At 40.5% G+C, this 72,089-nt stretch overlaps 3 protein-coding genes and 1 long non-coding RNA gene across 9 annotated transcripts; 1 reads left to right on the top strand and 3 right to left on the bottom strand.

Moving 5' to 3' along the window:
* Window positions 1–13,314: 13,314 nt before the first annotated feature.
* Window positions 13,315–42,525, bottom strand: LOC130928069 (zinc finger protein OZF-like). Its single transcript, XM_057854289.1, has 3 exons — window positions 41,964–42,525; window positions 19,892–20,005; window positions 13,315–15,394 (listed from the first exon to the last, which is right to left on the bottom strand). Exons 1-3 carry the CDS (start codon window positions 42,097–42,099, stop codon window positions 14,157–14,159), a joined length of 1,488 nt encoding a protein of 495 aa, XP_057710272.1. The 5' UTR covers window positions 42,100–42,525; the 3' UTR covers window positions 13,315–14,156.
* Window positions 35,442–41,471, bottom strand: LOC130928099 (uncharacterized). Of its 5 annotated transcripts, XR_009066616.1 has the most exons (10): window positions 39,531–41,471; window positions 39,344–39,394; window positions 38,354–38,732; window positions 38,131–38,258; window positions 37,734–37,878; window positions 37,486–37,642; window positions 37,260–37,410; window positions 36,966–37,076; window positions 36,672–36,873; window positions 35,442–36,479 (listed from the first exon to the last, which is right to left on the bottom strand). It is a non-coding gene; the product is annotated as an uncharacterized LOC130928099 (long non-coding RNA). The 5 variants fall into 5 exon arrangements; XR_009066615.1 differs by having other exon boundaries at window positions 39,344–41,470; XR_009066614.1 differs by having other exon boundaries at window positions 35,446–36,479; window positions 38,354–38,451; window positions 38,553–41,463.
* Window positions 42,526–61,893: 19,368 nt separating the features above from the next.
* LOC130928090 (gastrula zinc finger protein XlCGF17.1-like) lies at window positions 61,894–63,640 on the bottom strand. The gene has a single exon (XM_057854318.1). It carries the CDS (start codon window positions 63,221–63,223, stop codon window positions 62,267–62,269), a length of 957 nt encoding a protein of 318 aa, XP_057710301.1. The 5' UTR covers window positions 63,224–63,640; the 3' UTR covers window positions 61,894–62,266.
* Window positions 63,641–68,479: 4,839 nt separating this feature from the next.
* On the top strand, window positions 68,480–69,965 carry LOC130928096 (ADP-ribosylation factor-like protein 8). Of its 2 annotated transcripts, none has more exons than XR_009066592.1 (2): window positions 68,480–68,600; window positions 69,623–69,965. XR_009066592.1 is itself a non-coding variant. In XM_057854328.1 (2 exons), the coding sequence occupies exons 1-2, from the start codon at window positions 69,082–69,084 to the stop codon at window positions 69,833–69,835; spliced, it is 336 nt and encodes a 111-aa protein (XP_057710311.1). In that variant the 5' UTR covers window positions 69,001–69,081; the 3' UTR covers window positions 69,836–69,965. The 2 variants fall into 2 exon arrangements, 1 of the variants encoding a protein (XP_057710311.1); XM_057854328.1 differs by lacking the exon at window positions 68,480–68,600 and adding an exon at window positions 69,001–69,204.
* Window positions 69,966–72,089: the final 2,124 nt, after the last annotated feature.

Raw genomic sequence — 72,089 nt, 5'->3', positions numbered from 1 at the left:
AATTTTATTGAAAGATTTATGTAAAATTTTAAAGTATACACAAGAGAAAATATTACCGTGCAAAAATATTATTGCTCTTTTTTTCCCAACATCAAATGTGAACAAGTAGTAAATTCCAACCTCTAAATAAAGACAGATTGTCTGACATTGTGTAATGGTAAACTTTTGGCAACAATTATTTAGAGTAAATACATAAATTGCAAAAAAATGGCTTTAAAAGTAAGCCATTCCTAACGTATAACATTACTACACAGCAAAAACACAACTCCTTAAAACTAGTTAAATTCCCTTGTTTTCAGTTTAAATCTATTGGAAAAAAGTGAAATTAACTGCCAGCACTTCAAGTATATTTCACTCAGATTTCTTGAAGAAAAATAGCAAGTTGAAAATAAGCTTTAACAGCCTTATTTTAAGCTATAAATTATACATGATCCTAGAAAGAAAGAAAAAAACTTGTCAGAAATGTTCTTTATCCAAGAATATGTATGGTTCAAAACATTATTTGAAAGCAATTTTTTCTTGATTTAGGTGAAAAATGACTTCTTTTTTTTCTTGCGTTTGGGCTTAATAAGAACAAATGGCAATATTTAGTTCAAGTAAGTGGAATAATCTGGCGCATTCATCTGTTAACTAGTCTTCAACACTCAAACAAGCTGGGGAAAATTATTTGACTAGATTTAAGAAGAATGATCTGATCAAGACGTCATAAATTTAAAGCGTACTGAATGCATTACTGACTGGATGACTTCTTTGTGTGGTTTGGTGCATGTTAAAATTATCAACTAACCACTGTGCCGTCATGATAAACATGCTTTCTTGACATCACTTGTGTAAATGTCCGTGGTAAAACTGATGTGATCGGCATGTCTTTCACGAAGAATCGTGGTCGTATAAACTGCATTATTTTTTCATCCAGGGGTTTGGCTATCGGGTCATTTCGGGAATTTCCTCCCGCCTTTGCCCTTCAGTCCGCCCGGCTGCCAAATTAGCACCCGCACTAGGCCTCTGTCTTGAACCGGAGTGGCGGCGGCAGCTAAGTTCGTACCGGATATCCGCCCGCCTCACTGCGCCGTATTCGCTGCATGGCTCTGCTCTGCCCGCCTCGGGCGAGGCGGCGGCCTGCCAGACCGGCCGGCTCCGTCGGAAGACAGCTACTTGTCGACTATTGGTCTCGTGAGGTGTTTAGCCATAGATGGGAGTTTACCACCCGCTTTGGGCTGCATTCCCAAACAACCCGACTCCGGGAGGACCGCAGCGTCTCTGTATCGTCACAAGCCCCGTAGCTTGCTTTATAGTTAGTGTTTACAATAGCTTTAGCATTCGCGCTAGCAGCAGTCTCGTATTTTCTCCAAAAATCATTGAGATGCAGTTTTAAATGGCTGCTGGGTTAGCGGTGTTCAATGAGGACGCTTTCTTTATGCCTCATGGAACTGTTATGTAGATGGCGAGAGCGTCGTTTATTTCATTTCACACAAGGGAAAAGCTACGCACGCTACTGCGGTGGAGAAGTGGAGAAAACTGCTTGGTTGCGCACATTTGGAGGCTAAATCAAGTATATAATTATCGGATTGCATTATCGGTTGATTTTTTTTTTTTATCTGTATTATCTGTGCGACATCATAATTGCCATTATCGGCCGATAATTATCGGTAACCGATATTATCGTGTATCTTTAGTAGTTATTCACCATTTCTATTTCGATGTTAACACATTAGAAGCCAATTTACTCGGTATGGGACAGGCAGTATACTGGAGTTGCTTCTTAAAGTTAACGATGATTGACAGACGTTAAGGTTTGATCTTGCAAAGACGCTGGGCAGCTGAAACTTAGAAGCGCCGCATACGTCAATCATCGTTTCATTTGTTAAAAGGTTTAAGTGAGCAGTTTGAGCGGATTTTAGTGGACTCACTCAATGAAGCATTTAATAAAGACTAGCATTTTTCTACTTTATTCTTGTTTAAAACTAATTCGGAGGGACAGTAACATGTTTAAAATGAAAGGGACATGGGAGATTTTTTTTTCCTGTTGAAGCAAAAAAAAAAAAAAAAATGACACGGAATTAAAAAGAAGGAAAAAAAAAAGGTCGACGCAAAAAAATTTCACATCGAAGAAAATTTTTTTTTTACATTGAAGCAAAAAAAAAAAGGTTAAGGTCGCAGTAAAAACATTTGAAAAACATAATTCTGCTAGGCTGCATGGTGGCTGAGTTGTTAGCACGTCCGCCTCACAATTCTGAGATCAAGGGTTCAATCCTGAGCTTCGGCCTTCCTGTGTAGAGTTTGCATGTTCTCCCCGTGTCTGCGTGGCTTTTCTCCAGGAACTCCGGTTTCCTCCCACATCCCAAAAACATGCATGGTAGGCTGATTGAACACTCTAAATTGTCCATGTGTGCGTGAATTGTGTGCGTGGATGGTTGTATGTCTCCTTGTGCCCTGCGATTGGTACCTCGCCTAATGCCTGTAGTTATCTGGGATAGGCTCCAGCACCTCTGTGGCCCTCGTGAGGAAAAGCGGCATGGAAAATGAATAATTCTGCTATTTTTAAAGTCCGTTGTGCGGCTCTATTTCCAGGTAAACAATAGCAACAATGGAGCGTGTTCACCCGTGGGCATGGGGCAGGTTAATTGAGTTTGACTATGAAATAGGCCTAAAATATGATGTTATTAGATCAGTTATTGATATTAAGCACGGTTTTCAAATAAGCAAAAGACATTTGAAGCGAATCTTAAACTCAACCGGACATTTTCATCGGAAAACGTTCCGTGATTCGGCAAATGCAGAGAAAACAGGCTCCGTGTAAGAAAAAAAGGACGTTTGTCTGGTGCTGAAAGAGTTGGACCCGAGAGGAGTGGCTTTAAGGCAGACAAGAAGTTTCAGACGACCCAACTACTTTTCAAGAGGACCAAACTTTATTTGGCACATGGACTCCTATGATAAACTATAGCTATTTGGAATCCGTATCAATGAAAGTATTGGTTTTTCGACGAAAATAATACATTTGTGCATCTAGTGTAAAATCTGAGGATTTTATAGCCATTTTAAGTTTTGTTATACATTTAAAAAAAAAAAAAAAAAAAAAATCAGGATTTTCTCTGAATTTTTGATGCCTCTCCGCATGGAGACTCATATATGGCTAAGGCAGGTACCCGTTTTGGTTTTAGGTCGGTAGCAGCTTTGGTTTTGAAAATATTTGAATTTGAAGTTTTTGAAAATAGGCCCTCTATGGATCGACCCCGTTTCCCGTGTCCTGTCAAGTATTATAAAGTCTATGGGTTATTAGAGTATCTTCAACCTTCCTTAAATCTTTGCGATGCACCACAACAAACATGCTTGTGAGTGAATGAAGAAGAATGTGAAGAAGATGGCCTGTGCCATTTGGTAATCAGCATGCTTGACTGACACTGCTAGTGGCAGAATACAGTGTATCACAGAAGTGAGTACACCCCTTACATTACTGCAGATATTTAAGTATCTTTTCATGGGACAACACTGACAAAATGACACAATGAAAAGTAGTCTGTGTGCAGCTTATATAATAGAGTTAATTTATTTCCCCCCCAAAATAACTCATAATATAGCCATTAATAATATCTAAACCCCTGGCAACAAAAGTGAGTACACTCCTTTGAAAAAAACGTACATCCCTAAATGTCCAAATTGAGTACGGCTTGTCATGTTTCCCTCCAAAATGTCATGTGACTCGTTACAGGAGTGCTGTCAGCATTGCTGCAGAGATTGAAGAGGTGGGGGGGGTCATTCCCACAACCATGCTTGACCGTAGGCATGACAAACTTGTCTTTGTACTCCTCACCTGGTCGCCGCCACATATGTTAGAGACCATCGGAACCAAAGAAATGAATCTTTTATCTCATCAGGCCATAGGACATGGTTCCAGTAATCCATGTGCTTTGTTGACATGGCTTCAGCAACTGTTTGTGGGATTTCTTGTGTACCATCTTTCCCAATTCTAAAATCTGAGCAACCATTGTTGATTTCTCTGTAGTAGCATGTCACGTTCCAACGCCTTCTTTCGTCTTCACTTGATAGGATTCATTAATATTAAAATGGAGCCATCCTATTTCAATCTTTCTGCAAGTCTTTTCTGCAGAGACTTGTTTTTGCCGTGCGATTGCCATTCCCCGACCCCCATTTTTTGGCACAGTGGAGGATCCACCAGGTACACCTTTTTTCTTGAGCTTATTTTGTCTCTTAAAGTTTGTAAAAGTGTTTCTTTATTGGTGCTGGACATTTTTTGTTGGTAGAAGGAAAGGGTGGCTACTCGATCACCATATGAAGTGATATATTTGCCAATTTGGTCATCAGTCATGATGGAAATTACTGCCATATCAACCTGCAAACAGAAAATTTGAGTAAATACATCATAATTATCTCAATAAAGATAAATTCACAGAGTAGTGGCACAAAACTACAGCAGCTTTAAGTACGATATTACACATAATTGAAGGTGTCAGCACATATTAGGTATTTTTGTATGAAGTGTTAATGATTTTTTTAAAAGTCAATAAAGTAGTAGGCTACTGCTAGAATGAACGACGGACTCATGGTTTGTAACCACATCGTATTTGATGGTATACATTTAGGAGCTCCGTAAGAAGACATACAGAGCATTTTTCTTGACACTTAATGATGCATGCTGTAACCAAATTTTCATTACAGACAGAACGGTAGCGGCAACATATGAGGTGTCCATGTCCATGCTGCTGTTTTGACATTGATAACGTGCAGCCGGGGAAGATGAGGGATGGATTTGTGACTGTACGGGAGAAGCGCAGTGGTACAGTGCCTTGCAAAAGTATTCGGCCCCCTTGAATCTTGCAACCTTTCGCCACATTTCAGGCTTCAAACATAAATATATGAAATTTAATTTTTTTTTGTCAAGAATCAACAACAGGTGGGACACAATTGTGAAGTGGAACAACATTTATTGGATAATTTAAACTTTTTTAACAAATAAAAAACTGAAAAGTGGGGCGTGCAATATTATTCGGCCCCTTTACTTTCAGTGCAGCAAACTCACTCCAGAAGTTCAGTGAGGATCTCTGAATGATCCAGTGTTGTCCTAAATGACCGATGATGATAAATAGAATCCACCTGTGTGTAAGCAAGTCTCCGTATAAATGCACCTGCTCTGTGATAGTCTCAGGGTTCTGTTTAAAGTGCAGAGAGCATTATGAAAACCAAGGAACACACCAGGCAGGTCCGAGATACTGTTGTGGAGAAGTTTAAAGCCGGATTTGGATACAAAAAGATTTCCCAAGCTTTAAACATCTCAAGGAGCACTGTGCAAGCCATCATATTGAAATGGAAGGAGCATCAGACCACTGCAAATCTACCAAGACCCGGCCGTCCTTCCAAACTTTCTTCTCAAACAAGGAGAAAACTGATCAGAGATGCAGCCAAGAGGCCCATGATCACTCTGGATGAACTGCAGAGATCTACAGCTGAGGTGGGAGAGTCTGTCCATAGGACAACAATCAGTCGTACACTGCACAAATCTGGCCTTTATGGAAGAGTGGCAAGAAGAAAGCCATTTCTCAAAGATATCCATAAAAAGTCTCGTTTAAAGTTTGCCACAAGCCACCTTGGAGACACACCAAACATGTGGAAGAAGGTGCTCTGGTCAGATGAAACCAAAATTGAACTTTTTGGCCACAATGCAAAACGATATGTTTGGCGTAAAAGCAACACAGCTCATCACCCTGAACACACCATCCCCACTGTCAAACATGGTGGTGGCAGCATCATGGTTTGGGCCTGCTTTTCTTCAGCAGGGACAGGGAAGATGGTTAAAATTGACGGGAAGATGGATGCAGCCAAATACAGGAACATTCTGGAAGAAAACCTGTTGGTATCTGCACAAGACCTGAGACTGGGACGGAGATTTATCTTCCAACAGGACAATGATCCAAAACATAAAGCCAAATCTACAATGGAATGGGTCAAAAATAAACGTATCCAGGTGTTAGAATGGCCAAGTCAAAGTCCAGACCTGAATCCAATTGAGAATCTGTGGAAAGAGCTGAAGACTGCTGTTCACAAACACTCTCCATCCAATCTCACTGAGCTCGAGCTGTTTTGCAAGGAAGAATGGGCAAGAATGTCAGTCTCTCGATGTGCAAAACTGATAGAAACATACCCCAAGCGACTTGCAGCTGTAATTGCAGCAAAAGGTGGCGCTACAAAGTATTAACGCAAAGGGGCCGAATAATATTGCACGCCCCACTTTTCAGTTTTTTATTTGTTAAAAAAGTTTAAATTATCCAATAAATTTTGTTCCACTTCACGATTGTGTCCCACTTGTTGTTGATTCTTGACAAAAAAATTAAAATTTTATATCTTTATGTTTGAAGCCTGAAATGTGGCGAAAGGTTGCAAGGTTCAGGGGGCCGAATATTTTTGCAAGGCACTGTAAACGCACAACCTTAGTGCACCAGCCATTTCAAGTCAGCAATAGGTTTGATCCCCTCAGCGACACACCGGCTGAACCAGACACTCCAGACAATTGGAAGTTCCATAGTTAGAGATGTATAGCACCCAGCGGTGTCTGTCAGGTGTTACCCAGTGGCCAGAGTAGGTGACATCGATGGAAACCTTAGACTTCTACAGCAGAGTAGGACTAGGTTCTGCCATATCGTGATTCACGCAGGCGGTAACGACGCCCGGCGGAGACAATCCGAAGTGCTTAGATTGAACGTAGCCTCGGTGTGTAAGATTGCTAAGTCAATGGCTGACACCGTAGCATTCTCTGGACCCCTGCCTAATTTGGTCAACGATGAGATGTACTTCTCATCATTTAACCCCTGGTTGTCTGGATGGTGCCCAGAAAACGACATAGTCTTTATTGATAACTGGCGTGCGTTCTGGGGGAAGCCGGGCTCTTACGCAGAGACAGCTTTCATCCGACTTGGGAAGGTGCGTCTCTCTTAACTTGAAACGTGGCCGCTTAACCTAGTCTCCCAAAGTGACACTTCAGAGTGGGGGCCCAGGCGCAGAGTTGTAGTGTAAAGCACCTCTCTGTTAATAGTGATCCCTCGCCTCTTTCCGAGCTGTCACAAATCCAACATTCGGGACAGAAGATAGACTGTGTCCGTGCCTCGCATAGTGAAGAGTAAAAAACACAATACTATTGGAATGAGACCAAAGAATTTATTACATATAGCTCCTGATAGCAGTGAAAATAAAAGAACTCCTAATAAACATATGAAATGCGGACTATTAAACATGAGGTCAAGCTCGCCCAAATCTGTTAGTAAATGACTTAATTGGGGATTATAATATTCATATTTTGGCTTTGACCGAAACTTGGCTTCAGCAAGATGACTTTGTAAAACTTAATGAATCCACACCCCGAAGTCACGTGAATTTCCACACAGCTAGAAGCACCGGCCGCGGTGGAGGAGTGGCAGTAATATCACACTCCTGTTTAGGTATGAGCCCAAAAAGTAAAGCTAATTACCCTAATAACTCCTTTGAAAGTCTAATATTATCAATTATTGATGCCAACTGGAAGAACCAAAGACCAGTTCTTTTCATAGTGGTCTATCGTCCTGCTGATCCCTACTCAGTTTTTGTTAGAATTCTCTGACTTTTTATCCAGTATTTTGCTAAACTGAGATAGAATTATAATTGTAGGGGATTTTATTATACATGTTGATGATGACGGTGACTCTCCTAGTTAGGCCTTTAATGGCCTACTACATGAGACTGGCTTCATTCAAAATGTAAATAAACCAACTCACAGTCACAAGCACACCCTGGACCTGATCTTAACCTACTACATGAGACTGGCTTCATTCAAAATGTAAATAAACCAACTCACAGTCACAAGCACACCCTGGACCTGACCTTAACCTACGGTACTGAGATTAGTGACGTCATTGTCCACCCACACAATCCAGTCCTGTCAGATCATTTTCTGATTACCTTTCAGTTTGTACTTCAAGACAATCTTACACTAGTGAATAAAACTCAGATGAAAAGGACATTATGTGATCGCTCTGTTTCAGAGTATAAACAGATAATTCAGCCAATATTCGCTTCCATGTCGTCTCCTCTGTTGAAAAAAATCTACTCTAGATATCTTGGCTAATTACAGGCCTATCTGTAATTTACCCTTCCTCTCCAAAGTCCTTGAAAGAGTGGTAGTTAAACAACTATGTCAGCACCTACAGGACAATAGTTTATTTGAACATTTCCAGTCTGGCTTTCGAGCTAATCATAGCACTGAAACTGCATTAGTTAAAGTAACTAATGACTTGTTACTAGCTGCTGACGATGGATTAGTCTCGATCGTGGTTCTGTTGGACCCGAGTGCAGCTTTCGACACAATCGACCATAATACCTTATTGCAGAGACTAGAATGGGACATAGGCATTAGAGGAGCAGACCTCTGCTGGTTTTAATCCTATTTATCTAATAGGTACCAGTTTGTCAATGTTAACCAGCAATCATCACCGTATTCCGGAGTCAGTTAAGGTGCGCCGCAAGGGTCGGTCCTCGGGCCCAGCTTGTTTACGCTGTATATGCTGCCTTTAGGCAATATCATCAGAAAACATAGCATTAATTTTCATTGTTACGCTGACGACACACAATTGTACTGATCAATTAAACCTGATCAGATCAGGCAAGTGGATAAACTAAGTACCTGCGTCCGAGATGTAAATACCTGGATGAGCACTAATTATCTTTTTACTTTACCCTGAAAAGACAGAGGTCCTTATAATCGGCCCTTTTGTGAGAGATAGTCACTCTGGACAGTGCGAGTGCAGCCTCCAGCACCACAGTTAAAAACCTAGGAGCTCTATTTGACCCAGACCTATCATTTAAAGGTCATATTAAACAAACCTGCAGAACAGCATTTTTCACCTGCGCAACATAGCCAAAATTAGGAATATTCTGTCTAAAAGCCATGCAGAAAAAATAATTCAGCGTTTGTTACATCTAGATTGGATTACTGTAATTTCTTAGTCGCAGCTTGTCCTAAAAGTTCGCTAAAAGGTCTTCAGCTAGTCCAGAATGCAGCAGCAAGAGTTTTAACAGGAACTAATAGAAAAGAGCTAATCACTCCTGTGCTCCAAGCTCTTCACTGGCTTCCAGTCGAGTTCAGAAGTAAATTTAAAATCCTCCTTCTTACATTCAAGACCATTAATGGTTTGGGGCCATCTTATCTCACAGATGCTCTGGTTCCATATCACCCCAACAGAACACTTCGTTCCCAGAATGCAGGTCTACTGGTAGTTCCCAGGGTCTCTAAAAGTACAGTAGGAGCTAGAGCCTTTAGTTACCAAGCTCCTGTCTTATGGAATCCGCTTCCAGCTAATATTAAAGAGGCCGACAGTCTGTGCATTTAAGATTAAACTAAAAACGTTCCCATTCGACAGCTTACGGTCAGGCTGGTTGAAAACAGACTAGACTCACAGTTCAGTTATGCTGCCCTAGGAGCTATAATGCTGTAGGAAGTACAGCCACTGAGTCCTATCCTGTTTTTCACTCTACTTACCACTTGTCTTTTCTTTATTTCTCTTCTTCTAATATCTAGTTGACTAGAATTTTCATCACTAGTCACCTGGTGTCCCCTTTCCCCCTCCACTCTGGGGACGGGCTACTTTTTCAGCCGCAGCCGCCAGACTATCCTGACCCCTGGCTGGATGGACATCCTCGCTGCCCCCCCCTCCCCCACCTCACCTGGCTTGATGGACCTCTTCATGCTCTTTTACTCCGTGGCATCTCTACAAACTGGAACTCCTGTTGCAACTACTCATCAACAGCCCTGGCGCATAGCCTGTCCGTCCTGGGAGTGGATCTCTCCTGATTGTGGTTCGCCCCAAGGTTTCTCTTTTTTCCCAAGGATTTTTTGAGTTTTTTCCTTGCCGCCATGGAGGGTCTAAGGATGGGGGATGCCCAGGACATGGGCTCATTTTATTCATCTACTTTTTTTTGGACTGTGTATTAAAATGACTCTGTAAAGCCCTTTTAGACAAACCTGCTGTGATATTGGGCAATACAAATGAAATTGAACTTTACCGTAATAGTCCTTTTTTGTTCATTTTTCTTTATTTGGCCGTCATACTCTGTCAATCAGTAATAGTAAATTAAAAAAAATATTTACATTAACCCCCACAAAAACTCATTTGTGAGCCAGAATTGATTTTTTTATAATTAGTATTTTTGCAATATGGAACAATATATTGTAATTTTCCATATTTATTTAATGACAATATTTATGGTTTTGAATTTTTGGAATTTGGGGTCTGTGGTTTCAAATATTAAATGTGAAAAGTAAAGTTTGAATGGGAGATTATGATATAAATCAGTGTTTTTAAACCTTTTTTGACTCAAGGCACGTTTCTACATTAGAAAAAATCTCATGGCACACCACAAACTAAAAATGTTCCAAAATGATTTTCTGCACAGTATATTCAATTATACTTACTCAGTGTGAAACTTTATGGAGGTAGATTTGTGTCTTTATTATTCAATCAAAAAAAAAGTTGCTTCGATCAAATAAAAAGTTGCTTCAATCAAAATATATACTTTCAATCGAAGAAAACGTCACTTCAATCAAAAAAAATGTGTTTGAATGCAAAAATAAATTTGAAACTCAAAAAAATATATTTGAAAACTATTTTTCTTTGAATTTTATTTTTTTGATCAAAGTCAAGTTTTTTTTAATTGAAAAACCATTTTTGATTGAAGTCATGTAATTTTCCGTTTGGACCACATTTTGGCTAGGACATTTGTGTCTTTATTATTCAATCAAAAAATAAATTGCTTCAAACAAAAAAATATATAATTTAAAAAGAAAAATCACTTCAATCAAATTTTTTTGAAAAATCAATCGTAGAAAAAAAGGTTTGAATGTGAAAAAATATTTGAGACTCTGAAATTCGCATTTGAACACTTTATTTTTCATTCAAACTGTTTTCTTTGATTGAAGCAATCCTTTTTGTGTTTGAGCCATATTAGGGGTAGGACATTTGTGTCAAAATCATTCAATCGCAATAAAAGTTGCCTTAATCAAAAAACTTTTTAATCAAAGAAAAAAATCATTTGCAAAAACTTTTTTTTTAAATATATTTTTTATTTGAAATATATATTTTTTTTTTATTGAAGTGTCACTTTTTTTGAAAAGCAAAAAGTTTTAAACTTATTTTTTTCAAAGTGGAAAAAGTTTTCAACACACTTTTTTTTTTTTGAAGTGGAAAAAGTTTTGAAGGCACTTTTTTTCGATTGAATCATTTTGACACAAAGATTCTCCTTCAACACTAGTTCCGGTGTGTTTGATTGGCAGGTAGCTAAGCCAATGACATAAAAGTATGAAGCAAGCATAATGGCCACCAGGGCTCCATCCAGCCATCGGAGTCTGTTGGAGTCTAAGCCGAATATAGGGCACCGGTACGGGCATGTGACATCGGCATTTCACCGGAGTACGGTGCCCTGTTGCTTAATGTGATTTAACACGGCGAACTTCACCCGCTGCCCTGACGTGACGGTTGGCAATTGGTTCCAACCGGAGTGTCCGCGACGCGCCGGTACGGGAGTGGTCGGCGAGTGGCCCGACACTAGCCTGCCCAGTAAGCGAGTGGACTACCGGCGAGTCGCCGGCGTCCACGCCGGCAGCCCCATCGCTTCAGCTTTGAATGAGTGCCGTGTCATTCGCGGGGAGTCCACTCGACAGCCGGCCTCCGCGCCTGGGAGGTGATATCGGGGTCCGACCAGTGTGCCACGACAGGGCACCGTACCGTTGCGGGTACTCCGGTGAAATGCCGATGTCACACGCCCGTACCGGTGCCCTTTATTCGGCTTAGACTCCAACAGGCTCCGATGGCTGGATGGATGGAGCCCTGGTGGCCATTATGCTTGCTTCATACTTTTATGTCATTGGCTTAGCTACCTGCCAATCAAACACACCGGAATTAGCGTTGAAGGAGAATCTTTGTGTCAAAATGATTCAATCGAAAAAAAGTGCCTTCAAAACTTTTTCCACTTCAAAAAAAAAAAGTGTGGGAACTAGCGTTGAAGGAGAATCTTTGTGTCAAAATGATTCAATCGAAAAAAAGTGCCTTCAAAACTTTTTCCACTTCAAAAAAAAAAGTGTGTTCAAAACTTTTTCCACTTTGAAAAAAATAAGTTTAAAACTTTTCGCTTTTCAAAAAAAGTGACACTTCAATAAAAAAAAAATATATATTTCAAATAAAAAATATATTTAAAAAAAAAAAGTTTTTGCAAATGATTTTTTTCTTTGATTAAAAATAGTTTTTTGATTAAAGCAATTTTTATTGCGATTGAATGATTTTGACACAAATGTCCTCCTACCCCTAATATGGCTCAAACACAAAAAGGATTGCTTCAATCAAAGAAAACAGTTTGAATGAAAAATAAAGTGTTCAAATGCGAATTTCTGAGTCTCAAATATTTTTTCACATTCAAACCTTTTTTTCTACGATTGATTTTTTTAAAAAATTTGATTGAAGTGATTTTTCTTTTGAAAATATATATTTTTTTGTTTGAAGCAATTTATTTTTTGATTGAATAATAAAGACACAAATGTCCTATCCAAAATGTGGTCCAAACGGAAAATTACATGACTTCAATCAAAAATGGTGTTTCAATTAAAAAAAACTTGACTTTGATCAAAAAAATAAAATTCAAAGAAAAATAGTTTTCAAATATATTTGAGTTTCAAATTTATTTTTGCATTCAAACACATTTTTTTTGATTGAAGTGACGTTTTCTTCGATTGAAAGTATATATTTTGATTGAAGCAACTTTTTATTTGATCGAAGCAACTTTTTTTTGATTGAATAATAAAGACACAAATCTACCTCCATAAAACTTGAGCCTGTTTAGATGAACACAGTCGATATCCTTACTCTTCAACCGCTCTCAGTCTGTTTAAAATTTTTTTTTTTTTTTTTTTATAGCAGTTAGGCTTGAAAAAGCTCAGAATTATCAGAAAGGGGGACTGGAGCAATGGCTTTAACCACATCAGGGCCGAGCATCTCGCAGACAATGGCTTTACTGGTAGTAATAAAGGTCTCTGTCACAGTGTGGGACTTTTTGGATTTAGCAACAAGGTAACTAACTGGCTTTGAGGGCGTTCTCATTTACCTTTGTAGTTTTTAATCAAAAAGTTGCCTGTTTCTCTGTGTTTTCACAAAGGCAAACAAAATAGTCCATCGACTTGTTTTGAAGCGACAGGTGTTTCGTTTGGAGATGACGTTTAAACTTGCTTGGCACCATGGCGCTGTTTTTGGACTGCTGCCCGTGTCGCGTTCAAGAACTGCTCGGATTTTTAGCTATTAACCACCTTGCTGTTCTCAACAATGTGTTGGAATAAAACAGGGGGGAATTGACGGCTGTCACATATGGATATAATAGAAAGGACACTTTGGAGTACATCGACACATGACTAATCTAACCAAATGACGTGAAGTAGTATGTGCTGGGGTCCACATTGTCGTGGACAGCAAGGTCGTTGATGGCAAGAAATCCGAGCAGTTTTTGAACACGACACGAGCAATACTCCGCTCATCTGCACACGACCGAGAACTTTCTACCTACTCCATCCTTCCTTCTACTGGAACTCCGCCTGATGACGTAAAAAACAATATTGTAATAGCCCCGAATGGGGAAATAGAAAGGAGAAGAGTCAGTGATGACTTTCCCATTTTATTGTGGCAACAATGGAAAATAATAAACAAAATAACAACGGCATCCGCAACATGCGACCGCGAACCTGGCTCTCACACCGTTCTCCCTGAGACTCCCTCCCACCTTGCTTGCTTCCTGCTAGGTCACCACTCTGCAGTCTGATGGCCCCTTCAAGGGCTCGTACAGAGTTACGGACATTACAAATTTATATATTAAATAAATAAATGCGACATTAGATAATTTCTCGCGGCACACCTGACGATCTCTCGCCGCACACTAGGAAAAACACTGATATAAATAATGCCAGTCGACGAGAGAACCAAGGGAAAGCCGTTGATGGCCAGAAAAGGTAAAAGAGAAAATAGCAAAAAAAAAAATGCAATCACAAAAATAAAGTACCACGAATACGAACGTAACCCCCAACTCTAACCTCTCCTGCGTGCAAAATCTGATGAAGCCAGCATGGATGACAGGCAAAACAGTCATTGTCCACTGCTTCTCACACCAACACACACGTGTCTCTTCATGCGATCCTCGCGAGCGAATCTTTGACCGCAAACTGAGCAGGGAAAAGGTTTTTCGCCAGTGTGAGTTCTTCGGTGTACTTTCAAGTGTTGCTTTTGAGCGAACCTTTGACCACAAACTGCGCAGGAAAAATGTTTTTCGTCAGTGTGGGTTATTGTGTGTCTTTTTAAGGTGATCTTGTGACTGAATCTTTGACCACAAACTGAGCAGGAAAAAGGTTTTTCGCCAGTGTGGGTTCTTATGTGTACTTTCAAGTGTTGCTTTTGAGTAAATCTTTGATCACAAACTGAGCAGGAAAAAGGTTTTTCGCCAGTGTGGGTTCTTGTGTGTCTTTTTAAGGTGCTCTTGTGACTGAATCTTTGATCACAAACTGAGCAGGAAAAAGGTTTTTCGCCAGTGTGGGTTCTTTCGTGACGTTGTAAGTGTTGCTTTTGACAGAATCCTTGACCACAAACTGAGCAGAAAAAAAGTTTTTCGCCAGTGTGGGTTGTTATGTGTACATTCAAGGATTTTTTTTGAGCGAATCTTTCATCACAAACTGAGCAGGAAAAAGGTTTTTCGCCGGTGTGGGTTTTTGTGTGTTGTTTTAAGGTTATTTTTTGAGCGAATCTTTGACCACAAACTGAGCAGGAAAAAGGTTTTTCACCAGTGTGGGTTCTTGTGTGGTTTTTTAAATGTTGCTTTTGAGAGAATCCTTGACCACAAACTGAGCAGGCAAAAGGTTTTTCACCAGTGTGCATCCTCATATGTGTCCGACAAGTGTACTTATTAACAAAGGTTTTCCCACACTGAGAGCATTTGCAGAGTTTGTCGTCAGGGTGAGATTTCTTATGACCATCATCATTGTAAGGTGAGTGTGATGTGGTGCCACTTCTGTCTGATGGAGCGATGAAAATGCCTGCCTGCAGTCCTTCTGTTGAGCTGCTGCTGCTGCAGCCGCTTGGAGGCTCCGCCCCTCTGCCAGCCTCACTCGGACCATCTTCACTCTTCAAGGGCTCACCATTTGACCTAGTGATATGCTCCTCCTCTTTCTCCGCTTTAACGCATGGCAGCTCTTCTTCCTCCTTTTTGATTGAAAGTTGCTTCTGTTGACAAGGCTCTGGCTCCTCCTCTTTGATTTGGGGGAGCTCAACATCCTCTTTAACGCAAGGAGATTCTGGCTCCTGCCGCTCAGCACCAAGATGTTTTCTGAAACCTGCAAGACACAACGAAACCAGTGATATATCCTAAGGACTACCACTGTGTTTTAAACGAGTACAGTGATCCCTTGCGGTTTCGTGCATTCAGTGCATAGTGCGGTTTTAAAGTATTCATCAAAAAAATATGCGGTTTCATTTTGAGGCGCAAGAGACACTGTTTCGCATAGAGATGCGTCCGAAAATTCGGCGCTGAAAACTATCAGCCAAAAATAGCTGTAAGTGCAATTTCGGTTTAACTGTTTTGAAGACGAATTGTGTGAAGAACTATAGTCCTCTTGTGATGACGTCATTAAAACAGCGTATTGCAAACATTATTGAAGCAAAAACATTCATACTTGCATTCCTGTTCATATATAAAGAAATTGTCCTCCTATTTACGCATTCGTGTTTGTATTTAGGCATTTGTATCTGTAACCACCAAATTCTGACGTCAGATTTTTTTTGTGGGTGCGTGAATACAACTCTCTTTTCGACGACATGGAATAATTTCTGTGGACTAGGCATGTGCCGGTTACCGGTTTCACGGTTTACCGTTGTGTGAAAACGTCGCGGTTTCAGAACCACTAAAATTTTCCGTCAGAGTACGGTATTCGCTATTTTTCTTGTGTCAAAAATGCAGCCAGAAGGGGCTTGGTGCTTGTTGTGCGTGGAGCTAACCTGTCAGTTGGAAGCAATGAATCACTGATAAAGTCAAATACGTGCTTGTCTAATATTTATTGGTTGAATATAAGCATTTTATTATGATTACATTTTTCTATTGTCACTGCACTATGTCTGTGTATGTCAGTGTACTTGTTAGTATGTTTACTAGGGCTGTCAAACGATTAAAAATTTTAATCGAGTTAATTACAGCTTAAAAATTAATTAATCGTAATTAATCGCAATTAATCGCAATTCAAACCATCTCTAAAATATGCCATATTTTTCTGTAAATTATTGTTGAAATGGAAAGATAAGACACACGACGGATATATACATACAACATACTGTACAAGTACTGTATTTGTTTATTGTAACAATAAATCCACAAATGGCATTAACATTCTTTCTGTTAAAGTGATCCAAGGATAGAAAGACTTGTAGTTCTTAAACGATAAATGTTATAGTTACAAATTATAGTAATTTTATATAAAAACCCCTCTTCATGTTTTCGTTTTGATAAAATTTGTAAAATTTTCAATCAAAAGTAGAGTTAATATAATAATAAGAGGAATAAAAATAACAATAATAAAAATAGAGTGACCAAATTCTTAAGTTTTACGTGTATTTTGCATAGCTATTTTGATATGGAATGCCAGTTCATTTTTCATTGTTGTTTAACTGTGTGTCAGAATAGTGCCTCGTTACTATAGACTGAAGTGCTTTTCTTTTTGTGAACATTATTTTTTTGGGGAGGGATAGGAATTTATTTTTGTTATGCTTTCACTAAATGATACTTACAGTGGGGAGAACAAGTATTTGATACACTGCCAGTGGGTTTTCCCATTGGCAGTGTATCAAATACTTGTTCTCCCCAATGTATGTTTGTTGTGAAGTTGCCAATAAACGGCGCGGTCCAAAGAATGCCTGTGTCCACTCGCCTCTACTGTATAACATATACTTGTACATATCTTACCCAAAATACAACAAGAGACACATAATTGCCACTAAAAGAAAGAAAACTTACCGAAATATGTGTGGAGTACAAATAGCAATTTGCATTGCATTGTGAATACAGCATAAACGTCTCACAACTACTAATTCTCCCACGTTTAGAAGAAATAACATGAGCATGGAACGGCGCTGCCCCCAAGCGGCCGGTGGCATTCTCTTCACTCTTAATGTCCATAAACGGCCTCATATGATGTAATCTGTTTGAGGCAATATGCGAGATGGTCATTCACCCAAGCGCCAGCAGAGGGCGGCAAAATTCCATAACAGCAAGTGACCGTTTCAGCGTACTGTCATTTAAATCTGTCTGAGCGGGACATCTGCGTTAATTGCGTCAAATATTTTAACGTGATTAATTAAAAAAATTAATTAACGCCCGTTAACGCGATAATTTTGACAGCCCTAATGTTTACAAAATATTTCTAAATGATTAGACTCATCACCCAATTGCCGTAATTTTCGGACTATAAGGCGCACCTGACTATAAGCCACCACCCACCAGATTTGACCCAAAAATGGCATCTGTTCATTGATCAGCCACACTATAAGTTGCCGTTGTTCTCACTGTAATATGGGGAATTTACACGAAAAGAAATAACTAGGTAACACTTTATTTGACAGCAACATCCATAGACTTCATAACCTATTGACATGACATGGGAAACGGGGCCGATTCATATGGGGCCTATTTTCAAGACCAAACCCGCTACAGACCTAAAACATGAACAGGCACCTACCTTAGCCATATATGAGTCTCCATGAGCAGCGGCATCAAAAAAATTCAAAGTTGTTCCTTTATAAGATCCCGATTAATAAGTAGATTCATAAGATTAGATTAATAAATCACTCGATTTAACATCAGAAACTTAACACTTGAGGAAATCATGTCAGATCAATTGTAAATAATATGTAAATCGATTACTAATAAATTCTATCTACAATAACAACTTATTATAGAATAGAATAGTCCTTTATTATCATTATACCACTATATACTGTTAGCGAATGAGGCTAGCGGGCGCTATATGTAAACAGAGCTTTTCTGGCGAAAATTCTTGCGAATAAATGCTTAAATTCCCAAATTCTTCATAGATTTGCACGTAAAACAGTCTCGATTCTTGGTTAAATGCAACAAAATAGTGCAGTTAGCGTTTATTTTACGTATATTGACGAAGTGCAATGATACTATGTTCGCGAATGAGGCTACCGGGCACCATATGTAAACAGGGCTTTTCTTGCAAAAATTCTTGTTAATTAGGCTCGAGCGTTTACGTCACAGCTACGGGGGATCATGCGAGATTTGCGACAACGCAGCCATATTGGAAGCACGTCTGCATCACGGGACATTTAAACTTTAAACGGCAAATACAATTCAACTACGAGTGCCAAAGATGGAAAAAAGTAAGGAAAACTTGCCAGTTCGATACAAAGGAAAACTTGTTGCCACGGCGAAGGACAGATATGTGAGCAAACTTAAGGATGTGAACAATGTTGACCCTTACGAGCAAGCCGAACACAAATGGAATAAAGATGTCGACCAGCTTCCACCACTACGCGAAATGGACATCCTGCTGTATTTAGTGTTTGGTGTAAGTTACTAAACTCATCAGCAATTCCGAAACTACAAAAGCTACGAACAGTTTTGCTGTGGATGGGTGCAGGACCTGCACATTATGACCGGAGCAAACGGCAACACCATCGTTCGTGCAAAGGTAGGCAATGTGTGTTTACATTTTCATTGTCATGAACATCTGAATTTGTGCTGTGCTGAGCTGTGATAGTTAAGTGATAAATCAATGCTGTGTTTTAGAAAACAGATTTACCTTGCTCAATGTTTCTCAGACATGCACATGTATGCATGCTAGTTGTTTAGCTGTAGCTATAGCTAACAATAGGCCGACTTAGGGCATAAAGTTACCGAAATTTGCGTAGACAAACGAAATTAACTTACCGGAGTGGAAGTGCATAGAGAAAACTCTGTGTAATTGGAGAATCGAACGTTATGCCCTTCCTTCTGATCAAGGCCACCCATGCCATTCTTCGACGTTTGGTAAGTTCAGATATGACCTTTCCCTCGCCCTTTCTCCATGTAAGGATCCGGAAGAAACTCAATGGGGTTTCGTGGAGCTGTACATTCTCCTTTCTATTCGATCGGTTGTTGCAATTATTTCCCGCGCAATAATTTCCAACCATTTTTAAAGAGCGAACTGTGTCGAAATGCCTCACTGTTTGTTTCCCGGGGTTCTGACACCGAACTTCCTGCTTCCAAACGGAAACCTCGCAAGTGCCACATCATACGCTCGAACCTAATAAATGCTTAAATTCTTCATAGATATGGACATAAAGCAGTCTCGATTCTTGGTTAAAAGCAACGAAACCGTACAGTTATATATTGACGAAGTGCAATGCGGCTATGTTAGCGAATTAGGCTAGCGGCTGCCATATGTAAACAGAGCTTTTTTGCCGAAAATTTTTGTAAATAAAAGCTTTAATCCCTGAATTCTTCATAGATATGGACGTAAAACAGTCTCGATTCATGGTTAAAAGCAAAGATACCGTGCAGGTAGCATTTATTTTGCGGAAATATTGCCAACTAGGAGGCTAGTCAGTTCCATGTGTAAACGAAGAAGAAAATTCCTGCGAATAAATGCTTCAATCACGCATGCAAGGTACAAAAAATATTTTTCAATTTGTCGATGCAGTGGTTGAACATTATGTCAGCTAACGAGTCCATTGCACAGCTACTAAGTAAGCAACACCACGATATAGAAGGAATGAAAAATACTAAATAAGACTGAAAAACATTTCTGTACTAATGCGGAAAAAGCAATGCTTGGGATGACCTTTAATGTTTACGAACTCTTCCTCCTCCTTAATGGATGGCGACTCTTCCTCCTCGTCCTTGATGCATGCAGACTCCGGGTGTTCAGGATAATGGGCTTGGCTGACATATAGATCTGCAAGACCGCAAACAAATCTTATTTCTTCATTTGCAAATCTGTGTCCCCAAAGTTGATTTCTGTTGGAGAAAATTCATTATTGCCATTTTTTTTGTTTATTCGTGTTTTGTTGTCTTCCACTCCAGCACAAAAGTCATTTCAAAGCGCTAGACATCACATTAACTGCGATTAAAAATTGCAATCTCTTGACAGCACTACTGTTAACATTTCCACTCAACTTCCACTCTTGAAGACCAGGAGTGAGAGGCAAGAAGGGAAGCCCCAAAGAAAAGGTGATATAAAGAAAATTATCAATACCAGTGCCAAAAATGTGGAAAGGCAAAAAACTGCTCCACTGGTCACTGGTCATTTTTGTTGTTGAATAATTTTCGGGTGTTATTATTGTTATGTTTGTTGTCATGCATAATTGCTATTTGTTTGAAATGACTTAATGCTGGAGGTACATACAGTGGGGCAAATAAGTATTTAGTCAACCACTAATTGTGCAAGTTCTCCCACTTGAAAATATTAGAGAGGCCTGTAATTGTCAACGTGGGTAAACCTCAACCATGAGAGACAGAATGTGGAAAAAAAAAAAAACAGAAAATCACATTGTGTGATTTTTAAAGAATTTATTTGCAAATAATGGTGGAAAATAAGTATTTGGTCAATACCAAAAGTTCATCTCAATACTTTGTTATGTACCCTTTGTTGGCAATAACGGAGGCCAAACGTTTTCTGTAACTCTTCACAAGCTTTTCACACACTGTTGCTGGTATTTTGGCCCATTCCTCCATGCAGATCTTCTCTAGAGCAGTGATGTTTTGGCGCTGTCGTTGGGCAAGACGGACTTTCAACTCCCTCTACAGATTTTCTATGGGGTTGAGATCTGGAGACTGGCTAGGCCACCCCAGGACCTTGACATGCTTCTTACGAGGCCACTCCTTTGTTGCCCTGGTTGTGTGTTTGGGATCACTGTCATGCTGAAAGACCCAGCCACGTCTCATCTTCAATGCCCTTGCTGATGGAAGGAGATTTTCACTCAAAATCTCTTGATACATGACCCCATTCATTCTTTCCTTTACACAGATCAGTCGTCCTGGTCCCTTTGCAGAAAAACAGCCTCAAAGCATGATGCTTCCAACCAAATGCTTCACAGTGGGTATGGTGTTCTTCGGATGCAATTCATTATTCTTTCCCCTACAAACACGACAAGCTGTGTTTCTACCAAAAAGTTCTATTTTGGTTTCATCTGACCATAACACATTCTCCCAGTACTCTTCTGGATCATACAAATGCTCTCTAGCGAACCGCAGATGGGCTTGGACGTGTACTTGCTTCAGCAGGGGGACACGTCTGGCAGTGCAGGATTTGAGTCCCTGGCGGTGCATTGTGTTACTGATCGTAGCCTTTGTTACTGTGGTCCCAGCTCTCTGTAGGTCATTCACTAGGTCCCCCCATGTGGTTCTGGGATTTTTGCTCACCGTTCTTGTTTTCATTTTGATGCCACGGGCAGCCTTGCATGGAGCCCCAGATCGAGGGAGATTATCAGTGGTCTTGTATGTCTTCCATTTTCTAATAATTGCTCCAACAGTTGATTTATTTACACCAAGTGTTTTACCTATTGCAGATTCAGTTTTCCCAGCCTGGTGCAGGTCTACAATTTTGTCTCTGGTGTCCTTCAACAGCTCTTTGGTCTTGGCCATAGTGGAGTTTGGAGTGTAACTGACTGAGGTTGTGGACAGGTGTCTTTTATACCGATAATGAGTTAAAACAGGTGCCATTAATACAGGTAACGAGTGGAGCCTCGTTAGATGAAGTGAGACCACTTTGACAGCCAGAAATCTTGCTTGTTTGTAGGTGACCAAATACTTATTTTCCACTCTAATTTGGAAATAAATTATTTAAAAATCAAACAATGTTATTTTCTGTTTTTTTCCCCCACATTGTCTCTCATGGTTGAGGTTTACCCATGTTGACAATTACAGGCCTCTCTAATCTTTTCAAGTCGGAGAATTTGCACAATTGCTGGTTGACTAAATACTTATTTGCCCCACTGTAAATGACATAACTTTATACTGTAAAGATTTTTGGAGCTGCAAAATTTTTCAAATTCAATTCTAAAAATGACATAACATTTGCGTTAGATGCTCTGTTTTTTGACTCGTGACAGGTAGATTTGTCTCAGCTTTTGACAGCAATCTTTAGATGAAAAAAAAATTCTCACGATGCAATTTGAATTGGCTCTGGAAAATATGGTCACACTTTACAAAAAAGGGTTCCTAATTTAAAATTAGTTAATGCATTTTTAAACAATAGTATTTCAGTAAAATTATAATAATTCATATTACTCTTATCTAACAAGAAATAATATATTAATTAACATTGCTTAATGCATAACCAGACAGTATCTAATGGTTAAGAAGCAAAGAGCATTTTTTTGCATCTAACTATTGAAGATGTAACCTCGAATTATGTTTTGTTTTCAATCAATTATGCACAAATCTCTGGTTGTGATTGCTTCAACTTCATTCATTTGAACTATTAATGGTTGCATTTATTTGCTACCCAAGGGTTACATGTGGTTCACTTTACAATGAGAGTCTAAAAAGCATTCAGTAATGGTTAATTATGGTTAAGGGGAGGCACTTAAGAATTTATGATTTAGTAAAGGGACACATATGCTGCTCTTTACAAAAAGAGTCCAAAAAGTATTCATTAGTAGTTAACTATGGTGAAGCAATACTTATGAGGCACCAGTATGCATATTTTAAGATTAATAATAGGTACCTAACGTTAAATAACACCGTACTTATTAGGTTCACAGCACCCAATGACTCAAAGAGCAATGTTTCCCAATTTGGTAGAACACAGTACAGTATATTCATGTACTGAGACCAGTATGCATTAATAATTGTGTATTAATGCACTAAAGTACATGTGACTCAATGTTAAGTATTGCATTATTTTCATTGTTTTACATTGGGGGAGTTTTGGGGGGGGGGGGGGGGTACGCAGTGTCAGCAATAAAATTAACAAGAATATTTATTATCATAAGTTGAAAATGAGCGTTTTTTTGTTTCCCATCATTCTTGAGTGGCATTCCAAAGCAGGATGCTTAGGCTATACTTTCCGCCAAGATAGTCATCCACTGAATATTGTACGCCCGCCGGTGTCGTGCCAATGTAGTTACCCCAGTCAAAAATTGTATCCCCTGGGCAGAGCAACTATGCTGCACTGATTTGCCTGATTTTCCTGTTTTGGTCATGTACTTATCTACGAGGTTTTAAAACATGGCACATCCATTAAAAAAAAATTTTTTTTTTCTGACCGTAATAAAACGCAATGTTTCACTGTTTTACTCATAGGGTGACCCATAACGGTTATTTCTGTAATTCAAGTTCTGTGTGGAGTTTCTCCAGTTTAATAAACGTTGATGTCCAAAATATAACTGTGGTTCTTTTCTGGCTTCAATTCATTGTTTAAGTCGACATAACTCGTGTTTGTGTGTGTGTGTGTGGGGGGGGGGGGGGGGGGGGGTGCGTGCGTGTGTGTGCGTGCGCTCCAGCAGCCAGGGGACACAATTTTTGAAGGGGGAAACTACATTGGCAAGACACCGGCTCTGTTGTACAATTAGCGTCTTTAGTGGGGGCAAATTGAAAATCCGCTCACCATTTTGACGGTGGTCTCCAGCGTTTCATGGTCCACATTGTCAATCTTTGGTTCTTGCTCAGTAGTTGTTGTCACTTTTGAAAACTTAGGTTTCAAAAAGATTACGTATATAGGGACCGAAGAGGCAATGAAGGACCAAAGCTGCCAAAATTAAAAGTAACAGTAATTAAAAATACATCAATAAAAGGCCAAATATAAACGACTATAAAAACAAAATAAGAAATAAGATACAAAACCTAAAAATAAATACAAAAATATGGAAATAGCTAATCAAATAAAAGTAGATATATACAAAAATAAGAAATTACATTAAAAATGTCAGAATAAATACAAAAATAAATATATTGATTGAAATAAATGTCAATAAATGAAAGTGCTTTGCCTTATATTTTCTTATTTCATTGTCAGCACCAACATGCAAGTGGAAATGTAATTCAAATAAGGAAACGTTCCTATGGGTGCCATGGGTTGAACTATTCGCTTATTGGTTGATCGACTTTCGATCGCTGAAATCTACTAGCCATGCCTGCCACAGACGACAGACGTGGGTCTGAAAGTTAGCGGAATAGCCTACCTACTTGGTGTGAAGTGAGGGAATATCCACCGTCGAATGTCAGAGCATGGTATAAGTTGAGTTTAGGCCTGAACGATATTGGAAAAAACTATTGTTGCGATTTTTTTGAGGTGTGCAATATATTGCGATATTATATTGCGATAGCAAAAAAAAAAAAAAAAAAAAAAAAAAAAATATATATATATATATATATATATATATATATATATATATATAATTTTTTTTTTTTTTTTTTTTTAAAGAAATTTTCACTAGATGACTTGAATAGCTGTTTGGAAATACTTTGCATGACACACCGTGACCACAGTGTATTCATATAATACCGTTTCATTTGTGAATGATTAAGATTGCTGTATTATTATGAAGGGATCCAGGAAGCAATGTCTGCACAAAATAGATAATTTATTGAACACAATATTTGACACTTCAACAGCAGCAAATACATTAAATGACAAATAAAAGAGCAGGTGCATTCGTCCCCTAAGTTTTTGACAAAATATAACAATAAATAAAAACTTCTGTAAAATAACAACAAAGTTGTAAACATAGTTGAACAAAAATATTAAATATGACAAATAAGAGTTGTTCACAAACTATAACAATAAATAAAAACCTCAGTAAAACAATAAAGTTGTCAACATATTTGAACTTAAATATTAAATCTGTCAAATAAAAGTGCAAGTGCATTAGTCCCCTGAGTTGTTTACACAAAATATAACAATATAAAACTGCAAAACTGCAACAAAGTTGTAAAAATATTTAAAAAATATTAAGTATCAAAACTTTATGTGCAGCTGTACTATAGTTATTTGAAAAATACGATTTACAATTAATTTAAATATAAAAGAAACAGAAACTCAACTGAACTTGTAAATAATTGAACTGAATAACAGCAAATAACTGATGAATAACAGAACCATTTTAACTCCCAAATTTCCTGCCTTCCTGTTAGCTGTCACATGAATAAAAAGAAGAAAAGACATTCCTGCAGCTGTGTTATGTATTTGTCTGCATATCGTCCACCTTCCTTGCTCAGCAATTCTCAACTGGGTCTCATAGGTTTTTGGCCAAGACTACTAGTTTATCCACCATTGCAGGCTTGAGACAACAACGTTCGCACGTAACAATGTTCCCACCTGTACTAAAAAGCCTCTGATGGGAAGCTCGTAGCAGGAATGCATAGATACCTGCGTTTTAAATGGTCCCACATGTTCGACGGATTACTTCTTGTTGAGGCAACCATGGCGAGGCACTGTCAACAGGGCTGTTTTTAGTTCCTTATATTCTTGTCGATAGCCAAAATACTTCCAAAACTCCTTTTGGAGACAGTCTTCCCTATTCAACGTGTTGCTTGCTTTCACTTTGAAAACGGCCCCTCCTCCCTCCGCCCTGCTGTTCGGCCCCTCCTCCCTCCACTCCGCTGTAGCAGGGGAGGGGGAGGAGCCGATGACTGCGAGTTGGAGGGAATGAGATGAGAGGCTGTGCGCTCTCCTTCGCGCTCCTTCCTCAAAACAAACGTTTGTGGATTTAAAAAAATGAAATGAAAAAACTATCGCACGTCCTTGCGATGGGACTATTGCGCATGCGCACATCGCGATGGCGATGTTTAAACGATATATCGTTCAGGCCTAGTTGAGTTTGTATGACAGTGGCATATTTTAAATTGAAAACTTGGTCATTTGTATGGCATGCTGCACTCTCTATATACAGTGGGGCAAAAAAGTAGTCAGCCACCAACTGTGCCAGTTCTCCCACTTAAAAAGATGAGAGAGGCTTGGAATTAACATCATAGATATACCTCAACTATGAGAGACAGAATGAGAAAAAAAATCCAGAAAATCACTGTCTGATTTTGACAGAATTTATTTGCAAATTATGGTGGAAAATAAGTATTTGGTCACGAACAAACAAGCAAAATTTCTGGCTCTCACAAGCTGTAACTTCTTTAAGAGGCTCCTCTGTCCTTCACTCGTTACCTCTGTTAAGGGCACGTGTTTGAACTCATTCTCAGCGCAAAAGACACCTGTCCACACCCTCAAACAGTCACACTCCAAACTCCACCACGGCCAACAACAAAGAGCTGTCAAAGGACAGACCAGAAACAAAATTCTAGACATGGATCTTGCTGGGAAGACTTCATCTGCAATAGGTATGCAGTTTGGTGTGAAGAAATCAACTGTGGGAGCGATTATTAGATAATGGAAAACATGCAAGACCACTGATCATCTGCCTTGATCTGGGGCTCCCCGCAAGATGTCACCCTGTGGGGTCAAAATGATCCCAAAAACAGTGAGCAAAAATCACAGGATCACTTGGAGGGAGCTCGTGAATGACTTGGGAAGAGCTGGGACCAAAGTAAAAAAGGCTACTATCAATACCACACTCCGCCACTAGTAACTCAAATCCTGCAGTGCCAGATGTGTCCCCCTGCTTAAGCCAGTACACGTCCAGGCCCATCTGAAGATTTCTAGAGAGCATTTGGATGATCCAGAAGAGGACTGGGAGAATGTCATATAGTCAGATGAAACAAAAAATAGAACTTTTTGGGAGAAACACAACTTGTCGTGTTTGAAGGTGAAAGAATGCTGTATTGTATCCAAAAAACACCATGCCTACTGTGAAGCATGGGGGTGGAAACATCATGCTTTATAGCATTTTTTCTGCAAATGGACCAGGACACCTGATTCGTGTAAAGGAAAGGATGAATGGGGCCATGTATTGTGAGATTTTGAGTGAAAACCTCTTTCCATCAGCAAGGGCATTGAAGACGAAACGTGGCTGAGTCTTTCAGCATGACAATGATCCCAAACATATTGCCCGGGAAGCAAAAAGTGGCTTCGTAAGAAGCATTTCAAGGTCTTAGAGTGGCCTAGCCGGTCTCCAGATCTCAACCCTATATGAAATCTTTGGGGGGAGTTGAAAGTCCATGTTGCCCAACGACAGCCCCAAAACATCACTGCTCTCGAGGAGATCTGCGTGGACGAATGGGCCAAAATAACTGCAACAGTGTGTGAAAACCTTTTAAGACCTACAGAAAACGATTTGAACTCTGTCATTATCAATAAAAGGAATATAACAAAGCATTGAGATGAACTTTTGTTCTTGACCAAATACATATTTTCCATCATAATTTGCAAATAAATTCTTTCAAAATCAGACAAAGTGATTTTCTGGATTTTTTCTTCCTTCTCATTCTGTCTCTCATCGTTGAGGTGAAGAAAATTACAGGCCTCTGTCATCTCTTTAAGTGGGAAACCTTGCACAGTTGGTGGCTGACTAAATACTTTTTTGCTCCGCTGTATGTCACTGCTACAGGAATCAAAGCTATTTGTAACTGCTCCAGTGTAGCTTAGCAGAAGCTACAACCAAATTCTCATGAAAGCAAACGATATTCCTGCTCACCATGTAACGTTGCTTTTAGAGTCTCTGACTTGAATAATTCCACTGACATCGCAACGTTGGATGCTGGATGATTACAGAGATCCCAGGATCTCATCCAAATTCTGGGTTCAAAATGATGCAAGGACATCTCCGGTTCCGACGTACGAAGGTTCAAAGTAAGTGAATGTCGTTAAAAATTTTAACTTAGGACTATAGGACTATGGAATATAGTTTTCATTTATTCAAATGAAGAGTCAAGAGGAAATATTTGTGTTAAAAAAATAACAAACAAGCCGATTCATGATTTTGCCATGAGAGTTAAATCATTTTGTTAATTCAAGTCCTATTTAAACACCAGAAATTACTTCTTCAGCTTTTATGCAATGCAACTTTTTAAATTGCAACTTGTTTTCCTGTTTTTTCATGAACGACTTCGTGTGCAAGAATTCATGCCACGTCTGGATCCACCGGGAATTGTCCGCACACAACAACTACAAACTGTTCGCCGTAGAAGATATTCCGTGCCAGACCCAAACAGTCAAAGGCATACCTATGGCAACCATAAACTCATAAATTAAGGTTTTATGTTGGGGAACTAGGAAGGAAGTACAGAAATAAATTAAGATCATATTTTTTCACCCATTTTGGAAAGATAAACCCATATACAATGTAGACCATTTTAAATTAAGTTTAAATATTTCATGCTTTTATTTTTTATTACGCGCTAGGAATTGAATTCATTTTGATTTGGAGTGCTTTCCCTGCCAGCATCTCCCAGTCAAAATGGATTGGGTGTCAAGCGCTGTCAATGGCAGCCAATGAGTTAAATGTTGATGTTTATGGCTTGCAAAAATAAACCCTCAAATTTAATGTCTCAGAATCAAAAAAAAAATTCTGGGCCCTGCAACACATTGTCTGTTATTGCAGAAATGTTGGTATAGTTTTAGTTGCCACTTCTGGGAGATGATTGGATGAAATTTTACCCATCAAAATCAAATCATGAGGTTTGGCACGCCTTCTTTGCTTGTTGGCTCTTTGAAAATGGCTTAACAAGTTCAACTTCAAAAGGGATAATGTAAAGTGCACATTTCTCATCAAAAACATAACATAAAAAATAACCAATAAAAGCATGAAATATCCCTGACCAAAAAATTGCACGTTGTTCTGATATTTGAGTAAAAATGAGCTTAGATTTTTTTTTTTTTTTTTGCCCAGGTGAAAAAATGCATGTCTGAATGGGTAATGTCAAAAATTCAGAACTTTCACTTTTAGGTTATGTGTAAAATGACCTAAGAGTAACATCTAAGTGTCACCCTTTCCATTTTGCAGTGTTGTCCATTGTCCTCAACCATTTTTTCCTTCTTAATAAAATTATATAAATACGAACACTTTCACAGTCTACGCACATACAGTTTAGGCTAATCAATAACTAAATTAGACATACAGTGGGGAGAACAAGTATTTGATACACTGCCAACCCATTGTCAGTGTATCAAATATTTGTTCTCCCCACTGTATAGATCCTACTCACGTGACGTCACAGCCGCGCCCCCGCGCCATGTTGTCCGTATACTCGTCATGTTAATGCATTACCGCTTCGTAAATTCCTCCTATTATGGCGTGTTTTTCTGCTCGTTAACATTAATAATCTAAATGGTGAAGGCGTGTGTGGCGGTCGGTTGCAAAAACAGAGAAGATAGACGGAGAGACTTGGAAGTTTTACCGTATTCCGAGAGACCCGGAGAGTAGAGCGAGATGGACTGCTGCAATTCGACGAGAAAACTGGGCTCCAAACGACTTCCACAGATTATGTCGTAGTCATTTTATATCTGGTAAGATGCATTTAATCTATATTTAGAGGGTTTGGGTCTGACAACCACAATTAAGATCATTGCTAGGCTAATCGCCGACAACATACAGTTTCAAATTCAAGATGCTTATTTGTTCCACCATCTTTATTTTTTGAATAATATTTAGTTGGTAACAAGTGAAAGAAGCTTGCCTCGTCTACGGATCATCGGTTAAACAGGGGTGTCCAAACTTTTTGCAAAGGGGGCTTGATTTGGTGTGGTAAAAATGTGGGGGGGATACCTGGGCTGATTTACGTAGAACAATACATTTAAATAAATGTTAGCAAGACCTTCTGTGTGTCACATTGGCTTTATGATTATTTTTTTAAAATACATAATTTCAACAGTCTCGTCTTTGTGGCGTTCTCTTTCGACACTCGGGCTCTTCCGAAATACTGCTGCTGTGCTAGCTTCAAGTTGCTATAATTTCTCGCTGCGTATCTTTCCTGTAATGTTGTTGTACATGTCAGCGTGTCTTGTTATTATCGCGCACATCGAACTCTTTGAAAACAGCGACTGTCTCTTTGCAAATGAGGCAGACACAGTTGTTGCATGTTTTATTGAGGAAATAGTCCAATATCCACCTATCCTTGAAGCGTCGGCCATAGCAGTCAACTTTTTTTTTTTTTTTTTGATTGTCGCCATTTTAGAAATCACACAGGGTAATGTTGCTTAGAGTGCTGCTCTTAATGTTTTTCAAAGTTTTGTGAGAATAGGCCGAGTTTCTGTGGAAAAGATCGTTGTAGATATCAGGCTAGCAGATGTCAGGCAGAGAGGGCGAAGACAGCGGGTCGAAAAATATCGATTTAGGCATCAAACATGGATCTGGCAAATGGATAAACTGAAGCTTTTCCACATAACGCCTTTTATGCAACGCATCCAATGAGTTTACGGCGTCAGATAACACCGGGGCTTCAATGAATTGCTCTATAACTTGCATGACTAATTGAAAACAATGAGAATAGGTCTAAAAAATACGGACAATATGGCGGCCGGATACAGCGACACGACATTCTGTGACGTAGGTGAGTAGGGTCTATAGGATGTGTGCATGTTTAGTTATATTTTAGGACTAGGTGGTTCAACTTTTTAATTACATATTTGGAGTTTTTTGTGATGGTCCACATGGTTATCACCCCCATGTAGGTGTCAGTCCCTGAAGTGCAGCTGCGACAGGCCTCGACTCCTGAAGAAATTCAGCAGATGTCAGAATTTTCTAATGTATTGAATGTCTACAGCAAGACTATCCATCCTGCATCAAATATTCTGACTTGTTTGAAATGATAGAATATCATATTGGTTGTGGTTGATGTGACAGTACCTCAGCAATGTGAAGAAATAATAAAGGCAATGATTGTTTTTCTGCAAAGGAACATTTTATTGATGGCCAGTGTAATACAATACAAATAATAAACAGGCAATTGATGTACAAAAAGGATTTCCAGCACAACTAACTCGTTCATCAATGCAAAAAAAAAAAAAAATTGTCCGCTGGACACCAACATGAGCCACTTAAGGTCAGTAACTTTTTCCCCTAATACTGGCAAACTGCTCACCATCAGCATTCCCTGAAATGTAGTCTTCGGGGAGCTTTAGGGTTAAAAAAAAAAAAAAAAAAAAAAAAAACACGTAGAGGAGTGAGGACGAGGGATCTCTGTTATTGTTGAGGAACGACACCCCAACCTTTCTAGGAAGTATCTAGAAGAAAAATAGATGGTGGTATAACAGATTAGCTACGAAAGCATTAAACGAGACACCAGCCGGTGTAAACGGTCTACCTGATCCCTAAAAGCGTACACCACACGAACTTGAATGTGTAAATTTTGCTTCACTAAATTGCACTAATGCTAAACTATTCCTTGTGAGTTTAATGTTGTTAGCAGATTTATCAGTGTCCCGCCTTGCCTCCCCTTCCTGAGACCCAATGTGAGGTATTAGCTGATGGAAAATGATATAGATTCGACATACCTCAACTGGACTTAAGTAAAAAGTAAAAAAAAAAAAAAACACACCAAATTTCCAACTTAATACGTACCTTGTCCTCATCCAACCGATTGCCAGCTTCCCGTAGCCGCTTGGACGCCGACCTACTCGTCTCGTCCCATTATTTTCCGAAGCGAGCAAAAGGCAGGCAGGCCGGCAGGCAAAATCGATCGAGAGGATCGCTGCAATAGCGTGTCGATCGACTAATGGGTAGGGATAGGAATTGATAGGATTTTTACGATTCCGATTCCATTATCGATATTGCTTAACGATTCGATTCTTTATCGATTCTCTTATCGATTCTAATTTGGGAAAAAAGAACAAACGTTTTGATTGGCATCGAGTTTGTTTAATCAGAAGTCACAACCTTACAAACTCACAACGAGATCAAAAGAGGCCCAAAGCCTCAATGTTAACTGTGGCAATAAGTGGCAAATACACAAGAATGTGTAACATTTTACTGAAACATTTATCTAATAGAAATAAAAAATATTGGTATATATTGGCAGATAGGTTTTTGTTCTGCCTTTGGCAATATGTGTTAAAGCAGGGGTCCCCAAACTTTTTCCTGTGAGGGCCACATAACTTTTCCCTTCTCTGATGAGGGGCCGGGGTCAGTTTGTTACAGAAAAAGTGTGACGATTGCAGAAGTGCATAAATGTAAAAAATTATTGTTTTTCAGAAAGCCACAATCAAATAACCCTTTCTGGATTCTTTATAATAATAACAATTAATAATAAAAACACTATTAATTAAATAGATAATAACCAAATAACCCTCTCTGAATTCTTCAAGGAAAAGGCCAGAAAATAAATAACACGATTGAGAAAAAAAAAAAAAAAATCAAAATGACCGGACCAAATGTGGAGGCGGGCCGTATTTGGGCCGCGGGCCGCAGTTTGAGAACTCCTGGAGCGGCATACACCCAAAGAAGAAACGCCGCATCCAAGTGAGTGAGAGAGGGAAACACTTCTACGAGCCTACGTTCTTTGTTAATGTTAATATCTACAGAGGCAACGCCTGTATGTATCATCTTTTGTGTTGTTGTTGTTGTGTTTCCACTCGCGATCGGACACTTAAATCCAGTTGTGTAGTGGTTTGAACGATGTGCTAATGCTAGCGAACGAATGCTAACCATACTGGTATTAGCAGCTAATCATCGCTGATTTACGTTGATGCAAACCTGTTTGTTATTGGGGACGAAATTGATTTGTTTCATTTCTATTCTTAGTTTCACTCTTCAGGTGATGGTTGAATAAAGTCAGCAAATTATACCAACGTCTTCTGCATCGTCATTTGGGAGTTTAGCTAGCTGTATAGCCGGGACTTTTATTTTATTTTTTTTATAGCCAGGACTGAGCCTCTCTGTGAGGACAGCGCAATCGTATTCCCTCCCGATGCAGTTATCTCCACCTTGCAATGACTGCAAGTCGCTTTGTTGTAATTTTTCCTCGTGAAGTGAAGACACATTTTCGAGCGTTTGAACCTACGTGCTGTCATTGTTATGTTTATGGCTGCAATGCTCGTGCTTACCCGTCGTAACCTTTCATTTTCACACTCTTTCCTGGTGAAGTGTAGTCAAACTTTGGAGCGAGTGGTTCACCTCCGTGAAGTTGGCCCCCCATCAGACGCAAATTTATATAAAAATTATGTCAATCGTTTGTGCTATGATTGTGCTGGTTTGTGCTGCAAAAAGTTTCGTTTGTGCCATCATCGTTTTGCAGTTATTAAACATTGTTTTTTAGGTCATCCAGAGTTCACCCAGCCCCCCATCTGTGGCAGAATGGAACCCCGGTGGTGTCATTTGATTCTGCCTCGTTAGTGCTGGATTGTGCTGAAAAAAGTTTTGTTTGAACTGCTACGGTTTTCGAGATATTCATAAAAATGTACAGTGATGACGTCACGCGCAGCCCCCCATCAGACGCAAATTTATATAAAAATTATGTCAATCGTTTGTGCTATGATTGTGCTGGTTTGTGCTGCAAAAAGTTTTGTTTGTGCCATCATCGTTTTGCAGTTATTAAACATTGTTTTTTAGGTCATCCAGAGTTCACCCAGCCCCCCATCTGTGGCGGAATGGAACCCCGGTGGTGTCATTTGATTCTGCCTCGTTAGTGCTGAATTGTGCTGAAAAAAGTTTTGTTTGAACTGCTACGGTTTTCGAGATATTCATAAAAATGTATAGTGATGACGTCACTCGCAGCCCCCCATCAGACGCAAATTTATATAAAAATTATGTCAATCGTTTGTGCTATGATTGTGCTGGTTTGTGCTGCAAAAAGTTTCGTTTGTGCCATCATCGTTTTGCAGTTATTAAACATTGTTTTTTAGGTCATCCAGAGTTCACCCAGCCCCCCATCTGTGGCGGAATGGAACCCCGGTGGTGTCATTTGATTCTGCCTCGTTAGTGCTGGATTGTGCTGAAAAAAGTTTTGTTTGAACTGCTACGGTTTTCGAGATATTCATAAAAATGTATAGTGATGACGTCACGCGCAGCCCCCCATCTGCGGCGGAATGGAACGGCGATGATGCCATTTTTTTCTTCGTCGTTAGTGCTGGATTGTGCTGAAAAAAGTTTTGTTTGAACTGCTACGGTTTTCGAGATATTCATAAAAATGTATAGTGATGACGTCACGCGCAGCCCCCCATCTGCGGCGGAATGGAACGGCGATGATGCCATTTTTTTCTTCGTCGTTAGTGCTGGTTTGTGCTGAAAAAAGTTTTGTTTGAACTGCTACGGTTTTCGAGATATTCATAAAAATGTATAGTGATGACGTCACGCGCAGCCCCCCATCTGCGGCGGAATGGAACGGCGATGATGCCATTTTTTTCTTCGTCGTTAGTGCTGGTTTGTGCTGAAAAAAGTTTTGTTTGAACTGCTACGGTTTTCGAGATATTCATAATAACGTGTAGTGATGACGTCACGCGCAGCCCCCCATCTGCGGCGGAATGGAACGGCGATGATGCCATTTCTTTCTTCGTCGTTAGTGCTGCAAAAAGTTTCGTTTGTGCCATCATCGTTTTGCAGTTATTAAACATTGTTTTTTTTTTTTTTTTGTAATGAAGACGGTGCTCAACTTTTTTTTTCGGTCATCAAGAGTTCAATTGACTCACCCCCTCACCTCCACATATGGCGGTTCCTTTGTGAATTTTAATTTCTGATAACGTGAGTGCTCCGTCAGTGTGCTAATACCTACTGCCTGCTGAGAGGTGCGGAATTGTCAATTCTGGTTAAAGTCATGTTTGCAGTGATTGCCTCAAAAGGTTGTGAAACAAAATGCAGTAATAAAGGTGTACAATCATTTTTGTCCAGGCATACTAATAAACACATTTCTACATTTTTTTTTCATTTCTCTGTTCTCGTGATGATCACGGGTGAAATAGTATGTTTGGTTTGTAATGTAAACTCTCAAAACTTTAAGCTTCTTTTTAGGTCATCCAGAATGCACCCAGCCTCACACAACTGTCGGCATTTGTACGTTCCTCGAAATGCTGTGTCAATGCAGAGAAAGATGTAAGTTTGTGTCACAAATGAGGACATTGATCTGTTAGACATGTCGAGAGAAAAAGTTTTCTCGGGTCGCATTACAACTCCACCCACAGCAACCTGCCCGGTAATAGACACAGAAAGAAAAAGTTATTTCATGCAGTTTGAATTTAAGCCCCTCCTGCCCCGGCATGTGCATAAAAATAACCTGTATACTCGTCGTAATTTGAATCTTTCTGGTCCATTTACGTTCCAAGTTTCAAGGTTAATTTCAAGTAGGGTAAAGTAAGGGTAAGTAAACTTAGTTAATACGACATATAAAACTGTGTGCCATCACTGCTAGTTTTGGGACATTGTCTGCAAAATAAATGATCCCCCCCCTGCAGGTTAGCTAGCCAACATAATGCACATTGTAATTTAGCAACTGTAGTGCACAAGAAGGGAACACTTCATCTAGTGCAGTTTTGCCTGGCTATTTTCCAGGTTTTCTTATTATTTTTCTTACCTCTAAGTCAAATAAGTCAAGAAATATACATTTATAAGAAGTATATATGTGCAGAGCATGGTCTACTGCTATTAATTTATGAATGCAGCCGACCCATATTAATCTTCATTTTGCATTTTAATAGTTACATTCATCAAGTGTAACAAGTGTTTAGAAGTATAGCACATAGCACATTATAATTGGTGGTAAAGGCCAATATAACTGAAGCAATGAATCCTAATTATTTTCTTTTGTCCTTAAACTAGATGCCCAAACAACCAGCAGTAGACAGGGACTCAGTTTTTGCAGTTCTCTGCTCATTCAAGGAGGCCATACTTCAAACTGGCAACATAGCCACTCCAAATGCCACTGTTTGGATGGAACTTAGTAAGGAGCTGGGCGGGAAAATGTCGGCAAAGTCTCTTTACACCTTTGTTAAAACAGACAGACACAACATCTTGTCAGCTTTGGGATTCAGTCATCATGAAACTGATCCTCAAACAAGTGATGACGACACAAGCTCTGAATTGGATGACCTTTACCCTGAAAGGTCATTTCAGCTTCAAGTGCCTTTTGATGAGTGGAGGAAATTTATTCCAGAAGAGGCTGTATACAGAAATAAGTACTGTCAAACCCAAAAAAGAAAATATACAATTTTGAAGCCTGGCACCTGGACCCACATTATAAATGAACAAATCTGGAAAGCAGTAAAAAGTCCTTGCACCTTTATTTTTAAAAGAGCTAAGGTGTATCCTTTGGCAACAAATAATTATATTGACATCAGAGGATACTGCAAGGAGTGTCATGGTCTTCTCAACCTCAATTGTGACAGAGAGCCCAAAATCAACAGTCCAATGATGCTCAACTGTTACATTAAGAACAGTGATGACTCCCTGCACACTGGCAACTCAAAGCGGTTCATGTCTGGGCAGTTGCGTTCCCAGATTGCCACAGAACTTGTGGAGGGCAGGATGGAACCGCATGTATGGCGGGCATCACAGGCAGAGAAACTGATGAACTTTGGAGATCCTGAGCCGAGTCATCTACCAAATTTGGCCACCCTGCGCAAGGCAAAACAAGAGAAAAACGATATGGCATTAGGTGACAAAAATCCCATTTTGTCATTGCAATTAATGAAGTACAGTGCGCCTCACACTGGTAGCATTAAAGACATTGGACTGGACAAGTTTTTCTGTCACTACTGGAGTCAAACGCAAATGCACGTGTACAAGACACTACACAAAAAATCTCACCCAACAGTATGTTTTGATGCTACTGGCTCAGTAGTTAAAAAATTGGTGAGACCGAATGGCTCTTCTGGCCACATCTTCCTTTATCAAGGTGTTATGACAGGGCATGACAGCTCGAGTGTACCAGTGGTGCAGATGCTGTCAGAGAAGCATGATGTTTGTGCGATCACACAATGGCTAAAGGAATGGATTCATGCTGGAGCACCTGTTCCAAAAGAGGTTGTGAGCGATTTTTCTCTAGCCATTCTTGGAGCTCTAGTCAAGGCTTTCACCCCTCATCCTGATTTGAAGACTTACATCAATGAATGCTTTAAAGTATTGCTTGGCAATCAACCTGCAAAGCTGCCCCCATGTTTTGTCAGGGTAGATGTTGCACACTGCATCAAGATGATCTGCCGGTGGGACTGCCTGAAAAATAAAAGATACCGTGTTAAAGATTTCTTTGTGAGGTCATTAGCACAGCTTGTCAAGTCACAAAGTTTGGAGCACGCAAAAAAACTTCTAAGTGCCATCACTATTGTGGCACTTAGTGAATACGAAGGGAATGACAGTTCTGGAGCCCCTCTCCCATCAGAAAGGTGCAAGATGTACCTGAAATCTCAAATTGCTGAAGAACTTGTCAGCTCCCAAGTTGAAGAGGTTGTGGGACAAGAACCACTGGATGCGCATAGTCATCAGATCCATACAGATGCCAGACAGTGGGTGACAGAAATATGTGAAGAGAGCAGGTCACTTGCCAAGGCTGATGGGGACAGAGATAACATCCATTTCCTCCCTGAGATTATTGCCCACGTAATAAGACTTGGATGCTACTTACCACTTTGGACAGGAATAATGGTCCCTCTCTTCCAAAGCACCAGCATCACTGCAAGTTCCGCTGCTGTTGAAGCAGAGTTCAACCTCATAAAAAATGGGCTTTTCAAGCACGAGAGCCTGCCTCTTCGTGTTGACCGCTTCATTTCTCGTCATCTGTCCTTTATTGAGGGGAACATGAGAATTTGCGCTGCTAAACAAAAATTTGAAAAGGCTGACAGTGATGAAAACAAAAACAAAAATGATGATCACCCCAGTAATGAGTCTGACGCTGCTGCCCACAAAAAGATGGATGAGAATGAGGTTGAAAATTGGAGAGGTCTCGTGGTTCCACCCAAAAAAAGGAAGCTGAGTTCCTATCTCTCGCCATGTTCTGAATGGCTCCATGTGGATCCATCTGTAGGACGCAAAAAAGTTAAGGTGCCAGTGTTAAAGAATGGGAACCACCAACAGCCTGTGAAAGTTGGCAAATTCAAAATCTCTGTCCTAAATACATGTGCATTTGATGCGCTTTTCCAAAGTTTATGTTGTGCTTTTTGTGACAGCGTTTCTTTTGAAAATGCTGTTCGCAGCCCTGAATGTGACAACCAATTCTTCAGCCTTGTGAAAACGGTTACTACACGGGGTGTCACCCAGCAAGTGTACTCACAGAGAGCAGAACTATTGAGAGAAATCTTCAAATCTGTCCACCTGACCTCCGGTGCTCTCCAAGTAGATGCAAATTGCCACATTTCCACTCTGATTGGAAGAGCCATGAAAAATCTTCCAAGTGTTTTCCTGAAAAAACAATGTTCCTCACAGTTATGTGATCTCAGCACACAGGTGACAAGGGAAGTTCCCCTTGTGTGTACCGACATCGCCATGCTGCAGACCTGTGGCATGGCTCATCTTCAGGCAGCTGTTGAAGCAGGACTCAGCCTTCCCGACTCCACCTGCCTCAGGTCAATCCCAAAAACATCTCAATGCACATCTGCATTTGAAAAACAAGGCAAAATTACAGAAGCGGGTCTATGTTCAGGGAATGTTTGCCACAGCTACAGTATGGGAGCATTTGTGTGGATTGACACCGACTTTGGCAGCAGTACTGCAGAAGTTGCCTTGCTGGAATTTCCCTCCAGTCTGGTGCTGCAAGAGAACACCTTTACTTTGAGAGCAGTCATAGCATTTCAAAGAGGCTTGACCCAGGATTCTCTTGGACATTATGTGGCATTCTGCAGGAGGGCTGCATGTTCATGGGAGATGTACGATGACCTTGGAAGTGGAGTGAAAGCAAAGTCAGATAACATAAAGGTCACCCCACATGCTTTGTTTTATACTAAGCAGTGACTGTTTGATATTGACATTGATCTGGTGTATATAGTTGATTGTTTAATTGTTACAGTGTATATAGTTTATGTTTTAAGCAGTGAATGTTTAATATTGACATTGATCTGGTGTATATAGTTGTTTAATTGTTAAAGTGTATATAGTTTGATATGTTTTAAGCAGTGAATGTTTGATCTTGACATTGATCTGGTGTATATAGTTGATTGTTTAATTGTTACAGTGTATACAGTTTATGTTTTAAGCAGTGAATGTTTGATATTGACATTGATCTGGTGTATATAGTTGATTGTTCAATTGTTAAAATGTATATAGTTTGATATATATATATATATTTTTTAACAAAACTAATTGTTAAATGTTAAATAAAAGTTATTATTTCAAGTTTCCTTTTAACTGTTGCGATGCATATGGTTCTTTAAGTTTCTTCTACAGGCACTCATCAATTTAATACTGCGGTGACCGCAGTTTAATTGCACATGCATTAATTTTTGGAGGAATTAGAATGTTCTTTTTGTGACGAATCTGACTGTACTCACCGAATGTTACGATTTGCAGCAAGCTCGCCCCAAAACAGTGGCATATCCTGACTATTGAGAATGTCAAATGGGCAGAATTTTTTTTTTAAGAAAACAAAAAAACCTATAGTCAATTCCAGGTTATAAACCTGTGATGAAAAAAAAAACAACAAAAGCAATTGACTGTGTGTAGTTGGACGAGACAAACCTTATGCGACGGCACCAAAACAAATGAAGGCTGCGTCAGGAGTATGTGTTGGTGACGTGACCACTACAGCATAAAAAATGTATATCGATTAAGAAAACATTTGTTTGTGGTTGCGACACCAATATCTATTAAAACGAAGCAGTGCAAACCAAAAATTATAGTTTTTAACGGGACAAATGAAAGATAACATTTCCGGGTAAAGTAGGAGTGGAGGGGGTGGGTCAATTGAACTCTTGATGACCGAAAAAAAAAGTTGAGCACCGTCTTCATTACAAAAAAAAAAAACAATGTTTAATAACTGCAAAAGGATGATGGCACAAACGAAACTTTTTGCAGCATAATCCAGCACTAACGACGAAGAAAGAAATGGCATCATCGCCGTTCCATTCCGCCGCAGATGGGGGGCTGCGCGTGACGTCATCACTACACGTTATTATGAATATCTCAAAAACCGTGGCAGTTCAAACAAAACTTTTTTCAGCACAAACCAGCACTAACGACGAAGAAAAAAATGGCATCATCGCCGTTCCATTCCGCCGCAGATGGGGGGCTGCGCGTGACGTCATCACTATACATTTTTATGAATATCTCGAAAACCGTAGCAGTTCAAACAAAACTTTTTTCAGCACAAACCAGCACTAACGACGAAGAAAAAAATGGCATCATCGCCGTTCCATTCCGCCGCAGATGGGGGGCTGCGCGTGACGTCATCACTATACATTTTTATGAATATCTCGAAAACCGTAGCAGTTCAAACAAAACTTTTTTCAGCACAATCCAGCACTAACGAGGCAGAATCAAATGACACCACCGGGGTTCCATTCCGCCACAGATGGGGGGCTGGGTGAACTCTGGATGACCTAAAAAACAATGTTTAATAACTGCAAAACGATGATGGCACAAACGAAACTTTTTGCAGCACAAACCAGCACAATCATAGCACAAACGATTGACATAATTTTTATATAAATTTGCGTCTGATGGGGGGCTGCGCGTGACGTCATCACTATACATTTTTATGAATATCTCGAAAACCGTAGCAGTTCAAACAAAACTTTTTTCAGCACAATCCAGCACTAACGAGGCAGAATCAAATGACACCACCGGGGTTCCATTCCGCCACAGATGGGGGGCTGGGTGAACTCTGGATGACCTAAAAAACAATGTTTAATAACTGCAAAACGATGATGGCACAAACGAAACTTTTTGCAGCACAAACCAGCACAATCATAGCACAAACGATTGACATAATTTTTATATAAATTTGCGTCTGATGGGGGGCTGCGCGTGACGTCATCACTATACATTTTTATGAATATCTCGAAAACCGTAGCAGTTCAAACAAAACTTTTTTCAGCACAATCCAGCACTAACGAGGCAGAATCAAATGACACCACCGGGGTTCCATTCCGCCACAGATGGGGGGCTGGGTGAACTCTGGATGACCTAAAAAACAATGTTTAATAACTGCAAAACGATGATGGCACAAACGAAACTTTTTGCAGCACAAACCAGCACAATCATAGCACAAACGATTGACATAATTTTTATATAAATTTGCGTCTGATGGGGGGCCAACTTCACGGAGGTGAGTGGTTCTTGGCGCCATGCTAGTTTGACGCGTCTGGACAACAACACATGTCACGACGCAATACGCGTCTTTAGGAATTGTTAAAGGTATCGTTAAGGCTTTTTCATTGTGATGTCGAGGCCTCGAAACACTCGGAACCGGTTCCGAATTGGAATCGGATTTCGATTCCCATCCCTACTAATGGGTGAATAGTTCAACACATGTAGGAACGCCTTCTCATTTGAATTACATTTCTACTTGCATGTGGGTGCTGACAAAGAAATAAGTAAATACAAGGAAAAGCGCTTTTATTTATTGATTGACATTTATTTTTAATTAATATATTTATTTTTGTATTTATTCTTACATTTTTAATGTAATTTCTTATTTTTGTATATATATTCATTTTTATTTCTACTTTTATTTAATTAGCTATTTATTTCCATATTTATTTTTGTATTTATATTTAATTTTTATATCATATTTCCTATTTTCGTATTTATATTCGTTTTTATTTTGCCTTTTATTGATTGATTGATTTTTATTTTTGGCAGCTTTGGTCCTCCATACAGAAGAGGAGCCTACAACCCAGTCAAGTGTGCATAATATGTGGCTTAAAGCGAGCAAACAAGGCAACAAAACCGAATGCACTGAGAGCATCATGCCTTCATCTAAGTCAAGTTTTAGGAAAGGCCGCTGTTTAAAAGGTTGATTCCGTGTATGGAGAGCTACATTTTCCTTGCACTTAATGTTCGTTTTCTGCCACACTAGGGAAAATAAGGCCCACATCACACTGGTCCGTAGCGCAAAATTGCTTGAGGAACACTGGTGTACAGTATATGTATCATTGAAAGTGAACCAACCTTCGAGTCTGCGAAGAACAACCTTTGGGTGCATTATTTTGCACACAGTCGAATCCTTGTGACGTGGGGGCTCCTCTTTTACTCCACAAAGTTCCTCTTGGAACTTATATGCAGCCGGTGTAGTTCTCGCGAACATATTTTGATTTCTAAACGCTTGACGTCGTGCCTTGCAGCTTTGTTACCGGTTGGCCAGCTAGGCTAGGCTACGCTAAATTAGGCGAGAAAACGAACGAGTGCCCAGACTTGAAGACTGATGTTTGAATCCGTAATGTGGCTAATGCTGGACACGTCGTCGAGACTTCGATTTAGTTAAGTGGCTGAAATCTAGGAAAAACAATACGTTCACAAAGAAAAAATTGCTTCGCCTTTGCCAGGCTTTTTCATTTCCGAAATTCCGACCAGGATTGCATGATGGGAAAGACAGTCTCTTTCCAGCCCAATCACACCCGCCTAATTCAATAATAAAAAACATAAACGGCCCAAATTACAACTTCTCTTTCAAAACAAACTTGTTTCTCTTATACAACTCACTCTACATTTTGACAGAATAGGAGGGGGGGACCCAACAGTGGGATCGTAGCGTTATCATTTCTCCTATAAGGTTTATGGGAGGTGTAGTTCTTTACCGGAATCATTTAGTGCGTTCAGCACCGTCCTCTGGCGGTATTATTTTAATTTCAAGAAATACAATGATATTTAACGGTCTACATATTCATTCTTAAACATCTAAATTACATTTTTTCAATACAAATCACTGCAGAAGTACAACTTTAAAATTATTTTCCAGAGCCAATTCAAATTGTGTTTTGAGAACATTTTTTTCCCTAAAGATTGGTCTCAAAAGCAAAAGCAAATCCACAAAAAAAAAAAAAAAAAAAAAAAACACACTAATAAGATTTCATTTTTAGAATTATTTTGTTGAATTTGACTGTGCACTTAAAAATAAAAAATGACAGGCAGGCAGGCACATCTAACGCAATGCGAGGCTCTAAAATGGAAGTTCAGCTCATTTGAGTGAAGATGCTGCTGGAAGCAATCCACATAGCTGAACTTTAAGATGTAGACATGCAAGAACAGGTTGGGGGGGGGGGGGGCTCTGGAATTTGCCAGGACTCTGACTAAAGTACTCTCATATAAATCCGATGAGGCACTAAAAAACTACTCTGGTGTGGCTAATGTGACTGTAATTTAGCCTTTTTTCAAGTAATATTAAAAACATGTGAGATACACAATTTATCTCTATACATTATCTTTATTTGTGAGTATTGGCAGGTGACTGCTGTTATGACTTGTGAGCTCCACTTTGCAAGCTGTGACTGTATCACCCTCATCAAGGAGTAAGTTGAATCAGTGTTCGGCAACCTGTATACCTTACATTCAAACATTTGATATATTTACATTGGTATTTTTTTGTCACATATTTTTCATAATCTGTATTTTGTGTGTACTGAAGCGATAAACCTATGCAGCCCTGAGTTTGAAGCATGATGGAAGTTCAAAGCGAAATGAGAAACTTGCCAACTGTAATGAATAAAACAGTTGATGGTGCAAAGTAGACAACATAATCATAATCAGAACATGTCAGATCTGGTAAGCCACAGCAAGAATTCATTTCTCGTGTTCTTTTTTCCTGATATTGGGATCGTCGGGGATGGCAACAGCTGTCCTCTGCTGCTTATCCATGATCACGATGTCCGGTTGGTTGGCCACGACCACCTTATCAGTCTGTCCCACAGGATCTTAGCCGTCTTTTTCCCACCGCCTTGGGAGAGTGTATAATATACACGCTTATTACATTTTTTAATCAGGAGAAAATACTTTTACTTTTTATTTGTAAATTTTAAAGCAGGTACTTTTGTAGTTTTACGTGGTCCATGTCACGTGGATAATTATGTATCATACGTACTCATTACTTAAGTTCTTGAGTAAGCGTTACTTAAGTACTCAAGTACTCAATGCTTAAGTACTCGAGTACAACATAAGTAATGTGAAGTTAAGTGAAGTAATGAGTACTCACGTAATTATACTCGTGTACTCATTACTTATGTACTTGAGTACTTGTTACTTCATTACTTAAGAACTTGAGTACTCATGATTCAAATATTCGAGTACTCATTACCTCATTACTCAAGTACCTGAGTCCTCATTACATAAGCACTCGAGTACCCCTTATGTAATTAAGTGCATCTCTCAATTGCAGGGTGGAAGCCAGACGTGGGAATGACAACAGCTGCCAGCAATCAAAATATCTACCGTCGCCAGCGACGGCAGCGTGTCCGTGCGCTGCTGCGAACCTCATGCACACGCGATATAGAATAACATTATTATAATTTTTTTTTTATATATTATAAATTATTATTATTTATGTATTATTATTATTTTATTATTATTATTATATAATACTGATTTTTTTGTCACCGCGCCCAGCTAGGGTACATGAACGTAAAGTGCGCAGCGGTTTACCCTATGTAATAATTTTATTGTCGTCGCACCAGTACAGCTTTAATGTCGTCATCCTTTTTTTTTCACTCCCAGATTTGGCCCTAATCCTTTGTCGTATTTTTTGCTTCAATGTAAATACATTTTGTTTGCCTTGACGTGAAAAAAAATTTTTTTTTGCTTCGATGTAATTTTTTTTTTTTTTTGCTTCGACCTCTATTTTTTTTTCTTTTACGTTCAAGGTTTTTTCCCCCCCACGTTTGTCACATGGTGCAGTAGTAGAAGTAGTCATGGTTGAAGTTGCGTTATACATCCACTAGATGGTACTGCTCTCATGGGAATATCATGCCGTGATTAACCAATATTAATCCATAAAAGCAATGCTTTTGAGAAAATTGAAGGCTTTTAAGTGCAATGTATAGTGCGGAAAATACGGTAGTTAAATGTTAATTTGACAAAAACATTTGCGGTGATAGTCCCCCCCCCCCAAAAAAAATGTAACCGTACAATTCAAGCAATTACAGCTGCCATTATTTTATATTACCGTAAATTTGTTGTTGCGATTGCCCCCAGTTTTTAGTCCACTTACAAAATATTGTACCAACTGACACGAAGTTCTCCTTTGGATGAAATTCCATCTGGGAAAAACAACTCCTTTCCCAATTTCAACATCTGAGCAACCGTTGCTGTTTTTTCTGCGATAGCATGTCTCGTTCCTCCGCCATCTTTTGTCTTCACTTAAAAGTATTCATTAGTATTAAAATGGAGCCATCCAATTTCAATCTTTCTGCAAGTCTTTTCTGCAGAGACTTGTTTTTGCCGTGCGATTACCATTCCCTGACCCCCAATTTTTGGGCACAGTACACCAGGTACGTCTTTTTTTCTTGAGCTTATTTTTTCTCTTAAACTTTGTAAAAGAGTTTTTTTATTGGTGCTGCACATTTTTTGTTGGCAGAAGGAAAGGGTAGCTACTTTATCACCATATGAAGTGATATATTTGCCAATTTGCTCACCAGTCATGATGGAAATTACTGCCATATCAACCTGCAAACAGAAAATTTGAGTAAATACATCCTATTTACCTCAATAATAACTACTGTAAAGATAAATTCACAGATTTGTGGCACAAAACTACAAGAGCTTTAAATACCATATTACACATAATTGAAAGTGTCAGCACATATTAGGTATTTTTGTATAGACAAGTTTCCTGAGCGAAATACGGGCGCCGCCATCTTGGAAAATGTCTGCCTCGCACTTCCGGTCCGGTTTACGTTGGCAGTGTGTTGACGACGAATCGACGATAAAACTACGAAATCAACCCAGAGCACCCCATGGAATCTTCAAAAATTGATTCAGCACGACCTAGATGACACGTAGATGAGATTGGATGATAGTTCGTATTACTTTGCTGATCATTCGTGGACAAAATTATAACAACCTGTCAGCCTGTGTTGACGTGAGGTATAGATTGATACTACGGCCACTAGAGTGACCAAAATAAGGTTAAATTACAAATTATATCACATTTGCCGAATGCAGAAGGGCTGACATGGATTTTTTTCTTACAAGAAAATGCTACAAGGTTATATACATATGATATAAACAAAACTCGTATGTCATTCTTTTTTTTATTGCAGGCATTGATCGCAATAAAACATTTGGACATGATTCCATTTCATGTTTTATTTAAAACGATTGGTGCATGTGCAAAACAGGTCAATGAATCACATTTATAAAATTATTGCAAAAATAGCATACGAGAATGTGATCAGACCGCAGAGCTCCGGAGCCTCGTCAACATCTACCCGACATCACGGAGGCCCTCGTCGGCATTCAGACGGGCTTTTCTCCCGTCCTCGGTAATTCCAGCTCCAATAGCATATGTTAAAGATGCTGCCATTAACAAGTTCGTAGTTGGATCACTGCGATCTCAGCGAACCACCGTATTTTCCAGTCCCTGCCTTTCTCTCGACCGCTCCCGGGAGTCGAGCTGTCCATCATCAAAGTGGAACGCACGTAGTTCGATATATGTCCATCAATGTACAAGTCATCTTCCCTTGTCTAACAGCGTTTTCCAGCTGTAAACAAACGAATAAAAACTTGTAACACTTGGATTTATGCGGAGCATTCCAACAATAGCAATAGGCGGCTAGCAGCAGTAGCAGAAGCTAGTTGTAGTAAAAATGATGAAACTTGGTAATTGCAATCATCATCGTGATATCAATAGCAAAGGCAACAAGTCGTTTAATGCCCCCGATTTTAGGTTTCGTATTTTTGGAGCACATACCTTCCATTACAGCGGCGGCATGGCCGCAGGACCTGGGTGAGATGCATGTACAGCCTGCAGTTTGAAAATCTCCCTCCCTCCCTCCGTTATAGACCCCAATCACCAACGTCACACAATGACGTGTCGCTGTATTGTGCCGCCATATTGTCCGTCATTGTGTGTCTGTATTCTCAATGGTCTCAATTTATCGTGCAATTTATAGTGCAATTCATGGAAGCCCCGGTGCCTTCAGACGCTGTAAACTCATTGGATGTGTTGCATTAAAGGCGTTCTGTGGAAAAGCTTCAGACGAGCCATTCGCCAGATCCATATTTGATGCCTAAATCGATATTTTTTGACCCACTGTCCTCACCGTCCCAGCCTGACATCTGCTACCCTGATATCTACAACTATCTTATCCACAGAAACTCAACCTATTCTCACGAAAGTTTGAAAAACTTGAAGAGCAGCACTCTAAGCAACATTACCCCGTGTGAATCTTTACTTCCAATTTTCTAAAATGGCGATAAGCAAAAAAAAAAAAGTTGACTGCGATGGCCGACGCTTATTAGGATAGGTGGATATTGGACTATTTCTTCAATAAAATACGCAACAACTGTGTCTGCCTCATTTGCAAAGAGACAGTCACTGTTGTTAAAGAGTTCGATGTGAGGCGATATTACCAAACAAGACTCGCTGACATGTACGACAAGATTACACGGAAAATACCCAGCGAGAAATTAAAGCAACTTGAAGCTAGTTTAATTTCACAGCAGCAGTATTTCGCAAGAGCCCGAGGGTCGAAAGAGAACGCCACAAAGGCGAGATTGTTGAAATTATGAATTAAAAATAATAATAATAATAAAGCAAATGTGACACACAGAAGGGCTTACTAAAATTTGTTTAAATATATTGTTCTACATAAATTAGCCAAGGTAGCCCCCCCATTTTTACCACACCAAATCTGGCCCCCTTTGCAAAAAGTTTGGACACCCCTGTTTAACTGATGATCCGTAGATGAGGCCAGCTTCTTTCACTTAGTACCAGCTAAATATTATTCAAAAAATAATGATGGTGGAAGAAATAAACATCTTGAATTTGAAACTGTATGTTGTCGGCGATTAGCCTCGCAATGATCTTAATTGTGGTTGTCAGCCCAAAACCTTCTAAATATATATTAAATGCATCTTACCAGATATAAAATGACTACTACATAGTCTGTGGTGATCGTTTGGTGCCCAGTATTCTCGTCGAATTGAAGCAGTCCATCTTGTTCTCCTCTTTGGGTCTCTCGGAATACGGTAGAACTTCAAGTCTCTCCGTCTATCTTCCCTGTTACTGCAACCAACTGCCACACATGCCTTCACCATTTTGATTATTAATGTTAACGAGCAGAAAAACACGCCGTAATAAGAGGAATGTACGTAGCGCCAATGTGTAAACACGACGAGCTGACGGACAATATGGCGGATCAAGTCAGGGGGGCGGAGTTGTCACGTCATGTGATTGGGGTCTATTACGAGTACGAGCACCCATGTTTTGGAAAACGACATGGAGCATTGAGGCCTTGGCTTGGTTCTACATCCGGCTACATGAAAATAACATTCCCGGGATCGTGTCTAAAGACCTTCCAGCTTCGACTCCACCGCCATTGACTTCAATGGTAAACAATCGGAACCGTAAGTTGTAGGCCTACATAAGGAAGTAAAGCGGAAGTGCCTCGGAAACTTGTCTATAAAGTGTTAATGATTTCAATAGTAACCTACTGCTAGAACTCTCACGGTTTGTAACCACATTGTATTAGTATTCCATGATATACACTAAAGTTGCACCGATACCAGTATCGGCAGGGGGCGCCGATCCGGCCCGAATTGGTGGTATCGGTATCGACGAGTATCAACATTTAGGGCGCCGATACCATGTACTGGCATCATTTGAACGCAAATATACTGTCCTCCCCACGTGAGCTAACTTCCCAAATCAATACATCTGTATGTCTTTGTCTCGAAATTGCCACACGAAATTTACACCTTCGTCTTCAATATTAAGGATGTACACTACAACGCGTTTCTGCGATTTTATGCTGCTCATTAAACAGAGTATTCACAAACGATTGACATGCGTAAGCTAACGCTCGTTTTAGTAACGGCAATGGGATCAGAAAGTTTAAGACCGTGGGAGACTCAGCAAACTCATGGATTCATGATGAACAATGAGTGGCAAATTAAGAGCGCCGTACTTCAAACTCGTCCTATTTATGAAAGTTGATTGTAATATGCTGGTGTTGTGCAGTAATGAGCAGAAGTGACTTCTGTGGCCAGAAAACACTCAAGCGGCGCAGCGCGCACACTAGATATCATCAAACAGCAATCTAGATGTCCTATGTTAGATCCCATGCTATTAGCTGCGTGAGCCCAGAGCGACGCGTAGTCCATAGACTACATTGATTAAATAGAAACCGCCATGACTGAATGGAAGTTAAGCAGGCCAAATCAACCCATACCAGTGACTATAGACCCTACCCACGTGACGTCACAACTCCGCTCTCCTGACTGGTGCCGCCCACTTGTCCGGCAACACATCGTGTTGACCTGTTACGGCTACGTACATTCCTCCTATTTACGACGTGTTTTTCTGCTCGTAAACATTAATAATCAAAATGATGAAGGCGTGTGTGGCGGTCGGTTGCAATAACAGAGAAGATAGACGGAGAAGACGGAGAGACTTGAAGTTCTACCGGATTCCGAGAGACCCGGAGAGAAGAGAGCGAGATGGGCTGCTGCAATTCGACGAGAAAACTGGGCTCCAAACGATTACCACAGATTATGTAGAAGTCATTTTATATCTGGTAAGATGCATTTAATATATATTTAGAGGGTTTTGGGCTGACAACCACAATTAAGATCATTGCTAGGCTAATCGCCGACAACATACACGTACAGTATGTATGTAGTGAGTGCTATCGCTAAACCATATAAACATTAAAAGCCCTAGCTCCATTGACAAATGACATGAAATACATTAGACTTGACAGTGGATGTTAGCAAGAACAAAAGATTTTGAATTGAAAATTTCGTAACTCACCTTCCGAGCACAAGATTCCTGCCGAATTTTCGTGTACGAGGACCTGTTTCACCCAACCAGCAACGTAGCATTTATAAGCCTCCAAGCTCTTAAAGTTTTTCAAACTTTCGTGAGAATAGGCTGATTTTGTGTGGACAAGATAGTTGTAAATATCAGGGTCAGGCAGAGACGGTGAAGGCAGCCAGTCAAAAATCATCGATTTAGGCATCAAATATGGATCTGGCGACTGTATAGAACGAAGCTTTTCCACATAACGCCTTTTATGCAACACATCCAGTGAGTTTACGGCATCAGAAAGCACCGGGTCTTCCATGAAATGCATTTTAAATTCCTCGATCAATTGAAACCAATGCTAATACAGAGACAAAATGACGGAGAAGTGGGCGGAACCATACAGCGAGCACGTGGTTTTATGACGTCGGTGGGTAGGCTCTATAGATAATGCTGCAAATGCTGTTAATTCAGTACATGTTACAGATGGACTCGGACCACAAATAGGATGTTTAAATATAGCTGCTAAGAGAGCTGCAGCAATCAACAGTGTGACCCATTTTACAAACAGTAAAAATTGTTCTCAGCACTTATATACAACATTTTCTTCAGATCAGTAAGAAGTAAGCACATAAATATTATGCACTAAAATGCTTGTTTATATGATGGCAGTGTTATTTTTGCTTGTTAGCAAAAAAGAAAAAAAAATAATAACAGTTGTTTTTTCTGTTTCAGAGCATTAAATGCATTGAATTGTATCGAAAATCATACCGAACCGTGACTTAACTGTATCGTTGCATCCGTTATACGCATATATATATACATATACATACATATGTTTTTTTTTTTTTTTTTTGCAAACAGAGTGGTATCGGAATGGTATCGGCCGAAACTGCACAGCCAGGTATCTGTATCGGTATCGGGCCCAAAAAATGGTATTGGTGCAACACAAATATACACTTAGGATCTCCATAAGTAGACACACAGAACATCTTTCTTGACACTTAACGATGCATGTCATAACCTAATTTACATGACAGACAAAACAGTAGCGGCAACATATGAGGTGTCCATGTCCATGCTGCTGTTTTGACATTGATAGTGTTGACAGTGTGAATATGCACCTTGTCTCTTTTCAGGCGCGTAATATACACGTGAGGGGTATCTCTTGACCGCAAGAACCGTTCCAAGTCGTCTTCCATGTCGTCCTGCTTCGACTTCCAAAACTCAAACTAACTGACATGGAGGCACAATTAACTTCCAAGTTTTTTTTGTTTTTTTTTTGCTTCAATGTAAAAAAAAAATGTTTGCTTCGACTTCTAATTTTTTTGGACTTGTTTTTTTTCTGATATGACAGAGAAAAATCTCCCGTGTCCCTTAAAAACTTTTTTTTTTTCTAACGTTAACTTTTTCTTCCCTCTCTGCCATTTTAGACTTCTTCCATTACCACTTAGGGGCGCCGTATTTCTATACTATACTTATAATGATAACAGTTCATGTAGATGAAGTTGTGCTGAAACAAAAAATGTTTACCAAATGCCCTAAATAAATCTATAAATACCATTATTTTATTTAGTTTTTTTATTATAAATCTGCCATTGTAAGCAGTTCCTCACAATGTTACTCATTACTTGATTATTCTTTTCAACAAATACTTTTTTTTCCCCTTATACTTGAGTACATTTTTGGATGACTACTTTAACTTAAAGTAATATTATATAGAAGAAATGCTACTCTTACTTGATTAAAAAAAATGAATGGGTACTCTACCCACCTTTGAATATTAGGATAAAATATGAAAAGTACATTTGAATGTAGTGGACTGAATAAAAACAAGGTATTAATGATGAATAGAAATAAACAAGTGCTGAGGTACAAGCACTTTGAAGCAGAGTATTTTCATCGGCAGGGGCTGGTACAGGGGCGCCGGAAGTCACTCACAGCAGGGGGTGCTGAGGATCTGTTTTAGTGTTTCCCATCAAAAATCAGCCATTTCAGTCCAAATTTGTCATGCTCGCTCATTTTCCCCCTACAAGGCGTGCACGTTGGCAGTACACACTGTTAAAGCCCCACAGCAGGCCTGTATGCCTTTTCCTTTTTTTTCCTACTCTCCCAGTAATCAGCACTCATTCCACACACCTGTCCTGCACACCTGGTCATTACCACAGCCTCCCTACATAAGCACACACAGCCCTCTGCTCCATTGCGAGTTTGTTAGCCTTCACTGCAACTTACGAGCGTTTCTAGTTACCTTGTCTTGCCGGATTTTTGATACACCTTTTTGACCTTGTGGATTTTTGCCTCTAGCCTGCTCCTCGTCTGTGCCTCTGCCTTTGATACACCTTTTTGACCTTGTGGATTTTTGCCTCTAGCCTGCTCCTCGTCTGTGCCTCTGCCTTTGATACACCTTTTTGACCTTGTGGATTTTTGCCTCTAGCCTGCTCCTCGTCTGTGCCTCTGCCTTTTCTCTGTGACCTGAACCCTGCTACAGGACCGGATCTAGACGCATCCTGCCTGGGCCTTCGCCTTGCTCGTCCCCCTCCTGCTCGAACAGCCTTCCGTGCTTCTCCAAGGGCCAAGACTTCTTCCTCTCAGAACCATTGTTAATAAATCTGCTCTGAGCACTGCATTATTGGGTCCGTTTGTTCTCTGAGCCGTGTCAGAACAAACTCGCCATAACATGGACCCAGCAGACTCTTCCCGGTATGAGCAGGCCATCAAGTACCAAGGCCAACGATTAGGTGAGCATGAGCAGCTCCTGTCTTTTCTGACCCAAAGTGTGTCTCAGCTTTCCCACATGGCTGCCTCATACCACAATCAACCCGCTGCTGAAAGGGAATCACAAATGTGGTCAGAGCCCAACATCCCACCACCCTCAAGATACTCAGGTGACCCAACAACGTGTAGAAGCTTTTTTAACCAGTTGAAACTAATTTTTGCTTCTCAGCCCTGTCGTTTTTCCCAGGAGACAGCCAAGATCGCCTTTCTAGCAAATCTCCTGGAGGGTGCGCCGTTGGGCTACTTCAATGCCCTAATGGAGCAGAATTCTCCATTTCTGGCCACATATGAACTCGTTGCAGCGGAGCTGAAGAAAATTTATGACCACCCACTACGCGAACAGGAAGCTGGCACACTCCTCCTTCAGATGAGGCAAGACCGAAAACCCATCAGGGAGTATGTCAGTCAGTTTCATTCTCTGGCGGTCGAATCCTGCTGGGGTAGCAAGGCCCTGTTATCGTCGTTCAAGGCTGGACTTGACCCAGAAATTGGAATGGAGATAGCACTCAGGTGCCGTTTTTCAACACTAGATGAGGTCATCAATACCGCCATAGAGGTGTCTGATCAAATCGCCCAGTGGAGGCCTCGTTCCGCCAGCTCCCCTGTTGTGACCCCAGTTATCCGTGGGGGCGCTGAGGCCACACCCCCCCACCCAGAACCGACGCAGATTGGCAGAACTAGGTTGTCCGTAGAGGAGCGCAATCACCGATTATCGACAAGGCTCTGTCTGTACTGTGGGAGACCCGGGCATTTCGCTCTTAATTGCCCCAACAAGAGGCATAGTCCCATACACAAACACAAAGTGTCCATCAGTTGCGCCATCTCCTTGGGGATAACTTCACGGGTTCAACCCACAGTGGTTTTAAGTTCACATGCCTTCTCTCTCCAACAGGAAGCCCTGATTGACTCGGGATCAGACACCAACCTGATAAACATGGATCTGGCTAAACGACTTCGATTGCAGCTCATCGAAATACCTTCTCCTCTGGAAGCCGTGGCCCTGGACGGAAGCCCTCTATGGCGGGTAACGCACCGCACACCCGTTATCCAAATGGAATTTCCGGGTCGTCATACCGAAAATATCAGTTTTCATGTGTACCATTCCCCTAACGAACCACTCGTCCTCGGATTGCCTTGGCTGAAAAGACACAACCCCCACATTGACTGGGACACCGGGGGGGTGGTCTCCTGGAGCCTGTCGTGTGACGGAACGTGCATCACAGACGGTACGGCGAAGACGGACAAGACTCACTCAGCCCAGATAGCCTCCACCACATTTATCACGAAGAAAGAAAAACAAGCTGAGTTCCCTGACCTCGATAAGGTCCCGGCCTGTTACCATGACCTCAAGCAGGTGTTTAATAAGCTCAAGGCCTCTAGCCTCCCCCCATACCGTCCTCACGACTGCGCCATAAACCTACAACCGGGCTCATTCCCCCCCAGGGGTCGCTTGTACTCGTTGTCCGGCCCAGAAACCCAGGCCATGACAAAGTATATAAATGAGTCGTTAGCATCAGGGCTCATCAGGAGATCCTCCTCTCCTGCCGGTGCTGGGTTTTTCTTCGTCGAAAAGAAGGACAAGTCACTCCGTCCCTGCATTGATTATAGGGGGCTCAATGAAATAACTGTCCGTGATCGGTACCCACTACCGTTAATGTCATCTGCTTTTGAGATGCTCCAAGATGCCCAAATCTTCACAAAGCTTGACTTGCGCAATGCATATCACCTTGTCCGCATAAAGGAGGGGGATGAGTGGAAGACCGCTTTTAACACACCCATTGGCCACTTCGAATATTTGGTCATGCCGTTCGGCCTGACAAATGCCCCGGCTGTCTTCCAAGCCTTGGTCAATGATGTTCTGAGGGAATTTTTGAATGTCTTTGTTTTCGTCTATTTGGATGACATTTTGATTTATTCCCCCAACCTGGAGACCCACATCAAACATGTTCGCTCAGTTCTTGAAAAATTATTACAAAACGGCCTTTTTGTCAAGGCAGAGAAATGTGTATTTCACAAACCATCTGTTCAGTTCCTAGGTTTTGTCATTGCAGAAGGGGAAATACGCATGGACCCAGAAAAGGTTCGAGCTGTCCAGGATTGGCCGAGGCCCAGTTCACGTAAGGAGGTACAACGCTTTTTGGGATTTGCAAATTTCTACAGAAAATTCATAAGGGGATTCAGCTCGGTGGCTTCACCGCTACACTGTTTGACGTCTCTCAAGTGTCGTTTTCAGTGGGACCCCAAGGCCGAGGCGGCCTTCTGTAGACTGAAACGGCTTTTTACCTCCGCTCCGATCCTCAGATTTCCTGATCCAGCTCTCCAATTTATAGTCGAGGTCGACGCCTCAGACACCGGAGTTGGTGCTGTGCTATCCCAGCGATCTCCCCTTACAGGAAAAATCCACCCATGTGCGTTCCTATCCAAGAAACTAACCAATGCAGAAAGAAATTATGACGTGGGAAACCGGGAGTTATTGGCCATCAAAGTGGCCTTAGAAGAATGGAGACACTGGCTAGAGGGGGCTGAACAGCCATTTGTTGTGTGGACCGACCACAGAAATTTGGAGCACCTCAAAACAGCCAAAAGACTCAACGCCCGTCAAGCCAGGTGGTCCTTGTTTTTCACACGCTTTAATTTCATCTTGTCATACAGACCCGGTGCCAAGAACACCAAACCAGACGCCCTTTCCCGGGTGTTTCCCTCGGAGGGACACATGGAGGAACCCGAACCCATCCTTCCCAAGTCATGCTTGGTGGGGGGTTTCCAGTGGCAGATCATCAAGAAGGTCCAGGAGGCCACCAAGGGATTGACCAACCCACCTGGTACCCCCCCAGGGTCGCTGTTTGTGCCGCAGGGCCTCCGAGGGGAGGTCATTCATTGGAGCCACACATCCCGATTTGCAGGCCATCCAGGGAGCAGACGCACGCTGGCTATCCTGGCCCGAAAATTTTGGTGGCCGCACATGAAGAATGACGTCAGGGATTATGTGGCGGCGTGTGTGGTCTGCTCCACCAACAAGACGCCTAGGAGGTCACCTGCGGGCGAACTGCTCCCTTTGACGGTTCCGACGCGACCCTGGTCACACATCTCGGTGGACTTTGTTACCGGACTGCCTCCCTCACAGGGGAAGACCACCGTGTTAACGGTGGTGGACAGATTTTCAAAGATGGTCCGATTCATCACCTTCCCTAAACTACCCACCGCTAAAGAAACTGCCAGCGCTCTGCTTGACGAGGTATTTAAGGTCCATGGCTTTCCGTCTGACATAGTGTCTGATAGAGGGCCACAATTTGTGGCTCGTTTCTGGAAGGCATTCTGTGGGCTCATCGGTGCCACAGTCAGCCTATCGTCAGGGTACCATCCTCAGAGCAATGGGCAAGCGGAGAGGATGAACCAAGAGCTGGAAACAACCCTGCGCTGCTTGAGTTCCAAACAGCCCACCACATGGGCCAGAAACATCATGTGGGTCGAGGTCGCACACAACTGTCTGCCTTGCTCTTCCTCGGGATTTTCCCCGTTTCACGTTGTCTTTGGGTATCCAGCCCCTCTATTCCCACAGACAGAGACACCCACCCGAGTGCCCTCTGCGTTGTTGTGGATCCGCCGCAAGAAGAGGGTGTGGAGCCAAGCCAGAGCCAGTCTCATCAGAAGCACGGCCCGTATGAAGAAGTCTGCAGATCGCCATCGGTCGAGCAACCCCAATTACAAGGTGGGTCAGAAAGTGTGGCTGTCTACCAAACATCTGCCTCTCAGGGCTGGGAGTCGCAAACTGGCTCCCCGGTTTGTTGGCCCCTTCTCAGTCTCCAAGGTCATCAATCCAGTGGCTGTACGGTTGCGACTCCCCAGGACCATGAGGGTCCATCCGACCTTCCATGTTGGACAGCTCAAGCCGGTCTGTGAGAGCCCTCTTGTTCCCCCCACGCCGCCTCCTCCACCTCCTCGATTGATTGACGGTGGTCCGGCCTATACGGTGAGGAGACTCCTAAAGTCCAGACCGCGGGGTCGTGGTTTCCAGTATCTCGTGGACTGGGAGGGCTATGGCCCCGAGGAACGTTCGTGGGTCCCTTCCTCCCACATCCTGGACCCTGACCTCATTCGGGACTTCCATCGACTCCACCCCGACGCGCCTGGTCCGTCCGGAGTCCGTCCCTAGGAGGGGGGTTCTGTTAAAGCCCCACAGCAGGCCTGTATGCCTTTTCCTTTTTTTTCCTACTCTCCCAGTAATCAGCACTCATTCCACACACCTGTCCTGCACACCTGGTCATTACCACAGCCTCCCTACATAAGCACACACAGCCCTCTGCTCCATTGCGAGTTTGTTAGCCTTCACTGCAACTTACGAGCGTTTCTAGTTACCTTATCTTGCCGGATTTTTGATACACCTTTTTGACCTTGTGGATTTTTGCCTCTAGCCTGCTCCTCGTCTGTGCCTCTGCCTTTGATACACCTTTTTGACCTTGTGGATTTTTGCCTCTAGCCTGCTCCTCGTCTGTGCCTCTGCCTTTGATACACCTTTTTGACCTTGTGGATTTTTGCCTCTAGCCTGCTCCTCGTCTGTGCCTCTGCCTTTTCTCTGTGACCTGAACCCTGCTACAGGACCGGATCTAGACGCATCCTGCCTGGGCCTTCGCCTTGCTCGTCCCCCTCCTGCTCGAACAGCCTTCCGTGCTTCTCCAAGGGCCAAGACTTCTTCCTCTCAGAACCATTGTTAATAAATCTGCTCTGAGCACTGCATTATTGGGTCCGTTTGTTCTCTGAGCCGTGTCACACACGCATTCCGGATAGTTTACATGATACTACTAGGCTACTATAAAGACAGCGTTTGATTTTGCTTAGGCTTCTGGTATTGGAAATAAAAGTGCCCGTGTATGATAATGCAAATCCCCACAGCTAGACAGTGCAATGACACACTAACACATTTGAAAACTAAAAGCTCCACTAAGCCTCCGTTTAACACCCCCTTTTCACAACACTAAAATAAATTGCACACGAATAAACAACAACAAATAATATGGCTACAAAATAGGGTTGTTCCAAACATGTTTTTTTGCTCCCGATCCCGATCGTTTTAGTTTGAGTATCTGCCGATCCCGATATTTCCCGATCCGATTGCTTTTTTTGGCTCCCGATTCAATTCCAATCATTCCCGATAATTTTTCCCGATCATATACATTTTGGCAATGCATTAAGAAAAAATGAATAAAACTAATATATATATATATATATACATTCAACATACAGTACAGAAGTACTGTATTTGTTTATTATGACAATAAATCCTCAAGATGGTATTTACATTATTAATATTATTTCTGTGAGAGGGATCCATGGATGGAAACACTTGGGACTATGTGTATTGTGACTAAATAATGCCATCTAGTGTATTTGTTGAGCTTTCAGTAAATGATACTGCAGCATGCCCCAATGCATGATGGGAAAGTGGAACCATGATGGGAAGTAAAACCATGACTGTGCGTCGTGCTAACAATGGATATATCTTCTCTGCTTTGGGAAATAAGGTGTAAAGACAAAGATCTATTACCACCTTGCTTCCGCACATTGCTTCCCGTGACAATTCTAATCATAGGGAGAGAGTCTGCAAGGTTTTGACCAAATAAAGAATAGCTTCAAAGGCTGCCAAAATGCACTCTACTCATTTGTTGCTGCCTATTGTCTCTCTATGTAGGCAAAACGACGTCACAACAGATTGAGCGCGAAAATTAGTGAAAGGTTCGTGCAGCGCAGATATAAATAGCGTTAAATATTTTAATGTGACACATTTTTCAATTAATTGCCGCTGTCATCGGGATATTTTTGATAATCCTACGTTAAGCCTAAAGACTCTGGATGAGTGTAATATATTATGTCTGTAACGTTAAATACAATTAGAAAACGATTTAATTAAAAAAAAAGAAAAAAAAAAAAATATATATATATATATATATATATATATATATTTAAAAAAGGCATGGCCGATATTTTTTTGCCGGTTCTGATACTTTGAAAATGACGTGATCGGAGCCGATCGATCGGGACGTCTCTACTACAAAACATATCCTACCTATTTGAAGTCACCAATGATAATTTCCTTTCTGGACTCCGCAGTCTAGATCTGCAGCTAACTTTTCCCCACGGGACACTATAATAAAACTATCATCATAATCATGTTCATTTTCAACTTCCAATTCAATTTTAGAAAATTTCACTGGTTTTGATTAGTGAAAATTCATTTTTGCGCCATGGAAACGTTAATCCCACCCAGGGGTCGCGTTAACCGAATATTTTCCGTCGTTGACCGTTTTTTTAAAACGGTGACGGAAAAAACTGAAGTCATCTGTCATTTTGACAAGTTGCAATTCACACCCCAGACCACAGGGTGGCGAGCAGTGTTGTTAATAACGGCGTTACAATATAACGGCGTTACTAACGGCGTTATTTTTTTCAGTAGTGGGTAATCTAATTAATTACTTTTCTCATCTTGGCAACGCCGCTACCGTTACTGAGGACGGAAAGGCATGCGTTACTATGCGTTACTATATTGGTCGAAAAGTCTGAGGGAGACGGACTCACCGAGACACAGGGCAGAGTAGGAGCGGGGAGGAGGCAAGAAAGTTGTGACGCCGAGCAAATGCGATGCGAGGTAGCTCCAATAATACATGTTGTAGCCGATAGCCGACAAACTACGCCCGCATGTTATGATAGATATGGTAGACATGGTAGATATCACATGTACTGTATATAGATATAACTAGATGCAAAATGACAGACATGGCACTAAATGCGTTAGTAGACAGCCGCCATATTAAAGCAGTAGGCTTTTTAGGCTTTTTAGAGAACCTTCCAAGTGAACCTAAGTAACTTTTTATCTAAAATACTTCTAAATCGGCAAAATCTTGACTTGAATCTATCTTTGAATGATGAAACAGTTTTAAAACTTTCATATGTCGAAAGTAGAGAGAAGGGAACTAATGCAATAATAGGAGCAATTTTAACAACTTTTAACAGTTGATTCAGGGTAAAGGGTAAATTAGGGTAAATTATTGGGCTAGGGCCAATTGTACCAAAAACCTCCACAAAAAACTTCACATAGTGTGGCCAATGTTTTTTTTTTTTCTCGTTTTTTTTTTTGAGGAAAAAAAAAAAATAATAATTATCACCAATTACTTTGCCAAGTAACTAATTACTCTTACATTCAGGTAATTGAGTTACTAACGCAATTACTTTTTGGGAGAAGTAATTTGTAACTATAATTAATTACTTTTTTTCAGTAAGATTAACAACACAGGTGGCGAGTGAGCATATTAATTAGCTATTGTCTCTCTTGATGCATGACGTCGTTGGCCTTACTCGGAAAAATGTCAAGGCAACTGAGTGTCCGAACTAAAGGCTCAAACACACTAGAAACGTCAACGTCACGTCAACGATCCCGCCGCGATAACGCACCAGTGACGCTCGGCGTCAATTTCCATAGGACGCGTTTCACGAGCAGCGTGTCTGTGGAGCGGCTCGATCGTTTCACGCCAGGATTGCAAGATCGCGCGAGAATAGCGGGTATTTAAAGGTAATAAAACAACAACACTTTGCCTTTCAGACCCCGCGTATTGGCCAGCTTTCTTTTTGAAAGAAAGAAGAAAAGAGAGGTCATGTGCTAAAGCAAAAAGCAATCCCAATGACAAAGATTTTAACATGTATTTTACAAATTAAATGCCTCAATCATTTTTTTTCTTATGAACATTTTTCTAAGCTTTATTGATGTTAAAGTTAAAGCACCACGCAGAAATTAATAAATTTAATTGTGTAGCAGGATTTGCGTATTATTCGTATTAATTACCGGTGTTTTAACTCATTTCGATTTATTTTATTTATATAGTAAGCTACGATTGCATATTATTTTGAAAATCGACCGGATCCCCCGTATTTTTACACGAGTGACTTCCGGCCTGCCCGATCCTACCTAGTAGTATTGACGCAGGGGTGCCGCGTCTCGCGTCAAATAACAAACTCTGCTGTTCTTTTCGCGCGCGACGTGTTGAGCGCTTCTGGGACGCGTCCTACACGCGGCCGCACTGCGACTGGTGTGCATTGGCTGATTGACTTCGGACAGTCGGGCAAACTGCCCGCATGTGTGTGTGACATGCATGAACAGTGCGTGCATGCTATTGATCCATATACTTTGAATATAAGCCTAAACAGGGATTATATATGCCTGTAGAAGCATCAAAGCAAATGACCATACAATCACACATGCTGGCTGTCCGTCATTCCAGGGATATCATATTTTGCTTATTAAAAAGAGGACACAAATAACAGGCATGAATAATCCCTGTATAGGCTTATATTCAAAGTATATGGATCGATAGCATGCACGCACTGTTTGTGCATGTCACACACACATACTAACAGTTTGCCCCGACTCTCGGCCGTGTAAGCAATGGTGAAATATTGCTTATATGGAGCAGAGAGAAAACCGATCATTCTCAGGCTTATCCTCAAACCCCTTTAAATTTTTTTTTTTTTTTTTATGACTGTTGTCAAGTCCGACCCTTCCTAAAAAGCCGTGTTCAAGGCAAGCTAGGCGCTAATAACGCACAGCTGCTTGATGTGTGATAATGCGGTGTGGATTCTCTGTTAAGCTTGTTCGGACAGAATATTAATTAAAGATGAATGAAAACTAAATATTATTTAATATGTCATTATTATCATTTTTATCATTTAAGTGACGGGTAAAAATAGATTATGACCGGATTTTTATGACCCTGTCAGTCAAAATGACAGACAACGAAAAAGTCTAGCGCAACCTCTGATCCCCCCCCCCCCCACCTCCCCTGACAAAAATAACTCATTTGTGAGCCAGAATTGATTTTTTTGTAATTAGCATTTTTGCAATACTGAACAATATATTCTAATTTCCATATTTATCTAATGACATTATTTTGAATGATTTTGAAGTTTTTGGAATTTTCTGTTCTGCTGTTTCAAATATTAAATGTGAAAAGAGAAGTTTGAAAGTGAGAGTATGATAGAAATAATGCCACTTAACCTTGTAATGAAACGGCGAGCCATATAAAATGGATCCAACATAGACGAGGAAGTTTGTAAAAACATTTTAAACACAAATCATATATAATCTGCAAAGTTAAATACAATAATGAGTCTGTGTGTTTTATTTCTTTAGATATTTATTTTTAACAAAAATGATATACCAAAACTACAACAACAACAAAAAAACAATTCTTGTCGTGAGAACACAACTTTACTGTCATAATCCTTTTTTCTTTTTCTTCATTTTTCTATATTTGGCCCCTATACTCTGTCAATCACGAGTAGTAATAGTAATTGAAAAAAAAAAAAAGTTACATTAACCCCCACACAAAAAACTCATTTGTGAGCCAGTATTTTTTTCTTTTAATTATTTTTGCAATATTGAACAATGTATTCTAAATTTCCAGATTTATTTAATGACAATATTTATGAATGATTTTGAATTTGGGGTCTGCGGTTTCAAATATTAAATGTGAAAAGTGTAGTTTGAAAGGGAGAGTATGATATGAATAATGCCAGTCGGTGAGAGAACCAAGGGAAAGACGTTGATGGCCAGAATAGGAAAAACACAAAATGGCAAAGGCCAAACAAAAATGCAATGACAAAAATAAAGTGCACCACAAATACCAACTTAACCCCAACCCTAACCTAAACTGCATGCAAAATCTGATGAAGGCATCATGGATGACTGGCAAAACATTCATTGGCCACTGCTTCTCACAGCAGCACACACGTGTCTCTTCATCCGATCCTTCCGAGCGAATCCTTGACCACAAACTGAGCAGGAAAAAGGTTTTTCGCCAGTGTGGGTTCTTGTGTGATTTGTTAGAGTTCCCTTTAGAGCAAATCTTTGGTCACAAATTGAGCAGGAAAAAGGTTTTTCGCCAGTGTGGATTCTTGTGTGTTGTTTTAAGGTTTGCTTCTGAGCGAATCTTTGGTCACAAATCGAGCAGGAAAAAGGTTTTTCGCCACTGTGGGTTCTTATGTGTACTTTCAAATATTGCTTGTGAGAGAATCTTTGATCACAAACTGAGCAGGCAAAAGGTTTTTCGCCAGTGTGGGTTCTTGTGTGTTCTTTCAAGTATTCCTTTTGTGTGAACCTTTGACCACAAACTGAGCAGTAAAAAGGTTTTTCGCCAGTGTGGGTTCTTATGTGTTTTGTTAAATTTCCTTTTTGAGCAAATCTTTGATCACAAACTGAGCAGGAAAAAGGTTTTTCACCAGTGTGGGTTCTTGTGTGTACTTTCAAATGTTGCTTGTGAGTGAATCTTTGATCACAAACTGAGCAGGAAAAAGGTTTTTCGCCAGTGTGGGTTCTTGAGTGGATTTTTAAGTTTTCATTTGTAGTGAATCTTTGACCACAAACTGAGCAGTAAAAAGGTTTTTCGCCAGTGTGGGTTCTTATGTGTTTTGTTAAATTTCCTTTTTGAGCAAATCTTTGATCACAAACTGAGCAGGAAAAAGGTTTTTCACCAGTGTGGGTTCTTGTGTGGTTTTTTAAGTGTTGCTTTCGAGCGAATCTCTGGTCACAAATCGAGCAGGAAAAAGGTTTTTCGCCACTGTGGGTTTTTATGTGGTTTTTTAAGTGTTGCTTTTGAGAGAATCCTTGACCACAAACTGAGCAGGCAAAAGGTTTTTCACCAGTGTGACTCCTCATATGCGTCCGACAAGTGTACTTATTAACAGAGGTTTTCCCACACTGAGAGCATTTGCAGAGTTTGTCGTCACGGTGAGATTTCTTATGACCATCATCATTGTAAGGTGAGTGTGATATGGTGCCACTTCTGTCTGATGGAGCGATGAAAATGCCTGCCTGCAATCCTTCTGCTGAGCTGCTGCTGCCGCAGCCGCTTAGAGGCTCCGCCCCTCTGCCAGCCTCACTCGGACCATCTTCACTCTTCAAGGGCTCACCATTTGACCTAGTGATATGTTCCTCCTCTTCCTTTTTTTTAACGCATGGCAGCCATTCCTGCTCCTTTTTAATTGGAAGTTGCTTCTGTTGACAGGACTCTGGCTCCTCCTCCTCTTTGATTTGGGGGAGCTCAACATCCTCTTTAACGCCAGAAGATTCTGGCTCGTGCCGCTCAGCAACAAGATATCTTCTATAACCTGCCCGCACAAGAAAACCATTGATATATTTTATGGACTACCACCGTGTCTGAAACAAGTACATTGATCCCTTGTGGTTCATGCGACTTCATGGATGCAATGCATGGTGCGGTTTTGAAAAGTATTTATGAAAAAAAGATGCAGTTTAATTTTGAGGCGCATGAGACATTATTTCGCATAGATATGCGTCCGAAAATTCTGCGCTAAAAACTATCGGCCAATAATAATACCTATATGTGCAATTTCGGTCTAAGTGTTTTGAAGATGAATTGTGTGAAGAACCATAGTTCTCTTGTGATGTCATTAAAACAACGTATTGCAAGTGTTATTGAAGCATAAAGATTCATACTCGTATTTGTGCAAACATTATTAAAGCAAAAAGGTTCATACTTGCATTTGTGTTCGTAAATTTAAAAAATTGTCCTCATATTTACACATTCGTGTTCGTATTTAGGCATTTGTATCTGTAACCACCAAATTCTGACGTCAGATGTTTTTTGTGGGTGCATAAACACAACTCTCTTTTCGACGACTAGGAATCTTTTCTGTGGACTAATTCAGTAGTAGTAGTAGTAGTAGACTAATTCAAGTTTACGGTTACGGATCAAAAGAAAAGAAATGACGTCGCGTTGGTCTCGGGGAAAACTAATATATCCTTTAACGGCGCATACGCCGAAAAAACAAAACTGGCTGACTGCAGTGTTGTGCGCGGAGCTAACCTGTCAGTTGGAAGCAATGAATCACTGGTGAAGTCAAAAACGTGCTTGTCTAATATTTATTGGTTGAATATTAGCATTTGATTCTGACTAAATGAAATGATTAGACAAATAACCCAATGACTGTAATTTTCGGACTATAAGGCGCACCTGACTATAGACCCTACTCACATGACATCACAACCACGCCTCCGCGCCATATTGTCCATCTACTTGTCGTTTTGACGCATTACCACTACGTAAATTCCTCCTATTATGGCGTGTATTTCTGCTCGTTAACATTAATAATCAAAATGGTGAAGGCGTGTTGGTTGCGATAACAGAGAAGATAGACGGAGAGACGTGAAGTTCTACCGTATTCCGAGAGACCCACGGATTATGTAGTAGTCATTTTATATCTGGTATGATGCATTTAATATATACTTAGAGGGTTTTGGGCTGCCAACCACAATTAAGATCATTGCGAGGCTAATCGCCGACAACATACAGTTTCAAATTCAAGATGCTTATTTCTTCCACCATCATTACATTTTGAATAATATTTAGCTGGTACCAAGTGAAAGAAGCTGGCGTCGTCTACAGATCATCAGTTAAACAGGTGTGTCCAAACCTTTTACAAAGGGGGCCAGATTTGGTGTGGTAAAAATGCGGGGGGCTACCTTGGCTGATTTACATAGAACAATATACTTAAACAAATGTTAGCAAGCCCTTCTGTGTGTTACATTTGCTTTATTATTTTTTTAAATTCATAATTTCAACAGTCTCGTCTTTGTGGCGGTCTCTTTCGAAACTCGGGCTCTTGCGAAATACTGCTGCTGTAGCTTCAAGTTGCTATAATTTCTCGCTGCGTATCTTCCTTGTAATGTCGTACAAGTCAGCGTGTCTTGTTATTATCGCGTCACATCGAACTCTTTGAAAACAGCGACTGTCTCTTTGCAAATGAGGCAGACACAGTTGTTGCGTGTTTTATTGAAGAAATAGTCCAATATCCACCTATCCTTCAAGCGTCGGCCATCGCAGTCAACTTTTTTTTTTTTTTGATTGTCGCCATTTTAGAAATCACACAGGGTAATGTTGCTTAGAGTGCTGCTCTTAAAAGTTTTTCAAAGTTTCGTGAGAATAGGCCGAGTTTCTGTGGAAAAGATAGTTGTAGATATCAGGGTAGCAGATGTCAGGCAGAGAGGGCGAAGACAGCGGGTCGAAAAATATCGATTTAGGCATCAAATATGGATCTGGCGAATGGATAGACTGAAACTTTTCCACATAACGCCTTTTATGCAACGCATCCAATGAGTTTACAGCGTCTGAAAGCACTGGGGGCTTCCATGAATTGCTTTATAAATTGAACGACTAATTGAAACCATTGAGAATAGGGCTAAACAGAGACGGACAATATGGCGGCCGGATACAGCGACACGTCATTCTGTGACGTCGGTGAGTAGGGTCTATACGCCGCCAACCATGAAAATTTGCCACAAAAACGGCGTTTGTTCATTGATAAGCTGCACAGGACTAAAAACCGCAGTTGTTCTCACTGTTTTATGAGATATTTACACCAAAAGATATTAACCGGTAACACTTCATGTGACAGCGGCATCATATGACTGTCATAAGAACAAGTGAACTTCCATTTGGCAATCATTGATCCCATTGGGGGAGACAATCAACCTCGGCTGTGCTCCCTCTGCTGTCAACACTGTTGTCCTCCAACCCTCCGCCTAGCATGCATTACAGCGCTACAGGTGGAAATAACGATCAAAATTCATGTTCTCTGGTAATTTTTTCTTCACTTACAGTTCCAGTTGTTTCATGAATTGCTAGTTATGGTATTTGGTGACACTACATTTGACAGTGGCACCATAAAACTGTCATAAGACCAAGTATGACATGACAGTGCTATCAATGTTATTCAATGCTTATCACAGATACCATTTTGTGTTCTGAATGGATTTAAAAGATCCGAGCTGGACATGAATGGAGTTAATGACATCTGTCATATGCACTCATTAATGCCTGTGATAGTGTCATGTCATAACTAAGACAGTCTTACGGCAGTCTTATGACGTCACTGTCAAATAAAGTGTTTCCTATTAACCTTACAGTGAACTGGCTTACAGTCCAATGCAATACACAGGATTCAAAATAAGGGAAAAAATGTAGCGGTTTGTAGTCCGAAAATAACGGTAACTAAATTGTGATATCGAACTTTCGTCGTTACCCTCATACCAGAGGTGGGTAGTAACGTGTTACATGTACTCCGTTACGTTTACTTGAGTAACGTTTTGAGAAAAATGTACTTCAAAGAGTAGTTTCACTAAGCTCTACTTTTTACTTTTACTCGAGTAGATTTGTGAAGAAAAAACACTACACTTACTCCAATACTTTGGGTCACACAAGAGTCGTCACATTTTTCCTCTTTATTCTACATATTAGATTCATTATTGTTTTTTCCCAGCGATGCTAAGAGTCGAGACGTGCGTGGTGTATAACCGGGCTACCTCTACTGATTTCATCAATGAGAAGTCGCAACAATAATCACAATACTCCATTATACCAATCAGACGCAATCTTCATGCCTGCCTGTTCAATCATGTGGTGTCTTTAAAGCACCATAAAATGAGAAGTATTTGATATAGATTGCTGACCTCAACATGACTCGAAAGCGCAGATTTTAACCTCCGATCCAGTTTTTATTTTGCATTGATCCGGAAAACTGGAGACATGATCCTTTTAATTACAAAATAGTAATTTGGAAGAGACGCTTCACTTTTCAATCTCGGAACTATTTTCTCCACTAGAGGGCAGTCATTCTCTTGGGACGAATAATGCTTAATTTATTTTATTTTTTTCTTTTGTTGGAATTCAGATTTCTTTGGCTTAATGTAGTTATGTAATGGGTTATTGTACAGTATCATTATAATAACAGTCCATATAGATAACTTTGCGCTCAGAAAAAAAATAAAAAAACATTGCTTAAAAAAAAAAGCCCAAAAAAATATAAGCAGTTACTCACAATGTTACTCATTACTTGGGGATTCTTTTCACCAAATACTTTTAACTTGTACTTGAGTACATTTTTTTGGGGACGACTGCTTTTACTTTTACTTGAGTCATATTATTTTAAAGTCACACTACTCTTACTTGAGTATTAAAATTTTGGGCTTCTCTACCCACCTCTGCCAAACACTGCTTATTCACACACTTTCATCAAACCTTAAAATATGACCCAGACCAATGAGAGTACTAAATGTTGTTTGTAAAAGGAATGAAAAATACTTCATTACACTGATAAACATTTCTGCACTACTGAGGAAAAAGCATTGCTCGGGATGACCTTTAATGGATCCGAACTTTTCCTCATCCTTAATGGATGGCGACTCTTGCTCCTCGTCCTTGATGCGTGCATACTCCGGGTGCTCAGGATAATGGGCTTGGCTGACAAATAGATCTGCAAGAACACAAACAAATCTTATTTCTTCATTTGCAAATTTGTGTCCCCAAAGTTGATTTCTGTTGGAGAAAAATTCATCTTTGCCATTTTTGTTGTTGTTGTTTATTCATGTTTTGTTGTCTTCAGCACAAAAGTTATTTCAAAGTGCTAGACATCACATTAACTGCGATTGAAAATAGCAATCCCTTGACAGCACTACTGTTAACATTAAAAATGAATTCTCATCATCGCGATCTGTCATGTACAGTATGCTTATCATCGAAAGTAAACCAACCTTCTAGTCTGTGAAGAACAACCTTAGCGTGCATTAATTTGCACTCAGTCCAGTGTCGGTAGCGTGGGGGCTCCTCTTTCACTCCGCAAATTTCCTCCGGTCTCGTGGACATTTTCCCTCTTGATTTGTGAATGCTGAGACGACGATTAGGTAATGATCTTTTAGACCATAATGTTGGACACGTCGTCGAGAAAAATGGCGAGTCTTTATCTTTTATCTTCTTTATCTCGTTTTATTTCTTTGATCTCTGTCTCTTATAGAAAGCCAATCGGGAGAGCGGCTGTGGCAAGCGAGTCAACATCCCACAGCCAATCACGAGATTCGCGCCAAGCAAGTCTATAAGTCTGCGCAGCCAATCACGAGCGTGGTCCGATTGCGGAAGAGGAGGGCTGTTCATCGTTGTCGACTGTCACTTTCTTCTGTTTTTAACATCGCTCTCGACCGACATCCGACCCGACGGACAATTTAGAACGTCAGTAAAAAAGTAAGTAAATATTGGACATCTTCCCTTGTCCTGGCCAGTGTTGTCAGTCGCGTTACTGCAATCTGATTACTTTCTTCAGTAACGAGTAATCTAACGCGTTCATTTTTCCAAGCCAGTAATCTGGTTAAAGTTAGTTTCCCTAGTGCCTGTGCGTAATGAAGAATACTGTAGTTTCAGACCTGTTAAGTTTCACGATTTGGTCGGGAGACTCCCGATTTTGACCCTAATGCTCACGCCTCACGATTAGAAAGCCAAATCTCCCGATTTTCCAAAAATGTCAATTTTTTTTTTTTTTTTTTTTTTTACGTTTTTGTTTGTCACCGTTTTGTAACGATACTATTCGGCCCGATTCGGAAAGTGACCAACAACGAATAGCCTGGCCGTCTCCGACTTGCCTGCCCTCACTCCCCTTCAGAGCTGGAAAAGCCCAACCAATCATCTGACAGGGAGGGAAGAGGCGAAGCACCACCGACTTCCCAAGATGCTGGCACTAATAAACCGGCTTTTAGACTGGTTCAAGTCTTTATTTTGGAAGGAAGAGATGGAGCTGACCCTGGTCGGCCTCCAGTATTCGGGAAAAACGACGTTCGTCAACGTAATTGCCGTAAGTCTTACCTGCCAGCGATAGCTAACTAGCCTAATGCTAATAGCATTAGAGCTAATGATGGGAGAACAATGACGAGGAAGAAGTCGCTGCTTTACTCTGTGTTTTCGTGGATCAAACATAATGGAATATTAAACCACTGCGGTCCTACCCCCACAATATATGAATTTAAGTGAGAAAGCGTATTGTTACTTACTTGAAGTTTAATCATTTAGATTCGCTATTATGCTAAAGCTAAAGTGTATACTATACACTTTATTACATTATATCATTATTACTGTGCTGAAACAAAAAATATAAAGTTTCAATTCTAGGTTACAATTCAATTAAAAAACTGCCATGACAAAGATACTTTTAAAAACAAATATGATTAATTTTCTAAATGATGTAATTAATGTTTTTAATCTTGCTGATTTAGTCTGACGAAACCCTAATTGGAGTGATGGTTGATGAGATGAAGAGGCTGCTGAGGAAGCTGATGTCCAAATTTGTGCAAATGGATGTGATCAGGAAAGCTGAGGATATCCTAGATGTTGATTACAGGAACAAGGAGAACTGGCATGACACAGGCAACACAGCAGTATCACATGATGCCAGACAATACATGGAGCAAGTTGAAGACTATCTCTGATGCCACCAAAAAGAGGTTCTTTGACAGTGTAGTTAATTTTTACACAAGTGTTGTGACCAAAATAAACTTGAAAAAAAATGGTTGCATTTTGTCTTAGCGATTGTCGCGCGCGCGTGCGTCATCGGGGTTGGCAAACAGAAATCTCCCTATTTGCAATTTCTACAACTTAACAGGTATGTTATGTACGAAGAGCATTTCTCATCGGGGGAAAAAAACGGGTAACGTGTATTAGGCTCGAGCGTATGACGTGGCACTCGCGAGGTTTCCGCTGCTATCGCCATTATGGAAGCGAGGAACATAAACAGTGAGGCATTTGAACACAGGTCGCTCTTTAAAAATGGTTGGAAATTATTGTGCGGTAAAGAATTGCAACAACCGATCGAATAGAAAGGAGAATGTACAGCTCGACGGAACACCATTGAGTTTCTTCCGGATCCCTACATGGAGAAAAGGCGAGGGAAAGGTCATATCTGAACTTACCAAACGTCGAAGAATGGCATGGGTGGCCTCGATCAGAAGGAAGGGCATAACGTTTGATTCTCCAGTTACACACAGAGTTTGCTCTATGCACTTCCACTCCGGTAAGTTAATTTCGTTTGTTTACACAAATTTCAGTAACTTTACGCCCTAAGTCGGCCTGTTGTTAGCTATAGCTACAGCTAAACAACTAGCATGCATACATGTGCATTGTCTTCATAAGACATAATTCCTGTTGTTGCTAAATGAAAAAGCTGTAATATTTTGACGTGAGAGAGTGGCAAAGAATTTGTACACTTGATTTAAATGTGATTTTTATGTTCTTCATGTGATGTAAAGCACTTTGAATTGCCTTGTGTTGAATTGTGCTATATAAATAAATTTGCCTTGCCTTGCCTTGCCTTGCAACAAAAAAATTGTACATCCGTGGTCACAGACTAATGTAAACACACATTGCCTACCTTTGCTAGAAAGATGGTGTTGCCGTTTGATATGGTCATAATGAGCAGATCCTGCACCCATTTGCAGCAAAACTGTTCGTAGCTTTGTAGCGATTTGTAGTTTCGGAATTCCTGATGAGTGTAGTAACATACACCAAACACTAAATACAGCATGATGTCCATTTCGCGTAGTGGTGGAAGCTTGTCGACATCTTTATTCCATTTGTGTTCGGCTTGCTCGTGAGGGTCAACATTGTTCACATCCTTAAAATTGCTCACATATCTGTCCTTCGCCGTGGTAACAAGTTTGTCTCTGTATCGAACTGGCAGGTTTTCCCTACATTTTTCCATCTTTGGCACTCGTAGTTCAATTGTATTTGCTGTTAAGTTTAAATGTCCCGTGATGCAGACGTGCTTCCGCAATGGCTGCGTTGTCGCAAATCTCGCACGATCCTAATTACGGTGCTGTTTGAGGCTGAGCGCTGTCTGTCACGGCGGTCAACAACATAGCATTCTGACGACGCAGCGAGGCTAACAGTGAAAGGCAGGATATATACCGTAAATGGATGCCTTTGCTCACTGGAAATACAGCCATTACTTCACATTTCTGTCCAGTAAAGATGACAAAAATATCTCCGTGCTTTGCAAACTTCACGCTGGCTGAAAAAAACGGAGGTCTCTAAATCAACAAAGAAGCACTTGGAATTACAGTACAACGCGACAAAACTCGAAACAGTCTACAGGTATCAAGACAGCCAGTACTTCTACAGTTTGTAACCAGCCTTGATGCACATTTTATTGTCAGTGTTTGTAACCATAGGCGGAGTTTTAGTTTTGTGGGGCTGAGGGTAAAGAATGATGATGACAAACAAAAGTCAAAAGTTTGGACACATCTAAACATTTTTACTTTTTATATACTTTCACTACTATTGTAAATCCTCTCTGAATACATCAAAACTATGAACGAACATGTGGAATTGCAAAAAAAGTGAAATAACTGAAAACAGGTTTTATATTCTACATCAGACAAACCAAAGTCCAGCCCGGGGGCCAAATACGGCCCGTGGACAAATTTCATCTGGCCCCCAGCCTCTGTCATAAAATCAATAACATCTGGCCCGCATACAGACTTAATAAATTGGTCAGCGAGACTGCAACCAGCATATGAAGTAGCTTACACAGGAAATGCTGCTCCTCATTTACCGACTAAAAGGCAGCTGCACTTTAACCGTTGATTGCCAAATGTATCACATTTGATACACCTAAAATTTCATGATTTTCAGACTAATTTAGAATTTTGACATTTCTTTTTGGAAAAAAAAATGATGGATGCAAGT

Source organism: Corythoichthys intestinalis, chromosome 13, assembly GCF_030265065.1.
Source record: "Corythoichthys intestinalis isolate RoL2023-P3 chromosome 13, ASM3026506v1, whole genome shotgun sequence".
In the NCBI taxonomy this organism is placed as follows: Eukaryota; Metazoa; Chordata; class Actinopteri; order Syngnathiformes; family Syngnathidae; genus Corythoichthys; species Corythoichthys intestinalis.
This window is presented reverse-complemented; position numbering and strand designations above follow the sequence as displayed.

Excerpts from the sequence above, each read along its gene's own strand:
- LOC130928096 (XM_057854328.1), top strand. The coding sequence starts at position 69,082 with ATGCTGGCACTAATAAACCGGCTTTTAGACTGGTTCAAGTCTTTATTT. Across the intron at positions 69,205-69,622 it reads CGTTCGTCAACGTAATTGCC|TCTGACGAAACCCTAATTGG; the intron begins GTAAGTCTTACC and ends TTGCTGATTTAG.
- LOC130928090 (XM_057854318.1), bottom strand. The coding sequence starts at position 63,223 with ATGAGGAGTCACACTGGTGAAAAACCTTTTGCCTGCTCAGTTTGTGGT.
- LOC130928069 (XM_057854289.1), bottom strand. The coding sequence starts at position 42,099 with ATGTTCGCGAGAACTACACCGGCTGCATATAAGTTCCAAGAGGAACTT. Across the intron at positions 20,006-41,963 it reads TGTTCTTCGCAGACTCGAAG|ATCTATATGTCAGCCAAGCC; the intron begins GTTGGTTCACTT and ends GCGGTCTTGCAG. Across the intron at positions 15,395-19,891 it reads AGAGTTCGTAAACATTAAAG|GTTTCAGAAAACATCTTGGT; the intron begins GTCATCCCAAGC and ends TGTGTCTTGCAG.